The sequence below is a fragment of the Pleurodeles waltl genome, chromosome 1_1 (assembly GCF_031143425.1).
Source record: "Pleurodeles waltl isolate 20211129_DDA chromosome 1_1, aPleWal1.hap1.20221129, whole genome shotgun sequence".
Lineage (NCBI taxonomy): Eukaryota > Metazoa > Chordata > Amphibia > Caudata > Salamandridae > Pleurodeles > Pleurodeles waltl.
This window is the reverse complement of record NC_090436.1, coordinates 581,233,736-581,305,824: the sequence shown is the minus strand read 5'-3', so window position 1 is coordinate 581,305,824 and position 72,089 is coordinate 581,233,736.

Genomic DNA, 72,089 nt, shown 5'->3' with positions numbered 1-72,089 from the left:
TTTGGTCAGCATATGTTCTTCGGTATGTTTATAATTTAGACTTGCACACCATTTACTTGACATTGATTTTGGGATTGTGATAAAGCTTTGAAATATTATTCAGATTGAAGTTTTCTTTAGTGTTAAATTGTTATGTTGTTTAGTATTGTTTGTGATCTGGCATTGATTTCTGAATGAATGATTCTGACTGCTACACTCTTCGCCAAGTCCAAAGATTTAGTTGACCTCCATAGGTGAGATTGGTGTTGGTGTCTCACCCCAAGCGCTAATGGTTGTTGAGCCCAGAACTGGAGAGTATGAATTTTCTGGGGCCCCATCATGCTAGCATTATCCTGGGAAGTTTACTTCCATAGACATGTGAATGCAACTGAAGGAGGATCTAGGGCTTATCATTCATCACAAAACAAAATGGGTATTTGAAATTCACAAAGTACTAGGCTCCACAATCCGTGACATTTACATCCTACATCCTATGAATGGACCACAAAATGTAACTTCAGTCATCAAAAAAAAAATCTGGGACTCAGAGGCACATTGTACCCTGTAGAAAAGGAAAGGGTGGTGTTGAACAGAGTCAAATATGTATGTGAGATAGTTACCGGTTCCTCTGGTGAGCCATACAGCTGATCATACAAGGGAAGGACCTCATTGACAAGCTTCTCCAGCTCCTCTGGTGAGAAGGCGGTTGCCTTTTCACCTGCTTGGCCTGGCATGATTGCCCCCCGTGGCGGCACACAGCAGCTAAAGTAGTGGAGGTGTAAACGGCAGCAGTACCAAGAGGCAAGTGAGTTATTTTTTAAACCATGGCGTACATGTGCACCACCTACACGGTCATCATCATTGACGGGCACAGCCATTGGTCCGCGACCATCAATGTCAACAATGAAAGCCTATCCCTGGGACCGCTGTGGATAAAAGTGCCCACTGCGTGGTTGTCTTTCGGCTGTGACAGGAGCTTCCAAATGTCCAATATATGAGGTCATGCATCTGCCATTTTAGCTGTTGAAATGACACCATTGCTGTCTTCAGCTGATTGGAAGGAAATGGGCAATTAATGTCCTATATCTCTTCTTCCCTACCCCTCAAAGGTAGTGGAAAAATATATGAGTAGGAAATCAGTAAACTTTCTGGAGAATAATCATGTCCTGGAGGCCGAACAAAATTACTTCCGCCCAGCCCTTGGAACCAAGTCAGCGTTGATAGGGCCACTGGATGAGCTGAGGATGGCAGTGGATGGAGGTCAAATGGCTGTACTAATTTTTTTTTTATCTATCTGCAGCCTTTGACACTGTCAACCATCCAATAATGCTGCAGAGACTTAAAGAAATAGGAGTAGAGGTCAGACCTCTGCAATAGTTTGAGTCCTTCTTGATGAATAGATACCAAGAAATCTCTGCCCCCCCACTTTCCGTTCTGAGTTCAAGAAAGTGGATCATGGGGTACTACAGGGCTCAGCTTTGAGCCCTATTCTATTTAACATATATAAACACCCTCTGTTAAGGTTAATAAGATCTTATGGGATTACCTTTGTGAACTATGATGCTACCCTATGAGAAGGACAATCTTAAGTCAATAGAAAATTGTCAGCTCTGTATACAAGATATGGCCAATTGGCAAAAAATAATGATCTTAAATTTAATGAGGGGAAAATGGAATTTCTCCACTGAAACCCTTCCTTTCACTCCGAGGAACGCCCGAAGAATTTTTGGCCATGGGCAGGCACTAAAAACCTTCAGCCTTCCCAAGTGCTGCGGAATTTAGGTATTTCTCAGAAGCCTGACCTGATTTGGACTTCTGAGAAATTTGAGGAAAATTGTCCCCCTGCTGTCCCAGCCAGGGCCTAAGCTGGTGGTCCAAGGGACTATCTTGAGTAGACTGGACTACCGCAATGCACTAATGCTGACAGCACCACTAGATCTCAATAACAGACTTTGCAGGGTAAAAAAGTTTGAAGCTAAACTGTCCCTGAACAAAACTAGAATGGACTCAACATCAGCAGCCTTGAGAGCACTACACTGACTGCACTTGTAGAAACAAATAATATTCAAATCTCTCTGCATAGTCCACAAGGCAGTGAATGGATTGGGACCAACACTGCTGCAAAATAAGTTGTACTTGCATAGGCCAAAAAGAAACCTCCTTTCGACCAAAACAAACAAACTTGATTCTGACACAAAAATAGAAGAAGGCCAAGGCAGGGAGGAGGCCTGTTAAAATCAGAGCCTCCCAGCTGTGAAACTACTTGCCGGCCGAGCTTAGGGCCAATAGGAATCTGACTAGCTTTAGGAAAGACCTAAATACTTGGCTTTTTTCAAATTAAGTTAAGGATACTACAGAGAGGTTTCAGAAGATGAATGTTTTACCTTGCCCAAGTGTCAATAGTGTTTCTTCTGCTGTGCTCGCTATAGCACTTTGGTGCCTGCAACGATGGATGTTGCACTTTATAAATGTTTGTTCATTAATTCTGGTAAATGTGTCACTACCACTACAAATGTGTTGTAACATGTACACATATGTGATACTCCACTGATGTGTAATTTTGAGTACACAATCACCAGTGTAGTGTTACTGCTTCATAAATGCCATATAACTGAGGTGCATTTTGGCCGGGGAAAACATATTTTTCTATGACATGGTGTACATGAGGACCATATAGGTGTGTGATGTGCACATATAGGTAGTGGACAAATGTGTAGGCAATAATGGGTATTGTAGCTGGATCTTGGGGAGTAGATAATTGAAATGTGGAATATGTGTAATGGTTTTTCAGCCAGCATTGTTTTGTCTCATCACTTTTGTCTTACTTATTATATATGGAACTCTACCCTCTGTGACTAATGTGCCTATTTATTTGATTCTACACATCGGTACCCTGAGAGAGGGAGAAGACAACACCATCCAGTGTACCGTCCATTTTCAAACAATGTAAGAAAGGGATGTGATAAAACAGTTTCATCTGAATAGGCAAACTATACAAGATCTATGCCATCAGTTGGAGCCAGATTTCATGCCTCAAAACACTAATTCATCACATATACCACGCATTGTGAGACTCATAGCAGTATTACACATTCTGCCCACAGGGTCCTTTCAGTATACAATGGTCATAGCTGGTGGTGTGTTACAACCTATGTTCAGTGGTGTTTTAAAAGATGTGCTATCAGCAATGACAAAACACATTGACAGCTTCATCAGGCTCCCCAGACATGATGAGTTAGCCAATGTGAAGGTTGGATCTTATGGATTTTGTCACCTTCCACATGTGGTGGGAGCCATTGATGGCACCCATATTGTATTAGTGCCACTGCGTGCAAGTGACCAAGTCTATCAGAACAGGAAACACTCCAAATTAATCAGTGTGCAAGTTGCCTGCTTGCTAGATCTGTACATTTCAAGCATCTGTGAGGGGTTCCCAGGTTCAGCCCATGATTCCTTTGTAATGCAGAAGAGGACCATACCCCAGCTGATGTCACAACTGCAACTGGAGAGGCCCTGGCTTTATGGTAAGTAACATATGTTCTAACTTTGTATGTGCAATGTGAGATGTTATGATCAGGAAGTGTGTGACTCATTGTAGCTTTTATGTCTCATTTCAAAACAGGAGACTCAGCATATCCCAACCGTCCTTGTTTATTAACACCATAGAGAAATCCAACTACTCCAGAGGAAGTCCACTTAAATGAACCTCATGGAACAACACAGCGTCCAATTGAGCAGGCTTTTGGGCTCCTGAAGGCCAGATTTCCCTGTCTGGGCAAGGCTGGGAGAGCCCTCCCCTACTCTCCCAGGAAAGTGTGTCAGATCAACGTGGCCTGCTGGATGCTCTATAACATCGCACTGTGAAGGAACAGTCCTTACATTGCAGAGGAAGGAGAGCCTTTCGTGCTACCGGATGTGGATCCTGAAATGCCAAAGAATGATAATAGTGGTGAAGAGGAAGGAGCTGACTCATCGACAGCTTCTTCTCTTGAGTGTATGTCGTGAGATTTCCTGATTTGACTGTACAATGAGATCTTGTTGTGATGATGTGAGGAGCTTGTTTTTAGAAAAGTGTTTGGAGGTTTAAGCTCTGGGAAAATCTGGCTAAGTGTATTTGATGATGAAGCTTTTGACACATTCACATATAGTAAATGTTGCTTTGTGTATGTCAGATTTTTATCATGGACAATCCCCCTGTGTATGCTCCAGTAATGGCACATTGACGTGGCACGAGGGGTTCAGAGGTCTAGTCGCAATATTCAGAGAGGAGCAGCTGGGACCACTCTGGGAGCCTGATTCAAGCCATTATGTAAGAGGCTTTGCAAGGTGTAAGATTGGATGGGGTCCCCAGCAGATCTGACGTAGCACCTGCGCATTGTCAAGTGTATTTTTTTTAAAACAGTCAATTGAGATTGGGATTTACACCCTGTCAGCTGTTCCTGGATGAGGGGCAGGTTTTGTGCAGGCAGTTCTCCTTGCCGAAGTAAGTGGGACGGGGGGCATGCATTTACCCTCAAGAGGCATACAACATTTTGGGGCACTGAGACAAATGCAATCTTTTTATAAAAAATATGCTATATTATCCAGGACATTGATTTTTCTCCTGAGCTTGTTTCAATTGATACATGTATTTTATAAAAACACTCAGCCAGGGTGGGTGATATAAATTGAGGCTAGGATGGCACACCTTTATGCCTTGGTCTTCCCCCCTTGTGTGTAAGATTGTGATCCTGAGCTAAACATTGTGTAAATGCAATATATCCATGCTCACACAAGTAGCTTGTTTTGTCATTGTTTATTTTACATGGTCTTACATATCTACATTGTTAAATGTGAAATTTACTACAGCAGACTACATGTTTGTGATTTGCAAATTTATTAAAGTGTTAAAGGTAAAGACATACTTGGTGCAAAAACAAACATACATAAAATGTGAAGGAGTCAGTCCTGGGGAATGCAGCCATAGATGTAGATCCCAAATCATCTGAATTCCAAAGTCTAAAGTTTTCCTCCCATCAGGAATGGAAAAGTGACCTGAATTAGTCCACAGAGTGAATGTGTGACACACAAGGGAGAACATTAAGGTTGATGGTTTTTGCTGGCAGTGGTGGGTGTCTTGCCATCTGTGCCTCCTGGATATTTGTATGGATTTCCCCGCTTGTGGGGGCAAGGGGTTTAGCTGATACACAGGCAGGCGTGTCTGACAGTGTTTCTTCTTCTGGAAGGGCCTCCCTTCATGGGTCTGCTGCAGTTGTAGATGGCTTTGCTGTACTTGCACTACAAGAAGGGGGTATATGGTGATGGGAAATCCCTGCTCAGGATTGTATGGATGTCCAATTGCAACCCTGTTAAGGTACCCATGTTGGAATTATGGGCCTCCATCTGTTGTTACATATACCTCTGCAGCTGCTTAATTTCCCAGTTCAGTTCGGTTACTACCTGGAGCATCATGCCTTGGAACTGGTAGACCTCCAAGACTTGGCTGATGGTGTCCTGGTGATTAATGTCCCCACTCTGCAGGCCCACGATATCCCTCCCACGGACCCTAACCCCACTAGCCTGTATCTCTGGCCCAGGGAGCCCTCTCCAACTGAGTCCTGGTCCCTTTGTGACAGGGGTGGTGATTTGCACTTCAAATATCCTAGACTGGTGGGCACAAGATTGTACTGACTGGGGTTGGTGCACAGGTGGGGGTGGGGGTTGCTGGCTGAGTTGCTGTAGCAGCTGGGGTGGGAGGTGTTGATGTTGACACAGTGAAACTGACTGTTGCAATTAGACCATGTAGGACAGATGTGCCAGGTACATCATCCACATGTCCAGGAGTGTTGTCATCCCTGAGGGCTTCATCCGAGGGTAGGTTAGGAGTCTGTTCAAGTGGCAATGCCTGCCCAGGCACATTGTTATTGGTAAATGTGTAGAATATATATCCAAATGTTTATTCTCACAGTAAGTAGAGACCAAGTAAAATTTTAATAGGCAGGGTTTCCTATTGTGATGTATTTCCATGGTATTGAAGTTGTTGACAAGCCATCTGTGGAGGTTGCAAATATAATAGGATTGAGCAGCTCATTAGATGTGCTGATAAGTTGCATTTTGGAATAAGGAAGGAACATGACATCTAACAAACATTAGAGCAGTTTCACATGTATTTGACCATTTCAAGGCCTAGTTGTATACGGTATAGGTGAACACACAACTTGGTTGTATACGTAGCAGTAGACATCATGTGAGCAGTGCAGAGTCAATGGGTTACCTGACACTTCCAGTTGGCTGAAGCAGCGTAATGCCTTACAGCTACTTGATGTGCACATTTGGTACAGTGGTATGGTGTCATTCAGGGTATCAATAGTGTCAATTCGGATTACCAGGACAACATCAAGGTAGGTAGGCTTACATATCTAAGCATGATATGTAGATTGCTCAGTCCATGATGAGTGTGCATCAGATGTGACATAACTAACAAGTGTCTGTGGGCAAGTGCACAAGGGCCTCTTGTTTTGAGTTAAAACTCAAGGGCCTCCTGGGAGTTGTAGTCATGCCACTCTCACACTCCCAACACTAGACAACTGGTGAACTCCATGATGAGCGAACATCAGTTGTGACATAGCTAACAAGTGTCAGGGCAAGTGCACAAGGGCCTCTTGTTTTGAGTTACAGAACGAGGACCTCATGGAGTTGTAGTAATGTCACTTTCTCTACATCCCAACACTAGACAAATGGTGAACTCCATGATGAGCGAACATCAGTTGTGACATAGCTAACAAGTGTCTTTAGGCAAGTGCACAAGGGCCTCTTGTTTGAGTTACAGAAAGAGGGCCTCATTGTAGTTGTACTCACCACACTCTCTCTTCTTCCCAACACTAGACAAAAGGTGATCTCCATGTTCAGTGAACATCAGTTGTGACCTGGCTAACGAGTATCTTTGAGCAAGTGCACAATGGCCTCTTGTTTTGAGTTACAGAAAGAGGGCCTCGTGATAGTTGTAGTCATGCTACTCTCAGACTCCCAACACTAGACAAATAGTGAACTCCATGATGAGTGAACATCAGTTGTGACATGGCTAACAAGTGTCGTTGGGCAAGTGCACAAAGACTTCTTGTTTAATGTATTCATGTCACTCTCTCCACTTCCCAAAACCTGACAAATATTTAGTCTGATATACCTTTTGCCACACTGCAGTTAGGTTGAATCATACATTTACATGTTGACACACATCATGGGTCCTGGGATGCTCTTTTGATATTACAACTCTTACAGACCCCATTCCAACATATAGCATGTGATGGAAATTTATATATGTCAATATCCTCCTTTGTGTGCAAGGTGGTGCCTACAGGATTCACTCTTCTTAGACCTGCCATCCTTGGTGCAGTCTCCCTGTCTTTTTGCCTCTGCTTCCCATGTTTTAACTGTGTGCTGGACTCTATGTTTTCTGGTTTTCTTACTCTGTGCACTTTAAAACTGCTGACCAGTGCTAAAATGCGAATGCTCCTGTGTAAATTGTATTTGTAATTGGCTGTTCCTTGTTTGGCATATTTGAGTTACTAGCAAGTCCCTATTAAAGTGCACTAGAGGTGCCCAGGTCCTGTAAATCAAATGCTACCAGTGGGCCTGCAGCACTGATTGTGCCACCCACATGAGTAGTCCTGTAAACATGGCTCAGATCTACAACTGCAGTGTCTGTGTGTGCAGTTGTAACCTGCCAATTCGACCTGGCAAGTGTACCCACTTGACAGGCCCAAACCTTCCCTGTTAATACATGTAAGGCACCCCTAAGGTAGGTCTAAGGTAGTAGGTGCAGTGTGTGTTAAAGGTGGGACATGTACTGATGCGTTTTACGTGTCCGAACAGTGAAATAGTGCCAAATTCAGTTTTCACTTTTGCAAGGCCTACCTCTCTCAAAAATTAACATGGGGGCTGCCTTTCAATATCTTTTAAGTGCATTTTTCCTTTGGGAGCAGATAGAGAAATAGAGTTTGGGGTCTCTGAACTCACAATTTAAAAATACATCTTTTGGTAAAGTTGTTTTTTAAATTGTCTGTTTGAAAATGCCACTTTTAGGAAGTGGGTATTTTCTTGCTTAAACCATTTTGTGGCTCTGCCTGCTTGTGTATTCCCTGTCTTGGTCAGATTGACAGTTGAGCTGTTTGTGAATCTCCACTAGACAGTGACACAAAGGGACCTGGGGTGTAGTCTGCATGTCCTGATGAGACATATGGGCTAAAGTGGAGGGAGGAGTGGTCACTTACACCTAAATGGGCTGTGCCTGCCTTCACACAATGCAGTCTCTAACCCCCTGGTGTGTGTCTGGGGCCAGGCCTGGGCAAGGCAGGATCTTGTGAACAACAAAGACTTTCCTTTGAAGTTTGCCTACTTCAAAGACAGAAGGGGTATAAGTAGTAGACCCAAAACTCCAGATGTTTAGATTTACTTCTTGAACCAAGAGGCACCTCTGCCAAGGAGAAGAGTTGAAGAGCTGAGAAGTGCTGCCCCTGCCTGTGACTGTGCTTTGTTGGACTATCCTGCAGTTGCTGCTTCTGCCTGAGGAAGGGGACAATGACTGGACTTTGTGGTTTATTCCTGCTTGTGAAGAATCTCTATTGGCTTGGATTGAGCTTGCCTCCTGCTTTGAAGTCTCAGGATCATGAAAGACTTCCTGTGCCAGCACCTGGGCTCTGCTGAGACGTCTGCCCTGCCAAGTGGTGCCATATCCAGTCCCTGGGCCATAGACAGTTGAAGCTGGTGGAACAAGGATGGAAATCCATGCACAGGAAGTTGTGCGTGGAATATTTAGATGGACCACCTGCAACTCGGATGTAAAAATGATGCCCCACGTAGTGGCTGATTTCAGTGCAGCACTTGCATCACAGCTGGGAAACGATGCAACACCTGCTTGCAGCTGCTGAAAACGCTGCATACCCCATGTGGCCGGATTTTTCTGGCATCGTTGCTGAGCCTTAAAGTCATTGTGAACCTGAGCCGATCCGAGGTTATTTGTTCGAAAATCGGCACATTGCTCTCTCGCGGGAGAGAAAATTGACGCATAGCATACCTGACCGGAAAACAAATGACGCGTGGCCTCAATTTCGAGTAAGGGATCAACGCATCACTGACTTTTCCGACCCACGCTCGCTTGTGCAGCTTTATTTTTGATGCAAACCAGGTACTTCGTGTAACAAAGTTTCCATTGTTTTCTATGAAGTACGATTCTATAACTTTGAAAATTCATAACTTTACTTTTGTATGTTGGATTTTTCTCATTTTGGTCTTGTTTGATTTAGATATATATTGCCTATTCTTCTAAACTGGTGTGGTGTCCATTTTGTAGTGTTGTCACTGGTCACTGTATGTATTGGTACAAATACTTTTCACATTGACTTTGAGATAAGCCTGACTGCTTGTGCCAAGCTACCACAGGGGTGAGCTGGGGTTGTCCTAGGAGTGTAACTCCCTTACCCTGACTAGAGTGAGGGTCCCTGCTTGGACAGAGTGCAAAGTGACTGCCAAACGGAGACCCCATTTCTAACAACTATCCATTGCCACATTTCAATTTTCCTACTGAGAGGAGCATGTTGGACTTTATCTCCAAACAATTGTGGCTCTACTCTTATGATTTCATCCACCATGACTCTCAACACGTCCTCTGAAAAACATGTACACTGTGGCATGCTACAGACCACGTTGAGTACCGCACCTAGCACACAAGGGAGTGGGGAGGAAAAAGAGAGTGACACACACGCAACACACAACACCCCCACCCCCAACAACATACAAACAAACAGATGCAACAACATTACATATCCACCCGCACCTCTCAGGAAGAACGCAAGGACAAAAGGAAGTGAGTAAAGTAATTGGAATAATATAAATTTCAAGAAATATGCCATCAAAGGACAAAACAGTATCAACAATATATACAAATGAGGATCAATGCACAGTCCAAGATGTCCGTGGCCCACAGGGCCATATCACATAGGCAAAGGCCACACTTGACTCCTGCCTCAATACGGAGAGAACACTGCTGGGGCATCAGGTAAAAAATACACAGGCACCTCAGGGGGAAAGCGAAGTGGGGGCACCTCTGCTGAAAGATGGTACAATGCCACTGCTCCTGGAGGGGGCTACATGCCCTCTGCGATGCCCTGGGGAGTGCAAAGCCACAGTCTCTCAAGTGGGTGGTTTACCCACTGCTTGGTCCTAGGGAGTGCAAAGCCAGAGTCTCTCTAGTGGGTGGTTTGCCTAATGCTTGGTCCTGGGGAGTGCAAAGCCATAGTCTCTCAAGTGGATGGCTTCTCCACTGGTTCTGGATGGGGCACTGTGCCCAGTGTGCTTCATCCTGGCAAGGAGGAGGTGAGTGGATGGCTTCTTCCACTGGTTCGGGAGGGGGCTTTGTGCCTAGTGATGCAGATCTTGGATAGTGCAAGGTCACAGTCTCCCACCTGGGTGTCACACGTACAGTTGTTGCAGGGCCCAGGACGCACTACAGCCCATGGAGGCACGACTACACTCTGCCCGCCGGCGGTGGCGGCTGCTCAGTGGTGGCAGAGGCAGGGCTGGCAGCGGTGCTGCCAGTTGTGGGTAGAGGCTCCAGCTCTTCCCCTGCAGCCTCGGACGGCTGCTCACCAGGGCTTCTGCTGCAGGCAGTGGTGCTGATGGCGGTGCAGGTGGTGGTGCTGGTGGCGGTGCTGCCAGTTGTGGGGGGAGGCTCCAGCCCTTCCCCAGCAGCCTCAGAAGGCTGCCCACTGGGGCTGCTGCTGTTGGCAGTGGTGCTGATGGCGGTGCAGGTGGGGGTGCTGGTGGCAGTGCTGCCAGTGGTGAGGGGAGGCTCAAGCCCTTTCCCAGCAGCCTTTGACGACTGCCCACTGGGGCTGCTGCTGTTGGCAGTGGTGATGGTGGTGGTGCAGGTGGCGGTGCTGGTTGGGGTCCTGGCCGCGGTGCTGGCGGCTGTGCTGCCAGTGGTGGGGGGAGGCTCCAGCCCTTCCCCCTCAGCCTCAGATGGCTAAAATGCCATGGCTGGTGTTGTTTGCCCAGCTGCTGCTCCAGCACCAGGTACCAGATCCATCCTGCCTGCGGCGTCTGTGCCTTTTTCACTGCCCTTAGCAGCTGGGGTTCCCTTCCTGCCCTTGGCAGCTGGTGGTGTCTCCTTGCTTCTGGCAGCTGGTGGTCCCTTCCTGCCCTTGGCAGCTGGTGGTCCCTGCTTGCCATTGGTAGCTGGTGGTCCCTTCTTGCCGCTGCCAGCTGGTGCTGCCCCCTTGCCCTTGGTAGCTGGCGGTGCCTCCTTGCCCTTGGTAGCTAGTGGTGCCTCCTTGCCCTTGGTAGCTGGTGGTCCCTTCTTGCCCTTGGCAGCTGGTGTAGGCACACAGGCAGTGCTGACGGGTGTCTCCTTGGAGCCTCTCACACCCGTCGTAGCTGCCGAAACTACAGTGGCCGTGGACTGGGAGGCTTAGGTACTGGCCTGGGTTCTGCCCACCCTGGCCCGAAGTGAACGACGGGGGGATGGGCAGGGAATAGGTCAAGGGTGGAGAGGAAAAGTCTTTTAGGGACACTGGGGCTGGAAGAGGGAAAAGGTTTGGAAGTGGTTGAAGAGGGAGTGGTGGGAGGAGGTGTCTGCTGTGTTTGGGTGCAGGTGCATGGGCTGGATGCTGTTGTGAGGTGGATGGCTGTTGGCTGTCTAAGTGCTTATGTTTGTGTACTTTTGGAGGAGGGGGCACAGATACAGTGGGAGAGGACACAGGGAACGTGTGCATGGATGTGGGGGTGGAGACTGCCAGTGCGGGCGTGTAGTGATAGGCGTGATGGTGATGGAGGTAGTGGATGAGGATGTAGTGCATGCAGGTGTTAGTGGAGACGCTACTGGGAGGGAGGTGGATGACGAGGAGGAGGGGGACACAGTGGAGGCAGTGGATGTTGGTGTGTCTGCATCTGGATGGTGCTTGTGTGAGTACCTGTGGGATGAAGTGTTGTGCTTGTGTTTGCCTGAGCCATTATGTGTGTTGATTTGGGTGCATGCTGGTCTGAAGGTGTGCTTGGGATAGGCTGGGGTTGAGGGGAATGGGACTGGGTGGAGGAAGTTGGAGGGGAGAGGCTAGAGACAGGGACAATGGCTGAAATCAGGGAGTTGGCCAGAGCCTGGAACGATCACTGTTGGGCCGCCATGCCAGAGTGGATGCCCTCCAGGAATGCATTGTTTGTTGAAAATGCCCTGCCAGACCCTGGATGGCATTCATAGTGGTTGACTGCCCAACAGAGATGGATCCTACAGAGGGCAGCAGGGCTGACTGGGGCAGGGCCTGAGGTGCCTGGGGCGAAGGAGATGCCCACTCTCCTGGGTGAGCAGGCACGGGAAACAGGCTGAATGGGGCTGCTGGGAGGGCGGTGCTGGTAAGGGGTGTCCACCACCACCAGGGAGCTTCCATCAGAGGAGATGTTACTGTCCGAACTGTCCCCTCCAGTCCCTGCCGTGGTCCTCCCCACGCCCTCTGTCCCACTGGTGCCCTCACCGTTGGTAGATTTGGCCTCATGGGCCATGTGGGATGCAGCTCCCTCCGTCGCCGATGCCTCTGCTCCTCCGACAGATGATGCTAATGCACACAAGGAAAGGGTGACAAAACAAATGGGGGGAAGAGACAGAGGATACACTTGGTCAATGCCAGCAACAACACCACTGTTGACGTACACAACACACAGGGAACAGCCCTATGCACTGGGCCATGAGCTACCAGTTACAATGCTAGTCACCAGGACATGGGGTACAATGCCTAACGCCATTAGCAGCACACCTGAAACCCACAGGACCCTGCCCAGTAGTAGATGCCCCCTAGCATATTTGGGTTTGGAGTGCATCTGAGCCTGCCCATCATGGAACCTACCCTGTCATGTTCGTCCTGGCCTAGGGGCACCCACAGACCCACATCCCCCACCCAGATAACACCTCAACAGGTGCAATTTCCTGATTCTGAAACTGTACTGACCCCCTTGTGGCTGCTGTGATGCCTTCAAGTGCCCATCCAACTCTGGATAGGCCACCGCGAGGATCAGGGCGGTCAGGGTACGACGGGCACCCCTTCCTCGTTGGGAGGCCATCCCCAGCTGGGCCTCCACCGTCTTCCTTGCCCAGTGGCGCAGGTCCTCCCACCGTTTGCGACAGTGGGTGCTCCGCCTGTCAAAGTCCCCCAGGGTCCCAACGTCCTTGGCGATGGCACGCCAAATACCCTTTTTCTGATGGGCGCTGACCTGCAGAAAAAGATACATAGAAAAAGGTATTAGTCATACCGTCAGGCCTGTTACACTCATGGCCCACCATGTCCCTCCCATCCCCTTACACACAGACATTGCCCACCATACATGCAGCACTCTGCCCAGGACCCCTCAGCCACACCCCCACACGAGGCTTACACACACAGCACTCCATGCATTCATGCCCCATGCATCGTGCTCACAGTGTACTCACCTGTTGGTCTGGAGGACCATAAAGTAAACGGTACTGGGGTAGGACCCCATCCACTAGTCTCTCCAACTTCTCTGAAGTAAAGGCAGGGGCCCTTTCCCCAGACACTCGAGCCATGGTCGCTTTCAGACACAGGTCACACCAGCACTTGCAGTGTAGGTCCTCTCCTGTTGAAGGTCAGGTAGCAAGTGTGTGAACAGAAACAAAATGGCGGTCACGTCAGTGGTGCTGCGTACCGTCACCGCCGGTGTACATTACCATTGGCTACTGGAACCCATCGTCCCAATGATAACCAATGAGGTGTTGCACGACGGTCGCCGACCACCTCTGCAACGGCACATAACGTCAGCGGAATTATCTCATTTCCACTTGTCCCTCCTCACAGGTCAGGCGGTCGCCATTTCAGGGGGGAACAGGCCATGGCACCTAACTGCGTCACAGCAGACATAGGTGGCCATTACAACCATGGCGGACGGTGTTAAAGATGCGGCAATACCGCAAACAGGCCGGCGGAGAAAAAAGGGAATTATGACCGTGGCGGAAAGCGCCAACATAGACAACCACTTTAACACTCCGACGCCACGGCGGTACAGACAAGCAGCGCGGCGGTCACCGCCAACAGACAGGCGGGAGACAATGTACCGCCCACACTACAGAACACTACACAACAGGCCAATCCGCCACCTTTTCCGGGGCGGATTCACCGTGGATAAAAACATGGAGGAAACAGCTTTTGCAATGGAAAAACGCTCACCTTAACACATGCCACGAGGAAGGAGGGCACCATGGAGCCCGAACTCAAAATACTCCCTGCGCTTGTCTACCTGCTCTTCTACGAACATCAGCAATGGCGGCGCCGAAGACAACGGTGTGTACTGCACCTACGACATAGGGGTGGGGGAGGCAAAAGTCAGGGGGACACAAATGCAACACCCCCACCCCAAACCCCACCCACTACAACACCAACATTAATGCATACCCAAACATCACAGTAACAACCACAACCCCCCCGGAAGAATGCAAAGACAAAAGGGAATCAGTATAACTATTGTAATGAATAAAAATATAGTAAGCTCATGTATACATAAATATATACACATTCCAAATATATACATCACGATTACTAGTGCAGGTATGCACAATTCAATGTCCGTGGACCACTGGGCCCAAAATGCAAGGGCGAGGCCCACACTAGATACCTGTCCACAAACGGAGAGACCACTGCAGGGGCATCAGATAGTCATACAACAGGCACCTCAGGGGGAAGGGAAGGGGGGGCACCTCAGCCGGATGAGTGCAATGCCAGATCCACGATGGGGCTCCATGCCCATTGATGTATCCTGGGGAGTGCAAAGCCACAGTCTCTCAAGTCTCTACAGTGGGTGGTTTGCCCACTGTACCATCCTGGGGAGTGCAAAGCCACAGTCTCTCAAGTCTCTACAGTGGGTGGTTTGCCCACTGTACCATCCTGGGGAGTGCAGTCTCTCAAGTGGATGCAGTTCTCCACTGGTTCTGGAGGGGGACTGGTGCCCAGAGTGCATCACGCTCCTCGTGACGGTCCCAGTTCCGTCACTGTCCCAGCCGCACATGGGCTAACGATGCTTGCCATGGCGGTCTTTGCTCTGTTCAGCGGTGCTTGCCATGGCGGTCTTTGCCCTGTTCAGCGGTGCTTGACTTAGCCGTTTCTGACCTGTTCAGCGGTGCTTGCCCTGTTCAGCGGTGCTTGCCATGGCGGTCTTTGCTCTGTTCAGCAGTGCTTATGTTGGCAGTCTCTGCCCTGTTCAGCAGTGCTTGCCTTGTTCAGAGGTGCTTGACTTTGCTGTCTGTGACCTGTGCAGCGGTGCTTGCCCTGTTTAGCGGTGCCTGCCATGGCGGTCTTTGCCCTGTTCAGCGGTGCTTGACTTAGCCGTTTATGACCTGTTCAGCGGTGCTTGCCATGGCGGTCTTTGCCCTGTTCAGCGGTGCTTGAGTTGGCAGTCTCTGCCCTGTTCAGCAGTGCTTGCCTTGTTCAGTGGTGCTTGCCATGGCGGTCTTGCCCTGTTCAGCGGTGCTTGACTTTGCTGTCTGTGACCTGTGCAGCGGTGTTTGGCATGATGGTCCCTCAGTGTCCAGTGGGTCTGTGGGTGCCGGGGCCCTCCAGGGCACTGGCAATGGTGCTGGGCTGCGGACCAGTGATGACAGTGCTGCCCTCCAGGGCACTGACTCTGGCGGTGGTCTCCGGACCAGTGACGATAGTGCTGCCCTCCAGGGCACTGACTCTGGCGGTGGTCTTCGGACCAGTGACGATAGTGCTGCCCTCCAGGGCACTGACTCTGGCGGTGGTCTCCAGACCAGTGACGATAGTGCTGCCCTCCAGGGCACTGACTCTGGCAGTTCTCCAGACCAGTGACGACAGTGCTGCCCTCCAGGGCACTGACTCTGGCGGTGGTCTCCGGACCAGTGACAACAGTGCTGCCCTCCAGGGAAGGGTAGCTGGAGGGGGTCTGGGAGTAGAGGAAGAGGAGATGGTTGCAGGAGGTGTAACTTTAGATGATTTGGGTGCAGGTGCAGGTTCTGGAGGCTGTTGTGAGGTGGATGGATGTTGGGTGTGTGGGTGTCCGCATTTGTGTACTTTGGTAGGGGGCGTCACAGACACACTGGGAGAGGACACAGGGGACGTGTAAATGGTAGTGGGGGTGGTGAGTGCAGGTGAGCGGGGTGTGGTGCTGGGTGTTCTGGTGCGAGTCCTAGTGGCTGTAGTGGTAGTGCATGCAGGTGAGAGTGTAGACGACACTGGGAGGGAGGAGGGAGACGACGAGGAGGGGCACACAGTGGAGGCAGTGGATGTTGCTGTGTCTGTATGTGGGTGATGCTTGTGTGAGTGCCTGTGGGATGTGGTGCCTATGTTTGCCTGAGCTGCCCTTGTGTGTTGAGGTGTGTGCAGGCTGGTCTGATGGTGTGCTTGGGATAGGCTGGGGTACAGGGGATTGGGTCTGGGTGGAGGAAGTTGGAGGGGGGAGGCTAGACACAGGGACAATGGCTGCCATCAGTGCTGAGGCCAGAGATTGCAGGGTTCGATGATGGGCAGCCTGACCAGAATGAATGCCCTCCAGGAATGCATTTGTTTGTTGCAACTCCCTTTCTACACCCTGGATGGCATTCACAATGGTAGACTGCCCAACAGTGAGTGACCTGAGGAGGTCAATGGCCTCCTCACTGAGGGCAGCAGGGGTGACAGGGGCAGGGGCTGAGGTGCCTGGGGCGAAGGTGATGCCCACCCTCCTGGGTGAGCGGGCACGGAGCGAAGTCTGAGGGGCTGCTGGAAGGGCGGTGCTGGTGTTACCAGAGGGTGGAAGGTCATTGTTGGGCTGTGCCTGTGCGAGGGGAACCGACTGTCCCGAGGCCCACGATGGTCCGGGCTGGTCATCTGGATCCAGTTGGACAGATCTGCTGTCATCACTGTGGGCCTCTTCTGGGGGTGGAGTGGACATGTCTGGACCCTCCTGTGTGGTGATGTTACGTAGTGGTCCTGCAGGGGTATAAAAGCATGATTATTGCATGTGTGTGTGTCATGGTGTGCAATGGGTGGGTGTGCGTGTACCCCAGTGCAAGCATTCCTGTGTGGGGGCTTGTGTGATGATGGTTGGGGGGTGTTATGGGTATGTGCAGTGGGCATGCTTTGGTGATGGGTGTCCATGCTTAGTTGTGTCATGCAGGGCTTGGTGTTGGGATGGGTGGTTTGTGTTATAAGTACATTAGTGAGGAGTTGGAGTGATAGGGGAGGGGGTGAGGGTGGGGGGGTGTGATAGCATGCAGGTAGGGTGGGGGATATGATAGTTAAGATTTGACTTACAGTGTCCATTTCTCCACCGACTCCTCCAAGGCCCTCAGGATGCATAATGGTCAAGACCTGCTCTTCCCATGTTGTTAGTTGTGGGGGAGGAGGTAGGGGTCCGCCGCCAGTCCGCTGAATCGCGATGATGTGTCTGGAGACCACTGAACGCACCTTCCCCGTAGGTCGTTCCACCTCTTCCTGATGTCCTCCCGATTTCTTGGGTGCTGTCCCACTGCGTTTACCCTGTCGACGATTCTTTGCCATAGCTCCATCTTCCTGGCTATGGAGGTGTGCTGCACCTGTGATCCAAATAGCTGTTTCTCTACCCATACGATTTCCTCCACCATGACCCTGAGCTCCTCCTCGGAAAACCTGGGGTGTCTTTGGCGTGCCATGGGGTGGTGTAGGTGATGTGTGGGGTGGTGTATGTGGTGATGAGTGTGGTGATGTGTTGTGGTGTGTGGAATTTTGTGCGTTGATGTTGTGTGGGTGATGGTGTTTTGTGCCTCTGTGTGGTGGGGTTCTCTATTGCTGTGCTTCCTCTGCTTCCTCCTCATCACTGTCCACAGTCTCCACAGCTGCCAAAGCAAGATTGTGAAGCATCGAGCAGGCGAAGATGATCTGGCACACCTTCCTTGGTGAGTAGAATAGGGAACCACCTGTCATATGGAGGCACCTGAACCTGGCCTTCAGGAGGCTGAAGGTGCATTCGATCACCCTCCTAGTCCGCCCATGGGCCTCATTGTAGCGTTCCTCTGCCCTGGTCCTGGGATTCCTCACTGGGGTCAATAGCCATGACAGGTTGGGGTAACCAGAGTCCCCTAATAGCCACACACGGTGCCTCTGGAGTTGACCCATCACATACGGGATGCTGCTATTCCGCAGGATGTAGGCGTCATGCACTGAGCCAGGGAACATAGCATTTACCTGGGAGATGTACTGGTCTCCCAAACATACTATCTGTACATTCATCGAATGATAACTCTTCCGGTTCCTGTACACCTGTTCACTCCTGTGGGGGGGGACCAGAGCCACATGGGTCCCATCAATGGCACCTATGATGTTAGGGATATGTCCCAGGGCATAGAAGTCACCTTTAACTGTCGCCAAATCCTCCACCTGAGGGAAAACGATGTAGCTCCTCACGTGTTTCAGCAGGGCAGACAACACTCTGGACAACACGTTGGAAAACATAGGCTGGGACATCCCTGATGCCATGGCCACTGTTGTCTGAAATGACCCACTTGCTAGGAAATGGAGCACTGACAGCACCTGCACTTGAGAGGGGATTCCTGTGGGATGGCGGATTGCTGACATCAGGTCTGGCTCCAACTGGGTACACAGTTCCTGGATTGTGACATGGTAAAACCTGTAGGTGATGATTAAATGTCGCTCCTCCATTGTTAACAGGTCCACCAGCGGTTGGTACACCGGAGGATTCTGCCATCTCCTCACATGTCCCAGCTGACGGTGCCTAGGAAGGACAACAGCGACCACAGAGTCAATAAATCCTGAGGTATGTACCCACACCTACACAGGACACAACACTAAATACAATATCCTTCCTGTATGTGTGTTGAGTGTAGGCCTAGGTATGTGTGATGCAGTTGTAAATGAAGCCATGTGGGCCCCTGAAATGGCGGCTGCCTGACCTCTAAAGTGGGACAATGGGATGTGAGGTAACTGCGCTGGCGTTGTACACCATCACGGTAGGCGGTCAAAGACCGCAGCGCAATGCTGCATTGGTTAACATTGGACCCTATGGGTCCCAGGAGCCAATGACGAAGTGCGGCGGCGGTGATGATACGCACCACCGCGGACGTCACCGCCGCGGACGTGACCGCCATTTTCTATCTGTTCAATCACTCGATACCTGATCTTTGACAGGAGAGGACCTACACTGCAAGTGCTGCTGTGACCTCGGTCTGGAAGAGATAATGGCTAGTGCGTCTGGGGACAGGGCCCCGGCCTTCACTGCACAGGAGTTGGAGAAGCTCATGGACGGGGTCCTCCCCCAGTACACGCTACTCTACGGTCCTCCAGACAAACAGGTAAGTACACAGGGAGCACGTTGTATGGGCTATGGCACTCGTACCAGAACACCCACCACCACACCCCGCTCACCTGCACTCACCACCCCCACTACCATTTACACGTCCACTGTGTCCTCTCCCAGTGTGTCTGTGACGCCCCCTACCAAAGTACACAAACGCGGACACCCACACACCCAACATCCATCCACCTCACGAGAGCCTCCAGAACCTTTACCTGCACCCAAATCATCTAAAGTTACACCTCCTACAACCACCTCCTCTTCCTACACTCCCAGACCCCCTCCAGCTACCCATCCCAGTGTTCATCAGAAACTTTTCCTGAGCAACCTTGACCTCTGTCCCACCACCCCCACCCCTGCAATTCATAGGTCCCGTACTAGCACCTCTGTCAAAAAAAGTCCGGTACCAGTGGTGCGTGTTAGAGGTATGTGGAGTGCACCGGCCACCAGGGCAGCCAGTGTGACATGGAGCCAAAGCACTGCCAGTCCACCCCCTGTAAAGCACCAGAAGTTGGACAGTGCCCGACGGGAGAGGGTGAAGACTCCTGCCGGCAAAGCCGCCCACAAGGGTCCCAGGGGGAGTGTTGAGTCAGCTATGACCCCTTCCAAGGTGGTGAAGGGGCAGAAGAAGTCTCCAAAGTCTGGGAGGAACAGCACGGCGGAGAAGGTCGCCATCCTCCCGGCTGGCCAGGATGCCACCGCCAGCCCCATCGTCACTGGTCCGGAGACCACCGCCAGAGTCAGTGCCCTGGAGGGCAGCACTATCGTCATTAGTCCGGAGACCACCGTCAGAGTCAGTGCCCTGGAAGGCAGCACTGTCATCACTGGTCCGGAGACCACTGCCAGAGTCAGTGCCCTGGAGGGCAGCACTGTCGTCACTGGTCCGGAGACCACTGCCTGAGTCAGTGCCCTGGAGGGCAGCACTGTAGTCACTGGTCCGAAAACCACCGCCAGAGTCAGTGCCCTGGAGGGGAGACCACCGCCAGAGTCAGTGCCCTGGAGGGCAGCACTGTCGTCACTGGTCCGGAGACCAACGCCAGAGTCAATGCCCTAGAGGGCAGCACTGTCGTCACTGGTCCGGAGACCAGCGCCAGTGCCCTGGAGGGCCCCGGCACCCACAGCACCGCTGGACACTGAGGGACCGTCATGCCACACACCGCTGCACAGGTCACAGACAGCAAAGTCAAGCACCGCTGAACAGGGCAAAGACCGCCATGGCATGCACCGCTGAACAGGGCAAGCACTGCTGAACAGGTCACAGACAGCAAAGTCAAGCACCGCTGAACAGGGCAAAGACCGCCATGGCAAGCACCGCTGAACAGGGCAAAGACTGCCATGGCAAGCACCGCTGAACAGGGCAAGCACCGCTGAACAGGTCAGAAACGTCTAAGTCAAGCACCGCTGAACAGGGCAAAGACCACCATGGCAAGCACCGCTGAACTGGGCAAGCACCGCTGAACAGGTCAGAGACTGCCAACTCAAGCACCGCTGAACAGGGCAAAGACCGCCATGGCAAGCACCGCTGAACAGGGCAAGCACCGCTGAACAGGTCAGAGACTGCCGACTCAAGCACCGCTGAACAGGGCAAAGACCGCCATGGCAAGCACCGCTGAACAGGGCAAGCACCGCTGAACAGGTCACAGACAGCAAAGTCAAGCACCGCTGAACAGGGCAAAGACCGCCATGGTAAGCACCGCTGAACAGGGCAAAGACCGCCATGGCAAGCACCGCTGAACAGGGCATGCACCACTGAACAGGTCAGAAACGGCTAAGTCAAGCACCGCTGAACAGGACAAAAACCGCCATGGCAAGCATCCTTAGCCCATGTGCGGCTGGGACAGTGACGGAACTGGGACTGTCACAAGGAGCGTGATGCACTCTGGGCACCAGTCCCCCTCCAGAACCAGTGGAGAACTGCATCCTCTACCTGAATCCTTCACAGGATGAAGCACTCTGGGCACCAGTCCCCCTCCAGAACCAGTGGAGAACTACATCCACTACCTGAATCCTTCACAGGATGAAGCACTCTGGGCACTAGTCCCCCTCCAGAACCAGTGGAGAACTGCATCCACTTGAGAGACTGTGGCTTTGCACTCCCCAGGATGGTACAGTGGGCAAACCACCCACTGTAGAGACTTGAGAGACTGTGGCTTTGCACTCCCCAGGATGTAACAGTGGGCAAACCACCCACTGTAGAGACTTGAGAGACTGTGGCTTTGCACTCCCCAAGATGGTACAGTGGGCAAACCACCCACTGTAGAGACTGTGGCTTTGCACTCCCCAGGATGGTACAGTGGGCAAACCACCCACTGTAGAGACTTGAGAGACTGTGGCTTTGCACTCCCCAGGATGGACCAGTGGGCAAACCACCCACTGTAGAGACTTGAGGGACTGTGGCTTTGCACTCCCCAGGATACATCAATGGACATGGAGCCCCGTCGTGGATCTGGCTTTGCACTCATCTGGCTGAGGTGCCCCCCCTTCCCTTCCCCCTGAGGTGCCTGTTGTATTACTATCTGATGCCCCTGCAGTGGTCTCTCCATTTGTGGACAGGTATCTAGTGTGGGCCTCGCCCATGTATTTTGGGCCCAGTGGTCCACGGACATTGAATTGTGAATACCTGCACTAGTAATCGTGATGTATATATTTGGAATGTGTATATATTTCTGTATATATGAGCTTACTGTATTTGTATTCATTACAATAGTTATACTGATTCCCTTTTGTTACTGTGATGTTTGGATATGCATTAATGTGTGTGTTGTAGTGGGTGAGGTTCGGGGAGGGGGTGGGGGTGTTGCGTTTGTGTCCCCCTGACTTTTGCCTCCCCTATGTTGTAGGTGCAGTACTCACCGTTGTCTTCGGCGCCACCGTTGCTGATGTTCGTAGAAGAGCAGGTAGACAAGCGCAGGGAGTATTTGGAGTTCGTGCTCCATGGTGCCCTCCTTCCTCGTGGCGTGTGTTAAGGTGAGCGTTTTCCCATTGCAAAAGCTGTTGCCGCCGTGTTTTTATCCACGGTGAATCCGCCCCGGAAAAGGCGGCGGATTGGCCTGTTGTAATAGTGTGGGCGGTACATTGTCTCCCGCCTGTCTGTTGGCGGTGACTGCCGCGCTGATTTTCTGTACCGCCATGGCGGTCGGAGTGTTAAAGTGGCTGTCTATGTTGGCGGTTTCCGCCACGGTCATAATTCCCTTTTTTTCTCCGCCGGCCTGTTTGCGGTATTGCCGCATCTTTAACACCGTCCGCCAGGGTTGAAATGACCACCCGCGTGCCTTTTCTGCAGGAGGATGAGTCTGGAGATGGTCGTGTGGCAGCGGTGGAACCTGTGGATAATAACAAAGAGGAGGCAGAGGAGGAGGATGTGGACGACAGAGCAACTATAATTCAACAGTACTTCCAGTGACACACAGGTAAGACACAGTAACTTCACCTTCCATTGCTGTTTTGTGTTGTACATTGTACATGGCAGGCTGATTTTCCCAATTCTATGGACACTTACTGTACCCTTTGGCATCTCTATCTTCAGATATCTGTGCCCCACTCTGGCTCCTGGTGTGTTTACTGCTGCCCACTACAGGTCATACCTATGTATACATAACTGTACAGTTGAATTGCAATGTTTACAGCTTGTTAAATGAATACATATTTCAATCAATTGACAGACTCCATACTTGTATTTGTTCCAAGGGTGCTTATTTAGGTGCTAATAAGTGGAGGGGATATTGCAATGGGGTGGGTTGCTGATGGAGGAAAGTCCATGATAGAGTCCAGTCTATTGGTATCACAGGTGCATTGTCCAAGGGGGAAAGGAAGTGGAGCAATGGCAGTTCAAGGTGGACAGGGTGACAGAGTGGGACACAAGGGTGACAATCAGGAGAGTCTTATTTCCTGGTGGGGGTCTTGGTAATGTTCTCTGCTTCTACCTGGATTGCAGGGACCTATGCATGGTGGTTCTCCTTCCGCAGGGGGAGATGTGCTGGTGGCCTGTTGTTCCTGTGGCGGGGCCTCCTGTCCACTAGCAGTAGCAGAGGTGGAAGGCTGTTCATCGGTGTGGCTAGTGTCAGGGGCCCATTGGTGTTCCACTGCCTCCCTCATGGTGTTGTCTGCCAGCACCCCTGCAATGGTGACCAGGGTGGTGTGGATGTCCCTCAGGTCCTCCCTGCTCCCCAGGTACTGTCCCTCCTGCAGCCACTGGGTCTCCTGCAACCTGCCCAGTATCTGGCCATGGTCTCCTTGGAATGGTGGTATGCTCCCAGGTTGTTGATTAGTGCCTCATGGAGAGTCGGTTCCCTGGGCCTGTCCTCCCACTGTCGCACAGCAGTCCTCCCAGCTTCCCTGTTGTCCTGTGCCTCTGTCGCCTGAACCGTGTGCCCACTGACACTGACCCCAGGTCCCTGATCGTCCTGTGTTTGTGGGGTTACCTGGTGTCTCTGTAGTGGTGGACACACTGCTGATTGACGTGTCCTGGGGACACTGGTATGGGCCCGCTGGGTGGGTGCTGTGGTGGTGTTTCCTGAGCGGGGAGGCTCTGTGGTGGTATGGGACTGTGCCTGGGTAACTGACTGTCCAGAGGTCCCTGATGGGCCAGGTTGGTCATCCTGATCCTGGCATGCATAGCTGCTGTCATCACTGTGGGCCTCTTGGGGGGGGCTGAATGTTGCGGGCACCTCCGCTCCGGTGATGTTGTGTGTGGGTCCTGTGGATATGTAAAAGCAGTGTTATTGTTACTGCGTGTGACATCTTGTGCATGGGTATGTTTCCCCTTATGGTTGTTATAACCAAGGCAGCTTTGGCTTTTGTGAGATGTTATTTGGTTGGATAAGTGATTGTCACTAGTGTGCATGCTGTAGGATGGGTATCCATGCAGGGCAGTGAGTGGTGTCCATGAATTGGTGGTGCATGCAGTGCTGGTTACTGGGATGGGTGGGTTGTGATGGTGGGGTATATATGAGGTGGTGGAGTGATGGGGTGTGCGTAAGGGTGGGGGTATGTGATGGCATGCAGGTAAGGAGGGTGAAAGAACTAAAGATTTGACTTACCAAAGTCCAGTCTTCCTGCTACTCCTGTCAGGCCCTCGGATGCATGATTGCCAAGACTTCCTCCTACCATGATGTTAGTTGTGGGGGAGGAGGTGGGGGTCCACCGCTAGTCCTCTGTACAGCTATCTGGTGTCTTGCAACCACGGAACACACCTTCCCCCGTAGGTCATTCTACCTCTTCCTGATGTAATCCCTTGTTCTGGTGTGCTGTCGCACAGTGTTGACCCTGTCCACGACTCTCCGCCATAGCTCCATCTTCATAGCAATGGACGTCTGCTGCACCTATGACCTGAATAGCTGTGGCTCTACCCGGATGATTTCCTCCACTATGACCCTTAGCTCCTCCTCAGAAAATCTGTGATGTCTTTGTGGTGCCATGGGTGTAGTGTGAGTGGTGTGTGAGGGTGTGTGAGGGTGATGCGTTGGGGTGTGTGCTGTGAGGTGCGTGGATAGTGTATGGGTGATGGTGTTCTGTGGCTCTGGTTCTGTGGGTGCTCTTGCGTGTCTCTCTCTCAATTGTAAATTGTTTGTAGTGGTAAAGGGTTGTGGGTAATGTGGGTGTGTGTTTTATAGTGGTTTGTGGGTGAGGTGTGTGTATATGTGTCAGGTGTGTGTAGTTTGAATTGTCCAATGTGGTGTTGTTTTGCATGTGTGTGTATTTTGAGCACGGCGGTATGTACCGCCAATGGTTTACTGCGGTTGAATGTCCGCCACTGTGATTCGTGCGTCATAATGCTGTGGGTGTAGTTCTGTTGGTGTAACAGTGTGGGTTTTGGAACCGCCAGTTTATCACTGACCTTGCGGCTGGCAGACTTGTGTGCATGTCTGCTTAGTGGCAGATTTCTATGTGTGGGTCATAATAAGTGTAGCTGTATGCCGCTGCGGTATGTTGGCTGCAGTCAGCATGGCAGTAAGCAGCACTTACCACCAATGTCATAATGAGGGCCACAAAAGTGTCTGTTGTGACTTGCAGTCATGTCACTCTTTCTAGTACACACATTATACAAACGTTATCCTCCCAGATGAGTATACTTCAACTGGGAATTCAAAAGCAAGGGTATTTGGAGAAGAGGATACAGGTTTGGCTGAGTGGAGTAACAGTAACAGTGCCACCTGGCCGTAGCAGTCATGTCAGTCGCTTTACTACACACACTATTCATATGGTTTCCTCCCAGGTGAGTATACTGCAATTGGGGATTCACAAACAAAGGTTTTTGTAGAAGAGGGCACAGGGCTGGCTGAGTGGAATAACAGTAACAGTACCTCCTGGCCTTAGCAGTCATGTCAGTCCTTGTACTACACACATCATTCATATTGTATTCTACCCAGGTGAGTACACTACAATTGGGAGTTCACAAACAAGGGTATTTGGAAAAGAGGCCACAGGGCTGGCTGAGTGGAGTGACAGTAATAGTGCCTCCTGGCCTTAGCAGTCATTTTAGTACCTGTATTACACACACTGCTCATATGTTATCCTCTAAGGTGAGTACACGTCAATTAGGAGTTCACAAACAAGGGTATTTGGAGAAGATGACACAGGGCTGGCTGTGTGGAGTAACAATAACAGTGTCTCTAGCCTTAGCAGTCATGTCAGTCCCTGTACTACACACACTATTCATATGTTATCCTCCAAGGAGAGTAGACTACAACTGGGAGTTGACAAACAAGGGTATTTGGAGAAGGAAACACTCTGCTGGTGGTTTGAGTAACAGTGGATGCTGGGAGATGTAGTCAGTCAGTCCCTCTACTACACACACTTGACAAATGCTATCCTCTCAGGTGGTACACTTCAATTAGGAGTTTAAAACAAGGGTATTTGGAGAAGGAAACACTGGTCTGGTGTTTGGAGTTGAAGAACAGTGCTGCTGCAGACCTCCTCCCAAAATAAAAAATAAACATATTAAGACCAGGACCCGGGGGATGGGCCCCTGGGTTGAAATTGCCCAGAGGAGTGGGGCCACAGTCCCCCTCCCCACAAAAATTAATAATTATAATGCTGAGCCTCAGGGGACAGGGCCTCTGCGGATGAAATTTGCCAGGGGACAGGGACCATGTGGCTCCTTTCCCAAAATAAAACAAATATATTGAGCCGGGCCCCAGGAGATGGGACCCTGGGGCAGAAATGTCCCAGAGAGGGGGCTGTGGCTCCCTCTCTTCAAAAAATAATATATAGGCTAGGCCCCAGGGGATGAGGTACCTGGGGCAGAAATCGTGCAATGGAGTGGGCCACACAGCCCCTCTCCTGCACTCTGGACATTGAACCAATGAGGCAGCACTTACTAACTAACCAGTAGAAAGAGCTCCAGTTGAATACACATTTTGTGAAAAACTGTTGAATCTTGTTCTATAAACGAGCAGGTGTGTTGCCGTTCTGGCCATGATGCTCATTTCACAGAAATCAGACCTCAACTGGAATCACTTCCAAATATAAATGCAGCAGGTGCTCAAGTTGAAGCTCCATTTCTATAAAGGACTAATGATTCTAACTTCTGGGCTTGCCGAAGGTAAAGCAATTGTGCTTACTGTGCAGTTCCAAATTTAAAGATCTGAAATCCTTTGTGGAGGTGAATGCATCTTTCATCTATTGGAGCTCAATCACACACTCTCAGACCCACATAGACCCTTTCACATCCACTCTTACACCCAAACAGACACTCACACAGCCACTCTCACACCCAGAGACCCCCTCTCACACTTATTCTCACACTCAGAGACACAGGCCCTGTGGCCAACTCCTGCTACGTATGTCCAAAGGGCTTCCACAGGATGGGGTTGGGTGGTTAGATGGGTTGGCTGCAGGCGCTGTGGCCAACTTCTCTGCACACAGGTAAAGCCCATGCGTGGCATGGGGTTGGGTGGTTATAGGTCATTGACTGCAGAGCCTGGCTTCAGACAAGTCCCTGTAGTCAAACCCCACTGCTCAAGGCTGAAGGTCGTGCACAGCGGTTATTGGGTTAACGTATAGTAATACAAATTACTTTACGTTAAAAAAATAAGAAATTCACTGAAGACACCAAAGGTTACGGGGACGTTATAGTTAGGAAATAAAATGAAAAAAAAAAATGTAGAAATTCACTTAAAAAAACAAATGTTACAGGGACCTTATAGTTAGGTTCTAAATTTACTTGCACAAAACCATAGAAATTCAGCAGTTAGAGTAAATTCAAGTAACTATAATTCACGGCATAAGGTATCTATAACTCGTAGCCTCACCCTGCAATGCTAGTTACCCCAGGTATTTCAGCACTCATGAATACTTTTATGGTGTCAATCAAATTATCATGTGAAACAATAGAAGTCAATTTGTTGAAGAAAAATACCGTGCATGATGGGGGTGCAAGTTATAGTTACTAGGGATGGGCGCTGCTGTTCTGCTAATGGAGTTTGCAGAGTTGGCCCACTCTGTTCTCCGCTTAGAGAGTGGAGTTCCGAAAAACTCCGCATAGCAGAGTTTTTACCTCACTTGCCACTGTTAAGGTTGCGAGAGCAAACAAGGAAAATTTTTACTCCAGACCACCTCCCGGTGAGATTTCTCAATGCAGGCGGTCGCTGATGGTCGCTACTGCTCACATCGAAAACCTTCTGTTCGCGTTGAGGAAGCTGACAAGCAGAAAAGAAGCAGCACTCCTTTTGCACTGCACATGGTACCCTTCATGCTGATTTTAGAATGTGGGGAAAACACCCAGCTCTAGAAATCAGTGCGTACAGAGTGACCTAACTCACACTGCCACCTTGCGGAACGTAGAGGTGCAAACTCCAATTTGTATATATAGGGTTGTGGCTCCGTCAGAAATCCAACGCAAAGCATTGCGGCTCCATGCGACAGAAGGAAGCAATGTGGTTTCCTGGTCATAACCTGTGGAAAAAGTTGCACCCGTCATCTTATAAACCGGTGCATGTCCCCGGGAGATGAAAATATGGGCTGTAAATAATAAAAGAGGTCAGGGTAGAGGTACTCTGACCCCTTGAGGTTCACCAATGAGTGTCCGATGTACCCCTTCTGAGTTTGAAATGGTTCAAAACTCTTTTTTTCCACTAGTCACGTTCCCAGCACAGCCCCCCATGTAACATCATGACGGAGCTGCGAACCCTGGTGAAAATACAAAATAAACATTCATACACATGCACTCGCTGACAGACCCACTGAGACACTTACACACCCACAGGCCAAGACAGGCACATGTACACCCAGTCATAGACCCACTTAGACACTCATATCCCCACTGAAAGACCCACTGACACCCTCATGCATATGTGTAAATATATATATATATATATATATATATATATATATATATATATATATATATATATATTTATATATATATATATATATATATATATATAAATACATACACACACACACATACACATATATATGTATAGATATGTGTGTGTGTGTGTATATATATATATAGATATATATATATATATTATTTTTTTTCACTGAAAAAACAAAGGTTACTGGGTCTGTAGTTAGGAAAAAGAATTTAAAAAAAAAACCTTAGAAATTTACTGAGAAAAACAAAGGTTACAGAGAGGTTATAGTTAGGTTCTGAATTTACTTGTACTCATACAAAACCATAGAAATTCACTGGTTATAGTTAGAGTTATCTATAGTAGCTATCCGTACCCTAAGCCATGCACAGGCATGTGATCAATAATTTTGCTACAGATGTTACAGTGACTTTATCATTTATGTTATCAAAGATGTCAGAGAGCTGTAATTTGTGGGGTAATTAGCAGTGCATGGAAAGGATGTTAGTTATTGTTACCTAAAAATGTTTTCGCATTCATTCACAAAGGGAAGTCGTCCCTTTGGGACCCTTTTCCCTTTGCGAATGGTTTACCACTGATTTGAAATTGGTGGTAACTGCGATTGTTTTTCAACCGCATTCACAGTCACAAAACAATCATACATACCTCTGCAATTCGGTATTAGGAAGGTACGCCCTTGATACGCCCCTTCCTAATACCGAATCGGAATGTAGTCGCAAATTAAATTAGCACTTTGGTAACTAGTTACCGAATCCCGAATTGGACTTGATAAATACCAAAATGCATTTTTGCGATCGCAAACGGCCTGCTGGGCCGTTTGCAATCACAAAAATGTTTAATACATCTGGCCCCAAGATACAGCTCAGGATACACTCGGTGATGTGGCTAAACACCTAGACCCATCTTGAGCAGCAATTCCAAGATGAAAATATTGTGGACAGGAAGGACAGCTCAACCTGTGTGCTAAAATAAATTTGAGACAGATCAAAGGCCCAAAATGAATCATATGAATGTTATAGGCAATAGACACATTCACAGTGCTCTGACCACATGATGACAACTAAAACATACACAACAAGATTCTGGGTCTGCCTGCATAACAGTCAACTAGGTCTTAAAATGACCTAAACCACATCCTGCCGAGCCACTGTTTAGCCTGAACTGCTGGAAATAAGTAAGTGTATGACCATCCTTCCAAATTCTAATAACTCAGACATTCTGAAGCTAGTTGAATGAAATGAAATTTGTATGTTACCCAAATGTCAGGCAGGTCAATGCAACTGATAGCATATGTGCTTGTCGCTTAAGGGAAACCTGCAAATGGAATGTGTACATAGGCCTTAGCCAAATGTCACTGTTTACTGTTGGAGGAAGATATCACAATACAACCTTTAACATTGTATCTCTCACACCAACAGGCCACGCTGCCACTGCAAATACTGAGCCTACTGAAGAGACTGCCAGTACCGTATGGATGAAGCCCTCTGTGTGGACAACCCTCCTGAATGTCTGGACATTGAGGATGGATCTGGCCCATCCGGGCAAACTGATCAGACGACACCAGTGAGTCTCACTGTGACCACAACGAATCCTCTCAGGAAGCTGGTCGCACCAAACCTGAGTCCCAAGGCCTGTGACTACCATCTTGTGCCCCCAGTCAAGGATCCTGAGTCACAATAACACACTGCTGACAATAATGGTCACGGAACCAGTGGTAGGTGAAAAGCTGTGCCAAGGGCGAAGGAATGTGTGGCAAGGTACATAGGAGGGATGGTGTGGCCCTGCAGCATTAGGCTGCTGGTGATGGTCCTGGCCATCAGTCAAGTTTTGGGAACCTACCAACAATCCCAAGGCATGATGGTCCAGGTACTTTCCGAACTCAGGGAGATGAAGCAGCTGCAGAGGGACTTCCATCGTGAGTCTCCGGAAAAGTGGGAGGCCACCAACACCATCCTGACCTCCCTAATAGGGTTGTTCTGGGAGATCAGTAGTAACCTAATCAGGGAGAGTGAGCAACATCACAACCTTCCTTTGGCCAAGCAAAACCAGCCCCTTCAACTTCTGTGGCAGCCACTGAAAGGGAGGCCCAGTCAGGGGAAGGACCCACTTCAGACGCTCTTGCCGCTGTAGCAGCAGACCCCCCCTGCCAATGGGGAAATGTGGATGGCAAGACATCAACCACTGCCAGCAAGTGACCTCTTCCTGATTTCACTCCTTTGTGTGCCACAGATTCATTCTGTTGACTGTTTTTTAACCAGTTTCTATTTTCCATGGATAGTGGAACACGGGACTTCAAATAATATGGCATCTACTCATTTGATGTAATCTACCATGACTGATCCCTTCACTTTACTTTTTTTGTTGAGTCTCACAATTGTTTCCTCTACATATGTGAATAAACACAACTATCAGAAAAAACACTGCCTACTACAATTTTTCCAACATATTGAGAGGTTGAATTGTAAACCCATGTGATGCACATGAGGAAGATATAAGATGGTACTAGAAGGAGGGATATGTCTCAGGTACTGTCATGCTGAGTAGAATGTGCAACACAATGACACAAGTGTCTGGTCACACCAAACATTTTACTGCACAAAACAGCACATAGGCTGGTAAAATGTCTGGACATTTATAGCCAGGAATGGCAGAACCATCTTGAGTGAGGCCAGATATCCCAAAGGTACCGTCCCCCAGACCACAGAAGAAAAGGCTTTGTCAAATCTTGTCCCGTAGAAGAGGCTAACAGATTAGTGTAGATTGTCACTAGCTTGAGCCTTATCACATACCAAAACCATGTCTGCCAAGTTAACATACGCCATGACACAGGCAGAGGGGCTGTACAACAGTCCCTGGTCATAGGTTCATCCTTTTACAATGAGCAAGCATCTGGTGGCATGATACAAACGTATGTCAGTGTTGTGGACCAGGCACTGTGGCATTCAATGAGGAAACACATTAACATCTACACAAAGTTAACACAGGGTCACTTTCAACACAATGTGAAGGGAGAATGCATGGATTGCACTGGATGACATGTTTCAAGGATACATGATCACACACATGAGACAATCAGACCAACTCACCACATCATACAAGTGTATTGTCCAGTTCAGAATTCCATTCCATCCACCCACTGTCCAGGCTGCTGTGACAGAGTACTCATACAGCCCCTATCTGTGGCCAACATTACCTGGACCAGTCCATGTCCACTTCATGTGTCAGACAGCAACAACTGCGAATGTCACAACTCTGAAATGCCCACATGAGGATGGCATGATGAAGATGCGTGGAGAAAACACAAACCATGGAGTCTAGGCATGAAAAATCACACATATGACATCCCCTGTTGATAGGAAGCAAATAACCCACTCAACATATCCTGACTCCTACATCTCACCATTCAGGCACAGTAATGACATAACATGACATACTTACACTCACGTGAAGTAGTGATTGATGAGATCTGCTCAGAAGTCTTCACCTTACTCTTCATCACTGTCATCCTCACTTGGCATTTCAGGATTCTCACAGAGTGGTACTGCTAGCTCACCCTCATCTGGAATATATGGGAAACCTCTCCTCAGGACAATGTTGTGCAGCATGCAGCAGGCCAAAACGGTCTTACATTATTTCTTAGATGAGTAGAGGAGGGCTCCACCTGTCTTGTCCAGACAGCAAAATCTGGCTTTCAGGATCCCATAAGCCCATTTCACAGCATGCCTTGTTCTTCCATGGGCATCATTGAAGCAGACTTCCTGTTGCGTAGTTGGGTTTCTCACTGCTGTCAACAACCATGGATGGTTTGGGTGTGCAAAGTCCCCTGTAATGGAATGAGACATATGTGCAACTATGAGTCCCTCTCATAAACATTTTTGATGCAGACATTACATACTAACAGGACATATGTGACTTACAACCAGCCAGGCCCTCTCTGGGTAGAGTCATGACATCAGCTGTGGTATTGCACTGTTCCACATGCTGAAATCATCATGGACTGAACACGGATAATGAGCACAGACCTGAGAAATGTAGAGGTCCACCAGACAAACAACTTGGACATTGATCTGATGTTAATTCCTCCTGTTATGAAAGGCTTGTTAATTGCCATGCGGTAGAACCAAGGCAACATGAGCATCATCAGTGGCTCCAACAACATGTGAGATGTGTGCCAAACCACAGAACTCAGCCTTCACATAGACAAAATCCTCACGTTGAGAAAGCCGGATGTAGCTGTCCAGTTGTTTTAACAGTGTTGAGAATTCATCCTTCAAAACAAGACTGAACATAGGCTGGGACATCCCAGCAGATATGGCCACTGTATTTTGGAAGGACCTTTTGGCCAGGAAGTGCAAGACTACCATGACTTGTGTAATGAGTGGTATGCTGTATGGATGATGAATGGCAGGAATCAGATCTGGCTCCAGCGTACGACAGAGATCCACGATTGTTTGTCGATTGAGATGGTAGATCTGGACAATATATCTTTCTTCCATGACCTGAAGGTCTGGCAGTGGATGGTAAACAGGAGGTTGTCTGATCCTTCCCCTCCTTGGGTACCTTTGTAGGACAAGTGATGAGTTTAGCTATCACTCTATTTCTCCCTTGCAACATACATTAGACATGCTAATGAAAAACTGTGACAAGGCATGCCATACGTTGAGGACATGATACACCCTGCACATAACCACTGTCAATGACACAAAATGTGTACACATCATCTATCTTGATAGCAAGGATTTGTGCATAATAATTCCTACTTGGACTGTGACTTGAGGTCCCAATACCTGACTTAAAGGGTGGGGGTTACTGTGTCACAAAGCAAGTTGCCTCATATGTCAGGCAATGTAAAAAAAATGTTGTCCAAATCGAGGACCCACATTACAGGACAAGAAAAGCACTTATCATTGGTATTTGCAACATTTTCAGAGTTGTGGTGCATTTTAATTAGCCATATCATGCATTTTATGCCTCTAAAATGGCATCTGCCTGACCTATTCCTCTGGATAAACTGCCTGCGACAGCTGGTGGAAGTCGTCATGGCAATAGGTAGTTGATACTACGGCAGACACAGCCATAGGCAAACGTTGTTGCCAGTGGTGGTCACAGGCCAATGGCTGTGTCCGCCAGCAGTGACAGCCGCGTTTGTGATAGACGTGACCGACATATTCTGAAATATCCCTCACTAGACTCCTGACACTGTTGCCAGCAAGACCTTCATGACCTGAGCTGCTCTATAAAGCCTCTGTGTGAGCAATCATGCCACATCCAATTGGTGATAGGGCCCCGGCCTTCTCCCCAGAGGAGCTTGAAAAGCTAGTGGAGAGGGTCCTACCCCTGTATGAACAGCTCTACGGTGCACCAGAGGAGCAGGTAAGTACCTCATGTCCAATTCTTAACAATGTACTTCACTATATTTTCCCTCCTCAGAGGCTAGATTGTGCCCATGTGTGCCAGGATGAAAGGTCAAGGCCATGGAAGTTGAGTCATTGTGGCATCAATGGGAGAGTCGGTGTTCATGTACCTGTGTTCAGTGGCAGATATAGGGTCCTTAGACTTTGGTGTGTGTGTCTGTTTTGAGTGTACCCGGTTGTACCTTATGTGGATACACAAAACTAGGTGCAGTGACATCACAGCCATCCCCATATATTACTTGATACATGGATGTTGTCAATGTGAGACAGCATGTATTTGCATAACAGCATGAGCTGTGTATGCATTTTATATGTGTCAGGTGTGTGTCAAGTGAGCTATGTGTATGTTGCCTGTGAGATTTCAAATCATATCTTGCCATACTAAACTGTTATTCTGAAGGCATATCATGACTCACTCTACCCTTCAGGTTACCACACACACACCGCATGCCAATATGTTGTTGGCTACATGATGTACTGGCATGTATGGAAGTGAAAGGAACTGAGCACCATGTTGGTTCTGTCTGCTCACCCTACAGAGACTAGGCCCTATAAAAGTATCCCTCCCAGTATGGGTCCAAGTCTAAGCTGGTATAGAGTCTTTTTGATCTTGCAATTGTGACACTGTGCCTACTCCCTGTATCCAAGTATGTCCTGTCAAGTGAACCAATCTAGGCTCCAGGCTCTGTTAAGAAATCCACCTTATTGAGGTTAGTTCCCTTATGAGTATGTAAATGGTTTTAGATAGGCAGACAATGTTCTGTGTACTATGTGCACTTGGCATCACTGTCACTATGTGTCTCTGACTCCTGACAGGTCCCTCGCACCCATAGCCCTTTGATCGCATCACACTGTTCATATCTGTCCTGTGCAGGCTTATTGCACTAATGATAGTCCCATAGTGCAGAAAGTGTGATGAATCCTGGGAACCCATAATATGTGACTCATTGGTTTGCTTACGTAGCAGATGATGGACAGTGCATTCCTTTGTTTGTTGGGTGCCATCTCTGAAGGATGGATATATATGTCCAGAAGCATGTTCTGTGGCACATGTACATGATACAGAACCCAACTCCCTAAGCTGAGTATGTATTTATCAGTCCACATGTCCACACATGGACAGGGTGGACATCTTCTACATCCACCATTCCAATCTCTTCATTGTCACCCATGTGTATGTGTGAGCTTGTAGTCTGGCAGGAACCTGTAGGAACTGTATGCAGGGAGTGTTTTAATGCCTTCATGCCGAAGGAGTGTACCATTCAGAAGTCACAGAGGTTTGATGTGTTCCATGGTTCCTCAGCTCTCAGTCAGATTGCTAGAGCATGTACAAGTTTTCAGTTGGCCTACCTAGTCAGGTAGCGGAAAGGTGGCGGTAGTATTTGTAGTCACATACTCAGTGGCTGGTATGTGGCACACTGGGGAAGTTTGGCCCAAAAAAAGAATGTTTGTAGCTTTGTGTACTGACGTGTGTGAGTCAGTTATCTTGGATGGGACTTGTGGATATAATTTCTTGTCTTCTCTTTTGCACTCATGCAGGTCAATGGCATCAGAAAGAAGGGATTTGGACAGCCATCTCCAAGAAGGTGCGAACCCTGGGGTTCCACAGCCAGTGGAGCGCCCATTGCAGAAAGAGGTGAGAGAACCTGAGATGCTGGGCCAGCAAGATTGTGGAGGACCAGCTGGGGCTGTCTTCCAAGCGTGGGTGGGATGCCTGTCGGACAATGACCCCCCCCTAATGGCCTGCATTCTGGAAGTGGCCTACCTGGAGCTGGATGGGCATTTGAGGGCAGCACAGCAGCCTCAAGGTGGTGAGTAGACAGCAAATTCCTGCCTGTCCCTTTGTCGGGTAATTGAGTGGGGTACTGAGTGCTCCCCCTGAGAATTGGGGATAAGTCTTGTGTCAGTTAGTAGATGGGAGATTGTTTCGTGTTGACATGTCATGTGTATCATAGTGGTCTATCTGGCATTTTACTTATTTTTGTTGTAGTGGGTGCAATTTCTGACCCACAGATCACTTCCCCTAAAAGTCACAGGCAAAAGGTAAGTGGGCTATTGAGACAAATGTCACTATTTGAGCTGTACATTGTTGAAATGTGTCCATTGTGACACAGGGCATTTCCATGTTATCTTTTGTATCTGTGATAGTAGGATTTCATTGGCATCATCTCAAATTGTTGGTACATCATGTATGTTCAAAATAAATGTGTGCATAAACTTTTGTGTGAAATATGGGAAGTTAATTTTCCAAGGAATTGTATTGCTGGATACAAGTGAAGTGAGGTCTGCTGCATGTGGCACAGCTGTGAGGATGGAGAGGTCATCTAGTTGTTGTATGGTCATTGTGGTTGCAAGACTTCAGCCATGCATTTGTAGTTGTCTGGGATCATGATTAGCCTGTGGATAACTTCGCTAAGTCCAAATGTCATGCATGTATATGGTATGGCAACTGAAAGCGCCAATTGGTTGAAATATTTCTATTGAGCCTACTTGACATGATGGTGTGGTTTGTCAAGCAGAGGTCTGATTGAGGTGTTATCATGTATTTGTTATGACCCTATTTCTCATTCTTTTTGCAGCATCAGCACAGGACCGCGGGTCAAGATGACACAGAGGGACCCAGTGGTCTGGAGGGTACGGGGAGTTACACTGGGGAGACAGGATCTACATCCTCATTATCAGATTCCTCCTCCAGTGACCACTTCCTAGTGGTGGTTGATCCATCAGGGACCCCTCAGAACCATCCTTGTCCATCAACCCCCATTCTATCACTGCCTTCCCTGTTGCTGCCCCCCCCCAGTTGGCCATGCCTGCTCACCAAAGAGGGTGAGCACCTCTGCACCAGCCCCTATTAATCCTGCTGCCCTCAGTGAGTAGGCTATTGACCTCCTGAGAATGATCTTTGTGGATCAGACTGCCATTGAGAATGCCATCCAGGGATTGTCAAGTCAGCTACAACAGACTAATGCATTCCTGGAAGGCATTCATGATGCAATGTATGACCTAAAGAGATCCATTCAGGCTCCGTTCACCACACTAATGGCAGTCTGTTACCCGCAAGCTTCCGTCCCCCCGCCACCTCCCTCTTCTATATCCAAATCCCTCCTTTCCCTTAGTAACCAAAGCAAACAAACAGCTCCTCATGCCTCCACATCTACAGATAAAGGTAGCACACACAAGCACAAGCACCACAAGACATACCAACAGGCACACAAACAACATCTACCCATAGATACAGCAACATTCACAACTGCCCCTGATGCCCCCACCACACCCAGCATCACATACACACCAAGCCTACCGACAGACACCACTGCAGCAGTCACTGACACAGCCACCACACCCATCCTACCTGCAGACACCAACCCAGCAGACCCTTAGACATCTACCAGAAGCACCACACCCACATACACCACAACTACTGACACACCTACATCTACCATACCTGCAGTCACCACTCCAAAAGACACCCACCCATCCACCACAACATCCCTCAGCACCTCTACTTCCCTAAACCCAAGACACATAAACGTCCTCACTCCCCACCCAACAGACACCCACCACACACAAGCTTCCCTCACATAAGCATGCACCCAAGACATCCACCTTTACATAGCCTACAACCACTCCTTCAACCTGCAAATCCCTCTCCCTTCAGATGACTTCCCCATGTTTCCAAAAAAACTCTTCCTATGTGACCTTGGCCTTACCCTCCACCCTCCCCCAGACAACACATCCAAAAGGACCCCACTTAGCTCCCAGTCTGCCCCTTCTACATCCAAGGACTCAGCTGCCCCCCCCCCCACAAGTAGCCATCTCTCCCCATGAAGAAGCACACCCTTCCTAAGAAGAAGCCCCCCTCCCAAGCTGAAACACCCCTCCTCCCAAATCTGATCCTCCCCCCCTCAGATGATCCCTGAGGTACCTGCCTGCCCCCTTGATGCCTCTTGCTGTGGAGGTTACATGGCAGTCAGGAGTCAAGTTGGGACTCTATAGGGTGCCATTATTGGCATTTGTTTTGGCTGGCCAATGGCCTTTGGACAATATTGATATTTTTTAAGCAGTCTCTGGCCAGTGTGAAATGTGAGTCTGTGAGCTGTAATTGTATATGTGCTGTAAGTGTGTTGTTGTTGCTGTGTGTCACAATGTTGGCCAGCCTTCAGTGTTCCTGCTTCTGGGATGTGTGGCTATGTGTATTTGTGTACTGTTGCACTACAGTGTGAATGTGTAGGCCAAAGTGTGTGTATTGTGTGGGTGTATGTGTCCGTGTTGCTGTATGTCAGTGAGTGTGTATTATATGAGCATTGCGCCCCCCCATGATGTGTGTGCCAAAGCTACAAGCGGTTTTTAAAGGTTTATGATACAGGTAGATGTGTGTACTTATGTTTTTGGGGGTCCACTTTGATGCTGAATTTGACGTCTCTCAATGAGCAGCAGCAGTGACATGGTATTTGTGAAGTGCTCCATGGTGGCCAGGCATGTGTGGCTTCCTTCAGGTGAGTGTCTCCGTTTATACCGTACATTTCCGCCAGCTAATACATGGTGGTTGGACTGCCATTATCACATTGGCGGTGTACAATCTTGTGATGGGTCTGGCGAAACACTGTCTCCGCCAGCCTGTTTATGCTTCCTTGAACTGTGGCAGTGTGTGCTTCCTGGTGGTGCTGGCGAACGGCTGGCAGTCACCTGTTTCTATGACCCCCAAACTCGTAATACGGCAAGGACGTCAGTTTTAGTTACCTTAGGGCATGAGTTATAATTACTTGAGGTAACTAACTATAAGTGGTGAATATCTATGGTCTTCTATGTTTAATATGTGAGCATAACTATTAACTCCCAGTAACCTTTGTTTTTTTAAGTGAATTTCTATGTTTTTTTAAATTCTATTTCCTAACTATAATGTCCCTGTAACCTTTGTTTTTTTCAGTGAATTTCTATGTTTTTTTTAACGTAGAGTAATTTTAATTACTATACGTTAGTCCAACCACCTCTGCTTTTTCTGACTGACTGTGCCCCTGGGCACTGTTAAACAGCCAGTGCGCTGTGTAAAATCGTATATGCAATTTAGGCATAGTTATAATTGACTCTGACAACCTGCCTATGAGTCCCTAGTATATGTTAGGGCATGTAGGTTTAGGGGCCCCAGTATACATAGTGCACTCATAGGTGCATTGCTATGATGTCCAGTGTTATTATAAAGGCAGACCTGCCTTGCTGGCTGCTTTTAAGTTAAAGTTAACTCCAAATTTTGGAATTAAAAGTACTTTGAAAGTCCTAAACTACCTTATTGTTTATGTATGTCGCCCCGAAGGTCTGTGCTAGGTGCCCCTAGGGTTGGGTGCAGTGTAAATATAAGTAGGGACTTCATAAAAGATGTGTTATAAGCCCTGGTGAAGGGAAAAACAGTAAAAATCCCTTTCCCTATTATAGTCAATGTATCTCATAGGCTAACATAGAGAGGCTCTATTTTAAAATAATTAAGCCTTATTTTTAATAGCGATGAGTTAAGAATAGCAAGTTTGGTACCACATTAAGATGGTTATTATGAGTCTGGCGGTCACTAGACCACGAGACTCGCAGATAGCAGGTGGACCACCGCCAATGCGGCAGTCCGAAAGCCACATTACAACCTCCAGCTCCACCAAGATCGAAGATCCCGGAGGTCTGGAGGTGGTGGCGGTCCTAATCCTCCAGGGCAGCGCAGCAAGCAGTGCTGCCCTTTGGATTATGACCCTCTTTTCCACCAGTGTGTTCAAGGCAGTACCACCGCCATGTAAATGCTGGTGGAGAATGGGTGCGGGGGGTCCAGAAGGGCCCTTTCACTGGCCATGGGCAATGCAGGGCCCCCATGGCCAGCACTATCACAATGTTCACTGACTGCTTTGTAGTCAGTGAACATTGAAGGGTGCTGGTGCACCCTGCAGGCTACAGGATTGCCGCCAGCTTGATTAGGAGCCGGAGACAATGCTGTAGCCTGTTTCCTGCTAGGTCAGTGGGTGGAAGCTCAGGTTTCTGCCTGCTGACCTAGTGTGAAACTTGTATTGGGGCCAGCGGGGAAGTAGCCTTTGTGGCAGCAACCTCCCCATCGGAAGATCAGCGGGCGGTCAAAACCGTCTGCCAAACTCATAATCACCCCTTAAATGTTAGAATGAATCCAACAACTTGCCAATGTTTAATTTAATATAACTAGCACAGGGAAAGAGTTTTAGAATAGTTACCGAATTCATCCTTGTAGTGCTCTTTCCTGATTGGTCAGACTCTTGCAGACTGAGTCAGGCTGCTTCGATGAGGTGTGAACTGGCCTGGGCTGAAACAAAGGCAGCATCTGGTGGATGGAGAACTGCCACAACAGATAGCAGAAGAGGATAGGGGAAGAGTAGCCAAACTGGTCTTCAAAGGAGGGTAAGCCACTTGGAACAGAAACTGGACCAACCCCTTTCTTGCAGTCCCAGGCAGCTAGGAGCCCCCTGATTTGATTAGGCGGGAGGCTGGAAAGGGGTGTGTTAAGGGAAACTTAACCACAACAGTGGGCAGGCTCAGCCAGATGTAACCTTCCAGGAGAGATTTCCTCCATGTTGGGTCTTAAAGAATGTTGCTTTTAGGGATTGATTTTTGCCACATTTCACAGGAAGTGATCACCCAAGAGGGTGTTGGCCTGCACCCCATTGGACAGGAGCACCCACTGCTTTCCACCCCCAGGAGCAAGGATAAATATGGCAGAGCTGCCCCACAATACAGATCCCTGCTGGACGAAGATACAAGAAGAGAAAGACTGCCGGCTGGATCCCTGGCCTGCACTTGGAAGGGCTTCACCAGCTGCCAAATTTGGGCTTCATCAAGAAAGGGACTTTGCTTTGCTTCTGCAACTCAAGAAGTGCACTCCCTGTAAGCTACAGGTACAAAGGAACTAACCAGAGTCCCGTGTATCAAGTCCTGCAAATAGAGCCCAGCTGACCAGTGTCTAATGGCCATTTGAGGATTCTGACTAGGTGAATTCTGAGAATTGTAGACCCAGCTCCCAAGGAGCAACTCAGAGCTTCAGTGACCTTGGGCCAATTTTGGGGACACTTTAACTACCCAAAAAGGACCTCTGGAAGAAGATCCAGAAGTTTAAAGATATTTGGAGCAACTGTTGTAAACGTCTCTACAAGCTGACGGAGTGCATGGTGGGAGTCGTAGTCCCAGAATCCAAGAGCCAATGAGAGTCTCTGAATCCTTGGATAGGGCTTTGCACCAATTTCCTGAATCAAGGAACAATTCTTTAAGTAAGTGTAACATTGTTACATCATGGGTGCCTGAATTCTGTACTTTGTCCCTGTCTAGCGTGACCTTTTTTTACCATTTCAGTGATATTTGTTTTTGAGCACTAGTTTTACTTTTAATCTTTAAAAATTCATAAAGCGGGTTCGCTACAATGGATTTTTGTCGTTTTGGTGTCATTGTACAGATACAAATATTTATTATTTGTATAAATAGGTGTTGGTCTTCTATTGTGTGTTGTGTTTTACTCATTTATTGTTTTGTGGGTATTAAATGCTTTACACACTTGTCTTCTAAGTTAAGCCTAATTGCTTGCATGCCAAGCTACCAAGGTTTGAGCAACGATTAAATTATTGAGACCTTGAGTGGATCTAGTGGGGGATTGTGGCTTATTGCAAAGTGTTGGAACCTACCGGCACTAACAAATAACCCATTTTACAATAAAAAGGCACACTAATTTAAACAAACTACATACTTCAAGAATGCCAGATTTTCTGAAAAGACCATTGTAGTGGAAATATATATAGATATCAACAACTACCTAACCAAGCAAATAAAACATATATTTAAAATACAACATACTTCTATCTCTTTACCTAGATTTTTTAAAAGAAAAAAACGACAACTTGGAAAAGCTATACCAACCAGCAAAAAGATGTATGAAAGTAAGTATTTGTAAATAAATAAAAAATTATAAACTCACCAAAATAGAGAGTAACTATAGACCTAAGGGCCTCAACCTCTATGACTACCAATGACTTAACATGTAAAATAAAACTCTTTTTTTTTCATCCAACAATAAAGAAAGCACCTGCTCCATATTATAACACCCCCATTGGGAAAGCTGCAGAACAGTTTGAAACATCTAAACAGAACATATATATAAGCATGCAAAACCTATTTACTTATTTACATATAAATATGTATTTTTAAGTTGAAATATAAATGTTTAAAAATGTACAAATATATGTCAAATTTTATATAACTTTATTCCACAAAAATGTTGTTGCTTACAAACATACAACTATTTTAATCATATTTCTAAACAACAACAATACTAATTTAAAAAATTCAAATTATTTCTACTACATACAATTATAATTAAAACAAAGGATTTCAGAATAAAATGATAAAATTAAATAATCACACTGCAACATAAACCATTTTAAGAAAGTGTTGAACACTAAAGGGTGTAATGTACTTTTCGCACTCCAATCTAAACCAATTTGGGCAATGCACTGGACACTAAAAGGGTGTAATTTACTATTCCTACTCCAACCTATACCATTTGAGGGAAGGTGCACTCAAAGAGTAACATTTACTATTCACACTCCAATCTATACCAATTTGAAGGAGGTATTGGACACTAAAAATGTGACATTTACTAGTTCCACTACAATATAAACCACTTTGAGGAAGGTATTGGACAACAAAGAATTACATTTTCTACTCTCACTTCAGTCTAACCCAATTTGAGGAATGTCTTGGACACTAAAAAGTTAACATTTTCTATTCCCACTCCAATGTAACCATATTAGGGGAAGATGTTGAGTACCTAAAGGGTTACGTTTACTATTTCAACACCAATCTAAACATATTGGGGGAAGGTGTGGACATTAAGGGCCTTATTATGAGTTTGTTGGTCAGAAAACCCAACCACCAGACCCGTGGTGAAGGAACGGCCGTGGAGCTGGTGGTCTGCACCTGCCCTATTATGAGTTTTCTAGCTGTCAGTCCAGTGGAAAATGTGTGGCGGCATTGAACTCGGCTCCACATGGAGCTGAGTTGAATGCCATTGCACAGGCGGTCTTTCTACACTCTCAGAATGAGCACTGTCTGCTGAGCTTACAGTGCGCATTTCAATGGTGCTGGGGACGGGGGACCCTGCACTGTCCACGACAATGTTATGTGCAGTGCAGGGGGCCCCCATGTGGCCCCTAGCACCTGTTCTCCACCAATCTTTTCATGGTGGTTGAACCGCGATGAAAAGACTGGTGGAGAACATGGCTGTAATCAGCAGGGTGGCGCTGATTTCAGCGCCACCCTGGCTGATCTCAACCAAGACTCCCATTTGCCCATCGGGATCAGAGATCCTGGTGGAGACGATGTTCTTTTGGCGCTCTGACTGCCAGACTTTTAATGTGGAGGTCGGATCGTCACAGCCACTCTGGTCCAACCACCACTGCGAGTCTGGTGGTCTTAAGACAGCCAGACTCATAATCTGGCCTTAAATGGGTGACATTTACTATTCCAACTTCGGTTCCCTCCCATCAGCCCAGTGGGAAAGTCGAAATAGTCATCAACGTCGGTCTCCTCAGCTTGGATCTGTGAGTCGGCAAAGCCGACTGCCAAACTCAAAATCAGGCCCTATATGGATGATATTTTCTATCTGTTTACTAACCAAAACTATAAACATATATATTCATATTTGAACATCTAAATATATAAACATTATGATATTGCTATTAATAATTAATATATTTTTTAAACAATTTGCTTCCATTCCTGAGTTTTAAACCACAAAATACAAAATAAAATCATAATCCAAAATTAACAATCATAAAATAAAAAAATATATAAATAGACTTTTAATACAAATATATCAATTTAAAATTTAAATAAAAATATTTGTTTTATTCAAAAGCATTTTTCACAAGAATTATAACATTTAAAACTTTTATGTACTTTTAAAAATATTGTCCTTTATTAAAATGCATTTTAATATAGTTCAAGATTTTTTTTTTTTTTTTAAATGAATCAATTTTTTTAATATTTAAAAAATTTAATTTAGTACCATTGATTATCAATTTTTATTGCATGATTAATTGAAATCATTGCAAGAATGTACAAAATATATACATAAAAAAATCATACGTATATAAAATGTGATCCACATAAAAGCAGTTCATGTCTGAGATGGGGCAACTATATGCACATTGGGTGGTTGTTCAGTTTTACTGCATAACAAACTTCCCAAATTCAGCTGGTTCCTTTCAGGTGAATACCAATAATCTAGCCTCTGCGCAGGATCTAATGCCATGGTGGGGAAAGAGAGGTTTTAATACAGAGCGTTGTGCAGCCATCAGTGCCGTTCAACAGCACAGTAAATGGATAAAAGTTTTAAATTTGTAGCGCAGAGCCTACACCCTTTTATGTTGATGAGAGAGTTCCATTTGGGGTTAAACTCCTTTATCCATAAGCCAAGCAGCCTTGCAAAGGCAATTTGAGATATACAGGCTTTCCTGATGGTGCAAGTAAGATATGGCTGTGGAGCCAGGATTTTTGTGATGTTTATATAAGAGTGCACCAGCGCTTCCTGTGCATGGGTGCTATTCAATTTTTCCAAATCAACTGCTCTGGAAAGCGTTTTGGTCTGTCTTTGCAGCATAGATTTAATTGAGATATGTGACTGTGCTAAAATGAGAAGTACTGTTTGATCAATTTGAAGTTTGTTTATTGCTGTTGAAAGGTATTGTGACCAGGGGTTTGTTTGCGTATCAAAAATGTGACGTAGGGCTGATTTCAGGGTATTGGGGGGGGCATCACTTTCCTATGATAGTATTTAAGAAAGTGCCCCATCAGTGCCCAATGCTGTCCTTACAGACCTAACCTTATCAAATGACTTATGATATATTGTGGCAATTTGAACACTCTTTTATACATTTTTACCTGGAGCTTATCTATCAGAATGGTGAATTTTCCAGTAGAGGCTTCATGACCATAGCTCAATGCTGGCAAGAAAACAGTTTTAAGAATTTGAAGTATTAATCTTGCTGAGGGACTCTCTATTACATTGTTTAGCTGACACATTGTGGTTGTTATAAAGTCGGTCTTTGTCTTTAGGTGAAGAAGTTGGACAGTGGAGGTTCCTTTAGCTGATGGTCGAATGCCTAGGTAATTGTACTTATCCGAAGTACTGATGGTGAGCAGCTCCAGCGTCCAGCATAAATGCTGATGTTTCAATGACCCACCTAATATTACAACTTTTGTTTTTGTAGCATTCACTTTCATTTTATTTGCTGTGTTATAGCTGTGCAAGGCTGTTAAGGCTTTTTGTAGGCCGACTTTGGAATGATCCAGCAGTACAATGTCTTTGGCATTTTGAAGCAAGGTGATTTTTAGGTTTCTAATTTTTGGTGGAATCAGGTTTGCTTGCTTAAACACCTGTGACATACCTATTGTATAATGATTGAATAGAAGTGGTGCTAGGACACATCCTTGCTTTAGCCCGTATGTGGTGGAAATCTCCTTGCTGATGGTAGTAGTTTGTCAGTTTGACCCTTACCCAGGTGGATATACACAGTAGAATTATTGCCTTAGTAGCTTGTTTGGAATTCCCCAATTTCTTAGCTTGCTCCATAGAAGGTGTCTATCCACAGCATCCAATGCTGCTGGGTAATCCACAAAGCAAGTATAGAGTGATGGTGACTTTTTGGCAGCGGCCTCTTGGGCTAAAAATGAAAGCTATAATATTATCAGTAGTTGCGGAATTCGCCCTGTAGCCCATTTGATTTAAGGGGACAATTTCCTTAGTCTCTGCTCAGGACTGTAGTTCTTCTAAAAGGGCTGAGGCAAAGCTGTTTGCTTCAACATCCAAGAGTGTGATTAAATGATGGTTGCCTGGGTCCTGCCTGTCACCTTTTTATAAATTGGATGGCGTATGGAGACTCTCCAGCTCGGTGGAACTGCATGTGAGTCAAGGCAGGAGCAATACAATGCAGAGAGGATTGGTGTCCAAAGCTTTTGGTCTTCTCTGAAAATGTTTGCAGGGATTCCATTGGGACCTGGGGCCCCAGATGATTTCATTTTTCGCAGGATAATAGAAATTTCCCTTGCAGAAGGATCTATGGTGGTGGTTGAATCAAAAACAAATATGTCTGGATTTTCCTTTGTTTGTTCCAGAGAGAATGCGTCAGCTGAGTATAATTTTGTCACGTATTTTAGCCATGTTGCTTTGTTTATCATGTTAATTCGCTGGTCGCTCTAACCCATCTGGTTTTTAATATATCTCCATAAATCACTGTGGTTGTGTTTTCTTGCCAGGGAGTGGATATAAATTGATTCCTTTTACGCCTCCTTATGTTGTTTTATTTGTGTTCGTAGTTTTAATGCTTACTCTTTTTTTCAAAGGGTCCTAAATTTTAGCTTGTGATCTTCTCAGTCTGCCAAGTTTCAGCTTCTAAAGCGATGCGGAAGGGCCTTTGGGGGGCGAGGATAGATGGTGTTGCTAGGTCCTGCTTGTGTTAAAAGACTGTTAGTAATAACTGGCCATTTGGCTAGGAGTTCTTTGTCCGTCATTGAGAGTACAGTTAAACCATTTGAATTGGACCAAGAGGTGTAAGCTTGTGATGCAATAGGACCCCCTTTTATTTGCCTGATTATTTGTTGGTACTCGTCCCCCTGCGAGTGACCTATTGACTCATATACTTCCACACCCCTTGGATGCAATTCAAAGCGTGTTATAAGTGGGAGGTGATCAGTGGTGACTGACTGTAAAATTTTGAAGGACGGCAGATGGTTGATGGCTTCCTCAGTGGCAAAAGTGTAATCTAGAGTGCTCTTGCCCTGGAAGGTTTTGGGAAACAGTTGTGCTTACTTTTTGAGAGTGCTGAATGGAAGTAAGACTGTGCTTGCTCAGAAAACTTTGAAGTTGTAGAGAAACCAGGCATATCGGATGGGTCTGATCTACAGTTTTGCCTAAAAATCTGAGATTGAAGTCTCAATAAATTGTAATTTTATAGCCTGTGTAATCGCAGAATACTTCATCCGCGATGTCTACAAGTTGTGCCATACTTTCTGCTCTTGCTTGACCGAAGATGTTGAAGTAGAGGTTAACTAAAAGAGTTTTTTACAAGTGATTATTTGGAGAAGAAATTTTTATTCCTCTTATTTGTAATGAGTGGTTCTATGTGGGAAGAGTGCTGGCTTTAAACACTAGGTCGAGGTTTACATAAATCGATGTGCGGCCAGAAGGTCTCTCAAAAATATTTCTTTTATTGCCATGATGTATTTTGTGGTAGCCTGGGATAGCCAATGGAGAAGTTAGACTGGTTTCTTGTAGGCATAATATGTCTGCTTTTTTAAAAAGTTGTTGCACTGCGTCAAAGTTTAAAAGTCTTTTGAGGCCTGTGACGTTCCAGGAGATGATTTTCAAATTATGGTTGATGCTCTCCGATCGGTTATTGTTGTTAGGTATAATGTTGAATTTTTCTTGTGGGAGGAGTAATGCGCATGATTGTACTGCTTACATATCCTTGATCAATTGTCACTTTTCTGGTGTAGGTTGTTGAATTTGCATCTGAGCAAAGTATGGAGAGTTTGGAATTTTGCTCATCCATCTTCGGATGACGAGTCCCATTTAGAATACTTGTTTTTTGGTGCTCGGTGTCACGAGGTGTTTTTAGAGGGTAGGGATATTTATCATGGCCCAATGGCTCCACCTTGATACACCATTCCTCTAGGTACTGTTTGTTTTTCAGCACCGTTTCTGCCAATACTAAAGATTTTAAAGTATGTACCATTCATATATTTTTTATTATATTTTAATTTAAAACATATTAATATATTAATGTAACAAACTAAAATGTAAATGTTGTAAAATATTGATTTGTATACCATTAAAATAATTAACATAAAATTTACTTTGAAATACACACTTTTTAAAAATCTCTCAACCCTTATCCCTTAAAGACCCAATTTCCCACTACTACAAACAAGTACAAAGCCATTATTTAAATACATTAAATCAACTAAATATACAAATTCCAACAATTTCATAATGAAAAAAATATCTTACTGAAACATGAAGAAAAAAATTATAATCATATTGTACCAAACACACTACAATAAATGACATACTAATTAGCGCGTACCGACAATATTACACACAACAATATTTTCTACATAGATATTTTTTACAATATTAAAGTCAACATTAAAAGTAATATTTTTATCTCTGATATTCATGATGACAATATTTTTGATATCCTGATATTCTTGAGTTTAGATTTTTATATCACAATATTTTTTGCAATATTTGGTTCAAACACAGTGTATGCCTGGTTCATTTCTCAAGTGACATGGCCAGGGTGAAAACATGGATTGAGATGCCTCCAGTTAATTCCAGTTGCTGAAAATGACTCAAGCATTCAGCCCATCTTTTTAGATATTGCTTAGTGCAACGCACCAGGTGTGGCTGATACTTCCAGGCATGGGTCCTATGCTCACTGTGGCTTAGGACTCAAGCTATATTCTACTGATGAATTTCAAACAGGCTGAAACCTGTTTGGAGTTACAGTCAGAGGAGGCCTGGCCTGGCAACTCAGGCTGGACTTTTCCTATTAGAGAGGGAGAAAGGCTGGTTTGCATATGGCAAGTTCCTGTTTGAGGTGGCGTGATGGGCAAATAACTATGGATTGGGATTTGCCACTGAGAATTTACCAGTAGTTGAGTTTAATTCAAGGATTCCACCTATCACTGTTTTGTGCTCCTTAGCACATTGCCAAAAGGAGCATGGTCCTTAGCTGCAAAAAGGACCAGCCTGAGAGACAAGGAAGCAAGGAAAAAAATTTAAGACTATCTCATTTAACACATTATCCTCCAGATAATAAATCCTTTCATCACACTCATTCTGCCAAAAATGTATCCGTAAAGCAAGTAGTGCACAATAATATGTTTACTTTTTTCATTAATTTCTCCATCAAATTTCAAAATGTAATTATTAGTGAACAATTTTAAAGCAGAGCATTAGATTACAGTTTTTCAATTATGGCAAGCCCAGAGGCTAATGTGTGAAATGGAATTCTTTGATGGTTAGCTAATTACCACAGTTTTCTTTGTTCTTTAAAAATTTAGAGCCTCATTACGTGATTGGCAGTCAGAGGACTGCCAAAGTCACTGTGGTGGTAATTTCGCCACACTCCTTGTGGTCCGACTGACAGATTATGATCTTGGTGGTTGAACCACCGGCAGACTGCCGCCACCTTAAGGATCATAGATCACAACAGGTTGGCAGCGGTCAGAGTCATCGTCAGCCACGGTGGTGACTCCACTTTCCGTCAGCCTTTTCATGGTAGGGTCCCCGCCATGAAAAGACTGGTGGAAAGCAGTGCTGGAAGGCCCCTGCACTGCCCACAAGCATGCCATGGACAGTGCAGCCCCACCCCCTCCGCCAGCACCCTTGGAATGTGTACTGTCTCCTATGCTGACAGTGCACATTCCAAGGGTGCTGGTGTGCAACGGAATTGGTCTCAGCTCCCTAAGGGAGCCGCGGCCAATGCCACCACACTGTTTCCACTAGGCTGACCAGCAGCAATGTAGTAATATGATGTTTCTGCCAGTCATCATCATCAAACAAAACTTTATTCGGCGATTAGCCATAAAAGGATAATACAATCAAAACATCATAAAATAACAAATAATCTTACAGATACTAAAATCAGTTGCATAAATAACAAGTAATACTCCTAAAATCAATAAAGAGTAGTCAATTATGATCATTTCTTATGCTAAAAAGTTTAAAATTTCTAAAATTAAGTCCAAACCCAATGGAATACCACTGTTCTATTAACTTTCAAGATAGAAAGCCATTTGGCCATTTGATAAAGTCAATTACATGGTGTAGAATAAAAATTCCTGAAATTGTGAAATAATTATATTCATTCCTCATATTAGAAAATTCTAAAATTACATCCTAATCAAATTAAATACCAGTGATCTATTAGCTTACAGGAAGGGAAGCCCGTTAGCCATTTGTTAAGTTTGTCTATGGGTGTTTAATACATCTAGGTTCACTAGAACCTCAGGCCCCCCCGTCCCTAATATATGATGTTGCTAGGAGAAAGCGGCTTCTTCCAAAAACAATAGATGGAGTAGTACTAGACCTTAATAGTCTTGCCTCTTCATTATAATTTTGAATTCCTAATTTCCTACAAATAGGTTGAATCCATTTTCTCCTTGGCTTATCATAGGCTTTACAAATTAATAGAACATGTTCCACCGTTTCAGTAGTCTCCATATTACATAATCCGCACTTAGAATCATGGATATTCTCGCTCTGGGGGCCCCATTTGGTGGTGAACGCCTTGATCTGGAGGATTCTATATCGAAATTTCATGAATAGTGCTTTTGCTCGCCTAGGCTGAATTGTATCTAGCCATTCCTCAAATCTTGGTGTTGGCTTAATATCCAAAAATGTCAAGGTCAATCTACCCAGATCCTTACTATGGAAAAGACTAATCGAAGAATAATCCCAGAATACTTGCTTTAACCGAATCTTAGATTGTGTCGTGAGGGTATGGGGTTCGTCCCAAAAGGATTTAAGCCCTAGGTTATAAAACCAGGACCTTATATGGTGAAGCCAAGGAAGGGAAACTGATTTATCAAGATCCATTATCTCAATTAGTGCTTGCCTATAGTGAATCAAATCTGGAGTTGACCAAAGCCTGCACAAATAAAGCAATGGCCTCAAAACTGCCATGTTACCTATTTGCTTCATATTTAAGTCGTAAGAAAGAGGGACCAATGGAGTCGATGATGGCAGTCCCAGTACCCCCCTCATGAAACTATTTTCTTGGGATGCCAGAGTTCGGCGCCATATAAAGCAGCGGCCTGTGCTTTATATCTATAGACCTCGAACACTGGTGAGACATGCCCATTGATCAGGATGCTTCTTTTAAGTGCTCTGTGGGGTTTAACAATCAAATATTTTGTCTTGTTTGTATTTATTTCTAGCCCCTTCAATATGCATTATTTACTAACCATTCCCAAAAGAGTCTGTAGGCCCATGGGTGTGTGAAATAATAAGATGTTATCATCTGCAAAAAGGAGAGCAGGAACTGGGTCTCCATTTAATCTTGGTGAGTCATGATTGCTCTGTTTAAGGTACTCAACTAAATCATTGATGTATAGTGAGAAGAGGGTTGGGGCAAGCACACAACCCTGCCTTACTCCCCTCTTAATGGGTACTGGATCTGTCAGCTCTCCATTTGGGCCCCACCGTACCTTTGCATAAGTATTTTCGTGCAACCTCTTTATCTGGTGCAAAAGATTCCCCGGCATACCCTGTTTCCCTAACGTGGCCCATAGAGAGTCTCTTGGGATCAAATCGAAGGCCGCGCGCAAATCCACAAACGCGATGTAGAGTTGACCCTTCTTTAGTTTTGAATATTTCCACATTATGGATATTAGCCTGAAGGCCTGGTCAATTGTACTTGTCTTCTGCCTGAAACCTGCCTGGTATATTGTCAAAATAGCTAGCTAATCTATTCAGCAGCTGCCTAGCGTATATTTTTTGCATAACATCAATTAGCTGATTGGCCTGTAATTCCCAGCGTCCTCCCTAGATCCTTTTTTATAGACTGGGATTATTTCCGCTCCTTCCCATGTCTCAGGAACTGGCTCTCCCCTTGCTATAGCATTGCTAAGTAGATTTACGTAGGGTGCCCATTTGTCTATATTATGTTTAAACAGATCCCCAAGGATTTTATCCAGACCCGGGGCTTTGCCTATTTTAATCGCTTTTATGGCAGTCACCGTTTCTTCCAGGCTAAATTGTATGTCAGGTAAATTGCCCCAAGAGGGTAATTCTATATGCAGGGAAAGATGTAAATCATGCTCGGAAGAATCTGAATAGAGGTTCGTAAAATGATTAACCCACGCACAGGGGTCTATATGATGTTCGTTGTTAAATATCCCCTCTTTCCTACCGTGAGTAACTATCTTCCAAAACTCTACTACATCATTGCATTTGGCTGCCTCTAAGAGGGCATGCCATTTTTGGTCTTCCCAGTTTTTCTGTGCTGCAGCCAGGACTTTCCTATTACTGGCCCTTGCCTGTTGCACTGCTATTGGATTTTTCTGTTTTAGAGCCTCTACCAGTAGTGTTTTTCCCTCTCTACATTCAGGGGCATACCAGGGATTAGAAGAAATAGTTTGCTCCCTGCCCTGTATGTGTTTTTGTTGTATCTGTTTAGTAAGATAGGGTCTCAAAGCAGTGTTCAATGATTGATGAATATCTATAATGGGAATGTCAATACAATTTTTATGGGCATGGGGTTCCAGCAATTCTGAGTATATATTATAGATATTCGTCATAACACCCAAATTGCCCAATATCGCTGGCCATTTTACTGCCCTACGATTATTACTAAGTGTAGGTTGAAACTCCACCTTATCCTTTTTCATGCTGTCTAGGTCTAGGAGGTAGCCTCTCAATTCAATTACTAACGGAAAATGATCACTTTCTTTCCTCTTATCTATTTTAAAGGTCACTATTCTCTCCCATGTAATCGTGCTATGCATAATGTAATCTAGTTTTGAACCTGCGTTACCTCTCTGGAAAGTGTCCATATTAAGACCACATTGTCCCACTCTACCATTACAAGCCCTCAATCCATACTTTAGTGTAAGGCCCATGAGTTGCAGGGCAGCAACCGTACCGGGTACTGCCTCTTCAGTAGATAGGAGGGGGACTGCTCTTGCTAAATCTTCATCTTCTACTAGGTGTTCAAGACCAATTATGGGTTCAAAGCTGCAATTAAAATCTCCCCCTATCAAGATTGTTTCTCCTATCGGGATTTTCTTAAGCGTGCCATCTAATATTTCTATTTCGTATGACTTCCGATTTGGTCTTCTTGGCCTTATATACACATTGAATAGATGAAATAACGCCTTATTTTTGTCCCCTAGTTCCATCCACAAAATGTCAGCAGACCCTGTATCATGTTTGTTTATCTCAATATTAAGGGACATTTTCACCCATGCAACCAACCCCCCAGACGGCCTCCCTCTTGCTACTGAGGTGGCACTAATAAAAAAAGTTTTATAACCCAGTTTGTATGGTGGGTCCTTTAACCAGGTCTCTTGGAAAAGACAAACATGGAATTGTTCAATATAATCATGCCAGTCAGGGTCTATAAGCTTACTTTTCAGGCCTACTACATTCCAGGAGACCATGGTAACTGGTCCCCTTCCCATTGAGGTCATAGCATTAGTAGTAGGGCTCTGAGATATAATCGGCTCCTTACTACCAGGCAAGTGCCCCTCAATACTCCCTACCCCTGTAACTTGTTGGTTATTTTCTTCCTGGGTCTCTACTACTATTGGATCTCTAATCAGTTGGTTTGGTTGAGTTAGTCAATCAACTGCTTCAAGGTCAGAATCTCCCTTTATCATTTGCGCTCCCCCATTTCTATGGTTGCTCCTCTGAGCTATAAGCTTACAGGTAAACGGATCCAAACTAAATCTCATGACATTTTTTGGGGGAGCACTGGCTCTCTGCTCTACCGTAATCAAACCTTCGATTAATCTTTCATCCCTTAGTGTTACAGCGACAACATCTTGCTTCCCAATCTCTCCCGGCATTCTTTCCACCCTCATAATATCTGAGCGGATTAGGGATAGGCAATGACGTTTGTATCTGATCCAATATATACGTTTATTCTTTAGGGAGTCCCCGTCCTCCATACTATTTTGGGCCAATTTCGGGACATTTAACAAATAAATTACATCGGCCCTAGAAGACCTTAGATTTTCTTCAAGATGTCTGCCCCATGTAGTAGTGGGCACGCTATCATTATATGATAGGGTATATGATAGGGTATAGGGTTTAAGTGTACATCCTGCCTTCTCTCCTTGTGACCTCGGTTTCGGGTGACTCTCCCATACAGAATTCCCAGATTCTTGTCGTAACTCTCCTACCTTAACTGCTGGGATGTTGCATGACCCACTATTGCAATCATTGTCCCCTTTTGCGCACCCTCGCAGTGCACAGGGAGCACTAGCTTTAGTTAAAGTAGAGTTGCGCTGGGCATTCGGCCTCTGGGGGGATATGGGTCTTCCTTGTAAGTGCAGTGATACAGTTGGGACCCCTTCTGCACGCTTGTCTCTACGGGTTGCCTTACCGCCCCCTTTTTCAACAAGAGCTGATAGGGTTCGTACTTCAAATTTTAGCTCCCTGACTTCCTGCATTAGCCTAACCATTAGATCTTAAAGATCTGTTAAACTCCTAGTTTTGCATTTTGGGCAGTTTTCTGGATCTTGGTTAGCCGGTGGTGTCTTCTCTATGACTGACTTTACTAAGGGGGTAGTTTAGTCGTGCTTGCCCGTGGGTTTTCCCTCCCGATCCTTCTGTACCTTATTTACAACAGGATCTGCCAGGGCTGCGTATCTACTGGAACACACAATATCACTCCCCTGCGCATAGCTCTTCTTCCTAGTACTTCCTGTTGGAGTCGGGGAATGGCATGAGGCCCGTATAGCATCATCTTTATGCCTGACTAAGCTAATATCAGGGCGTGGGTTTTCCTCTTGCTGGCCGTTGTTCTCTTTCCTATCAATTGATTTCCCTTTCCCTAATTCTGGTTTCTTTTTTTTTTTATAGGAAGTTATCTTTTTATCAGATTCCTCCAGAGGGTTGGATCTATTACTTAGTAAAGATTCTACCTCCTCTATTAGGTCATCAATTTCAGATATCGTACAATTTTCGCCTGCATTCCTAAGTTTCTTTGTAATTTTCTCCTTTCCCCGTGGGGGTTCTGATGCCTTACGTTTCCCCATGCCTGTTTATCTAACTACTTAATCCTCCTCCTCCACTAGGTCTAATGCAAGGGCTTTCCTTCCTGCTCAGGATTGCTCTCAAAGCCTAGCGCCCTGGACTCTTGTCTGATGGAACTATCTAGATCGATCTGGAATACCAGATCAAAAATTAAAGAGACATGGCCCAGCCCAGCCTCTTCCAGGCTCTGACGGGCGCGGACGGGCCCGCCCTTGGCCCGGGCTTCGCCCGCGCGCGGCCCGTGTGTATCCCGCGCTGCGGTTTGTCCCCCTGCGCTTTATAGCGCTCGTTGGAATGAGAGTGGGAGCAGGTGATGCAAAGATGGCTGCCTCCTGGGGCCTCTAGGCAGTCTGGGATATGTAGTCCCCTTTGATTCAGGTAAGCGTGTCCTGCGCTGCGGTTTGTCCCCCTGTGCTTTATAGCGCTCGTTGGAATGAGAGTGGGAGCAGGTGATGCAAAGATGGCTGCCTCCTGGGGCCTCTAGGCAGTCTGGGATATGTAGTCCCCTTCGATTCAGGTAAGCGCGTCCCACGCTGCGGTTTGTCCCCCTGCGCTTTATAGCGCTCGTTGGAATGAGAGTGGAAGCAGGTGATGCAAAGATGGCCGCCTCCTGGGGCCTCTAGGCAGTCTGGGATATGTAGTCCCCTTCGATTCAGGTAAGCGCGTCCCACGCTGCGGTTTGTCCCACTGCGCTTTATAGCGCTCACTGGAATGAGAGTGCGAGCAGGTGATGCAAAGATGGCCGCCTCCTGGGGCCTCTAGGCAGTCTGGGATATGTAGTCCCCTTCGATTCAGGTAAGTGCGCCCTGCGCTGCGGTTTGTCCCCCTCCGCTTTATTGTGCTCGTTGGAATGAGAGTGGGAGCAGGTGATGCAAAGATGGCCACCTCCTGGGGCCTCTAGGCAGTCTGGGATATGTAGTCCCCTTCGATTCAGGTTTCTGCCAGTCAGTCTGGTGGAAACATAGTAATACGATGTGGGGCTGAGGCCATCAGCTTGACCACAGCCTCATCTCCACAGGTTTGACCATCCGAAGGTCGGACTACCAAACTCGTAAGCAGCCCCATTTAGAGGATGACTTTTTGACCATTACCAAAAATCAGATGTCTTTTCTGGGTCTATTCTTGAAGTATCATCCAATGAACATATTGATATTTTGGGAGGCCTGGTGAAAATAAAACCAGATCAGTGAGTAACACATAGGTCTGGGTGTCATGCAAAGTTGACAGCTCCAAATCCCCAGGAAAATCTGTTTCAAGACATTGTGGATGATAATCTCTATCAGAATCTCGGTCAGATACAGACTCCTCAATTAAGACTTTCAAACAACCAAAATCAAGAGCAACACAGGGCTCAACTGTAGTAAGGAAAAAATACATTTATCAATTGCAGTAGACACAAGTGCCTCAAATGAGGCAATCAAATCACCAAAATCAAGCGTAACAGAGGGACCAACTGTAGTAGTCCTGAAAACTGTTTTCACATGCAGCAGTATTTCCTCTAGGGTATTTTTTAAAATTTGTATGTGTAAACGGGATGGGAAATTAAGGGCCTGACTACCAGTTTGGCGGTCGGAAAACCCAACCTCCAGACCCATGGTGTGGAGACCACTGAGGACCGGATAATCTCCCTACCTGCCCTATTATGAGTTTTCCACTGGGCAAACTGGTGGAAAACAAGGATTCTGCTTCTCTCCTCAGTGGAAAACGTGAGGCAGCATTGGACTCTGCTCCACATGGAACATAGTCCAATGCCATCGCACAGGGGGGCTGACTAGCACTCTTGGAATGCACACTGTCTGCTGAGCAGACAGTGCACATTCCAACGGTGCGGGGGAGGAGGACCTGCACCTGCATTGCCATGGGCAACATTGTGAAAACAACAGATGATGGACGGAATGCAGAACAAATCAAACATTCACCCCCAGTCACAGATCTGGGTTTAATCCATCAGTTTTTTTTGCTTGCCATGCCATTCCAGTTTGCACCCAGCCATATGCAAATCAGTCTTGACCCTGTTCCCCATGGAAACAGTCCAGCCCAAACTGCCAGACCAGGTCTTTTCTGAACCAGAAACAAGCATCCTCGGACCGGTTTCAGGGTATCACCCTTCATCAGATCTTTGCGACTGGGGGTGAATGTCTGCATTGTTCAGCATTCCCTCCATCATTTGTTCTTTTTTCAGTGGGTATGGTGTGGGCAGTAGAGGGGCGCCACTGTGACCCCCAGCCTTTTTATGGTGGTTGAACCACCATAAAAAAGGCTGATGGAGAACATGGTTGTAATCAGCGGGATAGCGCTGACTCCAGCGATTCCACTGCTGATCACAACCAAGACCGTCGTCAACCCATCAGAGATCCTGGTGGAGATGGCGGTCCCCGACGATTCAACAAGCCGGGTTGTAATGTGGCGGTTGGACCGCCACGGTTGCAGTTGTCTGACTGCCACTGCGAGTCTGATGGTCTTGAGAGCGCCAGACTCATAATCAGACCCTAAATCTTTAGCTTGCCTGCCTCTAGCAGTGAAATAACTCAAATCTTAAGGTCAGGGAAAAGTAAGAGGGGTGGAAATATTGTAATATTGACTCTGGCAACTAATACCCCTTTACTTACAGGTTATTGTTATTTACGATATTGTAAAAAAATATTTAGGTCATGAATTTTAGTTTCAGAGAGTTTGTAAACATACTTTTTAATAGGATGAAGATTGGTTCTTCATGTAGATCACTTTTATATGTGCTAGAAGATTTCCAAAAAGAAGAGTCTTATTCTCATCTGTAGTGAGCTAGCTGTGCAGCAGTTTGTTACTTCTTGTCTGCTGCATTTATACGTTTTCATATTTGTGAAAGTTTTTCTTTCAAATATGAATACAGGTGGATAATATCAGCTAAGCAACCACTCTGGAAGTATTAATTCATTACAGCAATTTTCCAAAAAATGCTGCCTGTACTTCCTCCATTGAACTGAACTAGTGGAGCCACAACTCCAAAGGAAGAGCTTTGAAAAAGGTACTAACGAGAGTGTCAAATCTCTCTTCAAACATTTCCCCTTTAAATGATCAAAATGAAACTCTCATCCATGAACCATGTTTGGGTATCCACTTGATGCTAATAGAACCACCTTTGCTGAAAATACTGGAAAAGGCAACAACTGATAAGACACCACTGATCAAATGAAATTGTTTAAGACCTCTCAAAGTGCTCAGGATGTTGCATACTATAGTCTCTCTCTGTGGAGTCCATGATATTGAGCTTGTAAGAAGGATCCTAAAATTGCATAATTTTCATTGTACGGAAGTGGGCTGTTAGTTGGGAAGGATGTGCGGAAGTACCACAATTGTTTCATTTTAAAGACACATTTTCAATAAATTAAAGCTGGGCTCAATGCTTGGTAGCTATGGTATGTAAAATATTTAGCATTTCCCAAACAAATAAAAAGTTATAATGCAGCAAAATTTAAATCACACAATCGGTTTCGAAAAACCAGGATTAAGGCAATAGGAAAGTTACACAAAATATTAAAATCCAATCAGGGGAAATAGATTATTTAAATTCATAGAGTTTTTAGGTTAAAAAGCACCAAGAATCAATTTCTGTGGGTGAAGTAGAATTGTATCCAGCTACTGGTTATCAGGGGGAGCCAATTAACCCTGAAGGGCTTAGGCTAAGTATATAGATATCACAAACAGGGTCCCATAAGGGAATAATTAAACCCTTCAGTACTTATTGTCTTCAATGCTGGAAGTGTCATTATTGATAATAATATCTGAAATTGTTTGCAGGAAAATACCCTGTGATACAAATGTGACACAATTCCTTTTGCAACATAGGCAAAGTTCACATTATGATTGTTTTTAATCAATCATGAATAATATATTTTGCTGTTCAGATAGATACGCCAATATATTCTTTACCACATAAAAATACTCATTATGGAAATATTAAAAAAATAGAGAAAGAAATAAATTAATAGAATTCATGACTTGTGAGACTGAAAACTGTATTTATATAAAAAAAATCTCTTTCTAGGTTTTCCTCTGGTGGAAAGAGCATTGAAAAGTTAAGGTTTAGATTCACTCAGCATAAAACCAACATATGTGTGGCTAATGAAAACACCAAAGTGACACTAAATTGGTTCAGTATTCTCGAAGAAGTTAGAATACTGACAAGGGATGGTAGTACTGAAAGACTGTCACCTTAGAAAGAACACTTTTAGATAAAAGTATTTAGCACATTGCATCCATGGGTTTCCATGACACAATTGAATTGAAATTATTCTTATTACCTTGTTGGAGGCTGGCCTGGCTTATAGTGAGTACCTGATGGTACTTACACCTTGTGCCAGGTCCAGTTATCCCTTATTAGTAGATTAGTAGTGTTCTAGCAGCTTAGGCTAATAGAGGCAGCTATAGCAGAGCAGTTTAGGCTCTACCACTTATATGATATCGCACTATATCATAAGAAACACAATACTCAGAGTTACTAAAAATAAAGGTACTTTATTTTAGTGACAATGTGCCAGAAGTATCTCAGAGGATATACTCCCTTAGGAGGTAAGTAAAATACACAAAATATACATACAAACCAAAATCAGGTAAGTAAACAGTTAGAAAAGTAGTGCAAACACTGCAGAATACAATAGGATGCAGCACAAACCATATACTCCAAAAGTGGAATGCGAACCACAAATGGACCCAGGCCTAGTGTAGTGTGTAGAGGGTCACTGGGAGTGTAAGAAAACACCAAGGGTGTCCAAGATACCCCAACCCAAGACCCTGAAAAGTAGGAGTTAAGTTACCCTACCACCCCAGAAACACATTAAAGTCGTGATAGGGGATTCTGCAAAGGCAACAACTGACTGCAAAGCACTGAAGACGGATTCCTGGACCTGAGGACCTGTAAAGGAAGAGGACCAAGTCCAAGAGTCACGCAAGTGACCAGGGGAGGCAGGAGCCCGTTAAACCCTGGATGAAGGTGCAAAAGGGCTGCCTCTGGGTGGAAGAAGCTGGAGATTCTGCAAAACGGACAATGCCAGGAACTTCTCCTTTCCAAAGAAGATGTCCCACGGCGTGCTGGGGGATGCAGAGTTGTTTCCACACAGCAAGAGTCGCAATTGAAGAAAATGGGTGCTGCCCGGGACCAGGAGGTTGCCCCTTGGAGGAGGAGACAGAGGGGGCGCTCAGCAGCACAGAGAGCCCACGCAGCAGCAGGCAGCCCCCACAGAAGCACTTGAACAGGCATTCAAGAAATCTGAGCACAGCGGTCATCTCAACACTACAAAGGAGGGTCCCACGAAGTTGGTGGTCAACTCAGAGAGTTGAGCAATGCAGGACGAAGTGCTGCGGACCTGGGCTATGCTGTGCACAAAGGATTCCTTGCAAAAGTGCACAGGAGCCCTAGCAGCTGCAGTTCATGCAGTACACAGGATTACTGTCTGGCGTGGGGAGGCAAGGACTTACCTCCACGAAATTTGGACAGAATGACCTCTGGACTGTCAGAGTCACTTGGATCCAGCTCCTGTGTTCCAGGGACCACGCTCATCAAGATGAGAGGGGACCCAGTGGACCGGTGATGCAGAAGTTTGGTGCCTTTGTTAGCAGGGGGAAGAGTCCGTTGACCCACAGGAGATTTCTTCTTGGCTTCCAGTGCAGGATGAAGGCAGACAGCCTTCAGAGCATGCACCACCAGGAAACAGTCGAGAAAGCCGTCAGGATTAGGCGCTACAATGTTGCTGATAGTCTTCTTCCTACTTTGTTACAGTTTTGCAGGCGTCCTGGAGCAGTCAGCGGTCGATCCTTAGCAGAAGTCGAAGAGGGAGATGCAGAGGAACTCTGGTGAGCTCGTGCATTTGTTATCTGAAGAGAAACCCACAGGAGAGACCCTAAATAGCCCTGAGAGGAGGATTGGCCACCTAACCAGGTAAGCACCTATCGGGAGGGTATCTGACGTCATCTGCTGGCACTGGCCACTCAGGGGCCTCCATTGTGCCTTCACAGCTCTGCATTCAAGATGGCAGAGGTCTGGGACACACCGGAGGAGCTCTGGACACCACCCCTGGGGTGGTGATGGACAGGGGAGTGGCCACTTCCCTTTCCTTTGTCCAGTTTCGCACCAGAGCAGGGGCTGGGGGATCCCTGAACCAGTTTAGACTGGCTTACGCAAGGAGGGCACCATCTGTGCCCTTCAAAGCATTTCCAGAGGCTGGGGGAGGCTACTCCTCCCCAGCCCTTAACACCTATTTCCAAAGGGAGAGGGTGTAACACCCTCTCTCAGGGGAAATCTTTTGTTCTGCCTTCCTGGTACTGGGCTGCCCAGACTCCAGGAGGGCAGATGCCTGTCTGTGGGTTGGCAGCAGCGGTAGCTGCAGTGAAAACTCCAGAGAGCTAGTTTGCAGTACCTGGGGTCCATGCTGGAGCCCCGGGGATGTATGGGATTGGCACCCCAATACCAGATTTGGCATGGGGGGACAATCCCATGACCTTAGATATGTTACATGGCCATATTCGGAGTTACCATTGTGAAGCTACATATAGGTATTGACCTATGTGTAGTGCACACGTGGAATGGTGTCCCCGCACTCACAAAGTCCGGGGAAATTTCCCTGAATAATGTTGGGATACCTTGGCTAGTGCCAGGGTGCCCTCACACTTAGTAACTTTGCACCTAACCTTCACTAGGTGAGGGTTAGACATATAGGTGACTTTTAAGTTACTTAAGTGCACTGTAAAATGGCTGTGAAATAATGTAGATGTTATTTCACTCAGGCTGCAGTGGCAGTCCTGTATAAGAATTGTCTGAGCTCCCTATGGGTGGCAAAAGAAATGCTGCAGCCCATAGGAATCTCCTGGAACCCCAATACCCTGGGTACTGGGTACCATATACTACGGATTTGTAAGGGTGTTCAAGTGTGCCAATCAGAATTGGTGAAAATGGTCACTAGCCTGCAGTGACAATTTTAAAAGCAGAGAGATCATAAGCACTGAGGTTCTGGTTAGCAGAGCCTCAGTGACACAGTTAGGCACCACACAGGGAACACATTTAGGCCACAAACTATGAGCACTGGAGTCCTGGCTAGCAGGATCCCAGTGACACAGGCAAAAACAAACTGACACACAAGTAAAAATGGGGGTAACATGCCAGGCAAGATGGTACTTTCCTACATACCTGAACATATTTCTACATGCAAATATTTAACCACCTAAACTAATGTCATTTGGTGAATAGATTTACTTAGATGAGGTGATGCTTAAAATATTATACACTTCATTATAAAATATTTATATGCAAATACGTTAAATAATCAGGTGCATTAGTGTTTAGAGAAATAATGTCTCTAAAATTAAAGACATCAATTCTAAAAGACATAGGGGGTGATTCTAAGCTTGGCGGGCGGCTGTAGCCGCCCGCCAAGCGGGAACCGCAAGAAGACCGTACTGCGGTCAAAAGACCGTGGCGGTCATTCTGGGTTTCGCACTGGGCTGGCGGGCGACCGCCGAAAGTCCGCCCGCCAGCCCAGTGGGAAACACCCTTCCCACGAGGACGCCGGCTCAGAATGGAGCCGGCGGAGTGGGAAGGTGCGACGGGTGCAGTTGCACCCGTCGCGAATTTCAGTGTCTGCAAGCAGACACTGAAATTCTTCGTGGGGCCCTCTTACGGGGGCCCCTGCAGTGCCCATGCCCATTGGCATGGGCACTGCAGGGGCCCCCAGAAGCCCCGCGGCACCCCCTACCGCCATCCTGTTTCTGGCGGGAGACCCGCCAGGAACAGGATGGCGGTAGGGGGTGTCGAAATCCCCATGGCAGCGGAGCGCGCTCCGCCGCCATGGAGGATTCTCAAGGGCAGCGGGAAGTCGGCGGTACACCGCCGACTTTCCGTTTCTGGCCGCGGCTGAACCGCCGCGGTCAGAATGCCCAGCGGTGCACCACCAGCCTGTTGGCGGTGCTACCGCCGACCTCCGCCATGGCGGTAATTACCGCCAGGGTCAGAATGACCCCCATAATTGGTAGTTCCAAATGTTTGTTGTAGTGAAACAAACATACTGCAAACAGATTTTATAGAGACATATGTTGATTAATTATAAACATCACCAAAATGTATCCCATGTGGTTGCTGTTAATTTCACACAGACCATGGGCCAGATGTAGCAAGTTCTGATTTTGCGAATCGGAAATTGACTTGCAATTTCCGATTCGCAAAATCGGATGCAGAACGGTGTCTCAGACACCGTCTGCGATTCGCTATGGGGTCACAAAGACCCACCTCATTAATATTAATGAGGTGGGTTGCATTTTGCAACCCCATAGCGAGTCCCTGCACTCACAGGGATGGTGGCCTGCTGAAGACAGCAGACCGCCATGTCTGTGACTGCTTTTAAATAAAGCTGTTTTTTAAATTTATTTTGCAGCCCGTTTTCCTTAAAGGAAAACGAGTTGCAAAATGAAAAAAATAACGAATCCATTTGGTTTAGTTTTTTCAGAGTAGGCAGTGGTCCATTGGACTACAGCCTGCTCTGAAAAAACCTTTTTGGCAACATTCACAAAGGGGAATGGGTCCCATGGGGATCCCTTCCCTTTTGCGAATGCGTTACCACCAGTGTGACACTGGTGGTAACTGCGAATTGCTTTGGGACCGCATTCGTGGTCACAAAGCAATTTAGCATCGCGAGGCGAGTCGCAAATAGGAAGGGGACACGCCTTCCTATTTGCGAGTCGCATTCACAATTTGCGAGTCGGTACCGTTTCGCAAATTGTGAATGAACATCGCGATAAGCATTTTGCATGCCGCAAACTGCGACTTTCGCAGTATGCACCATGCAAAATGCTTCCTACATATGGCCCCATGTTCTCTGTTGTGTATGATCATTCACAGGAAGAAAAGCATAGGCTTTTAGTAAGTAATTGTTAGACCTGGCATCCTTGGCGTGGTTTCCCCTGTCTTTTTATTTCTGATTCCTGTGTTTTTGACTGTGTGCTGGACTGTGTTTTTGCTGGTTTTGGTACTCTGGGCACATTATCACTGCTGATCAGTGCTAAAGTATAAGTGATCTCTGTAAAAACTGTAAAAACTGTATGTGTAATTGGCTTTTCCATGACTGGCATTGTAAATCCCTGGTAAATTGAACTAGAGGTGCCCAGGGCCTGTAAACCAAATGCTAATAGTGGGCATGCAGCACTGATTGTGCCACCCACATGAGCAGCCCTGTGAACATGTCGCAGATCTGCCACTGCAGTATTTGTGTGTGCAGGTTTAAACTGCTAATTTAACATGGCAAGTGTACCCACTTGCCAGACTCAAAACTTCCCTTTTTTTACATGTAAGGCACCCATAAGGTAGGCCCTATGGGCAGGGTGTAGTGTATTTTGAAGGTAGGACATGTACTGATGTGTTTTACATGTCCTGACAGTGAAATACTGCCAAATTCAGTTTCCACTGTTGCAAGACCTTTCTGTCTTAAAGGGGATTGCCTATAAATATATTTTAAGTGCAGTTTCCCATTGGGTGCAGATAGAGATTTGGTGTTTGCGGTCTCTGAAATTACAATATAAAAATACATAGTTTGGTAAAGATGGTTTTTAGATTGTCAGTTTGAAAATGCCACTTATAGAAAGTGGGCATTTTCTTGCTTAACCATTCTGTGACTCTGCCTGCCTGTGGAGTCCATGTCTGGGTCAGACTGACAGTTGGGCTGTTTGTGCATTTCCTCTAGACAGTGAAACAAAGGGAGCTAAGGTGTGTTCTGCATATCCTGATGGGTCTTCCTGGATAGAGTGGGAGGAGGGATCTGACACCTGCTCCTGAAAGGGCTGTGCTTGTCCTCAAACAATGCGGTCTCCAACCCCCTGGTGTGTCTGGTGCCAGGCCTGAGCAAGGCAAGATCTTGTGAACAACAGAGACTTTACTTTCAAGTTTGCCTACGTCAAAGGCAGAAAGGAGCATAAGTTGCAGACCCAAAACCCCATATTTTTAAAACACCTCTGGATCAAGAGGAACCTCTGCCAAGGAGAAGAGCTTAAGAGCTGGAGGAGGAGTACTGCCCCTTTGCTGTGTGTGCTTTGCTGGTTGACCTGCAGTTGCTGCTTCTTCCTTAGAGAGGGTAAAGGCTGGACTTTGCTGTGTATCCTGCTTTTGAAGTTTCGCCAAGGGCTTTGACTGAGCTTGCCTCCTATTAAGAATTCTCAAAGACAGCAATGACTTTGTCTACCAGACTCTGGGTTCATTTGTTATGGACTCTCTCCTGCTAGGTGGTACCTACTCCAGTTTCTGGGCCCTTGTGAGTGAAAGTTGGTAAAAAAAACAAGAAAAATCAAATGCACCGACTTCAGACGATGCCCAGACTGATGCCGCTGCCGGATCCAATGACGCCAGCTGCAACTGAAGCTGTGGTCCCCGCTGGAGTGTGACAACCCTGACAGACCCCCAGGCCTGATGCCACCATAGCCTCACAACACTGTGAGTCCCAAAGTGACGTGTCACTGATTTCCGTGACACCTGATTCTGCTGTGGTGCCTACAGCCTTGTGGCGTGACTGCAACCCCGTGAGGTCGCCCCACCGCATCTTGACCACCGGACATTGACCCTGCCGGAGTGTAAGGAATCGATGCCTCACACCGACACCTCCACTCCTCTGCTCTACAGCACCCGAACCAATGCCACACCGGATCCAGCAACCCCTTGCACCACGACTCTGTGCATGGCATATTTCCTCATTTTCACAAGGTACTGTACCTGAAGGTCTGTGGGACTCCGTTACCAGTGCCATTGGCATCAGATTGTTGGGAAAGACTTCGTCATGACACCGTGATATCACCAAATTGAGGCATTTGTGGTTCTAAGTGCTATTCTGAAGTTTAGTCTTTGAAAATTCATAACTTTGCTTGTGTATGTTGGATGTTTGTTGTTTTGGTCTTGTTTTACACAGATAAATATTGGCAAATTTTCTAAACTGGTTTTGAGTGCATTTGTGGTGCTTTCACTGTCTTACTGTGTGTATTGGTACAAATACTTTACACATTGCCACTGAGATAAGTCTGACAGCTTGTGCCAAGCTACCAAGGGGGTGAGCAAGGGTTATCATAGGTGTGTATCTCCCTTACCCTGACTTGAGTGAGAGTCCCTGCTTGAACATAATGCAAACTGACTGCCAACTCGAGACCCCATTTCTAATAGTAATTTATGCTTGTTTCATTTGAAAGATTTAACACAGCCATACTTTTGAGGTACCAAGTTAAGATGCCTACAGCCATACCTGTAGAATTTACAGTGTTGAACAGATGGATTCTAACTATTAAATTACCATTTTCATATCACTGCAATGTATTGTGTAGTATTAGGCAACAATAGAAATAGAAGCCATTTCCTAGTAAACAATAGACATGTTAGAGGTTTTAATATTATACACGGACATCATAAAAAAGTAAGGAATAGAACTGCTAGCATAAATAGGGTAAAACAGGTACACGAGAAATATCAAGTATATGTTATTTGTTGGGTAATAGTTATATTTGTCTGCTGATAACTAATTGGGTTGTATCCTACTCTTTCCTAACTTATGAACTATGATAGAAACAGAAAACATTGATTAATTGTAGAATACACTGACATATGGTCTTCGCACCTCACATATAAAACTGTTGTTATAAAAAAGTATGGAAGAATAGATAGGCTGTTTGAATAATAGAACAAACAATCTGATTTCATAAAAATGTATGGGAAGACATTAAGGTCCTCATTATGACATTGGTGGTAAATCCTGCTTACCGCGTGGTGACGGCCGCTAACATACTGTCGCGGAGACGAACATCCGTTCACCATATTATGACACACACTCACCAAACGGACAGAACACTGCCACAAACACAAATCCGCCAGACCAAAGGTTAGTGGTAAACTCTCAGTACGAACACCCATACTGTTACTCAAACAAAACAATGCCCTCCACATTATGACCCACGAATCACCACAGCGGACATTTAACAGTGGAAAACCATTGGCAGTACACACCTGCGCCGTCAGAATTGCCACCCAAATACAAAACAACACAACATTGGCCAGTTCCAAAAACACACACCTGACACTAATACACACATCACACCCACCCACCACCAGCACTATAAAACACACACCCACATTACCCACAACCCTTTGCTAACAAGAAAAGACCCTAATAGCTAGCCACGCAAATCACAGAGACAACTACACACACACACCACAAACACCCATTCATCCGTCATGCACCCCACCACATTACTCAACACTCTCTGCACACCACACAACACCCATGTCCCAACAAAGGCACCCCTGTTTTACTGATGAGGAGTTGTGGGTCATGGTGGAGGAAAAAGTCAGGGTAGAGCCACAGCTGTTTGGAGCACAGGTACAGCAAATCTCCATTGCCAGGAAGGTGGAGCTATGGTGGAGAGTTGTGGACCCGGTGAACGTCATGGGACAGCATCCACGAACAAGAAACATCAGGAAGAGTTGTAATGACCCACGGAGGAAGGTACATTCCATAGAAGCAAGGCACCCGCTCACTATCGAGAGGACTAGCGGTGGGCCGCCACCTCCTCCCCCACAGCTGACAGCATGGGAGGCGCAAGTCCTGGCAATACTGCATCTTGAGGGACTTACTGGAGTTGCCAGAGTACTAGACACTGGTGAGTCAATATTTCCAACCTATCGCCCCATACCTGCATGCCACCACCAACACCACCTCTCACCCTGACACCCATCACACCACTCCATTCCCCCCCACAGTGCACCACCACAATATGCTAATCTGAATACCAAGCCCTGCATGCCATACCCACTGTATGCACATCACTCCCAGCCCTGCATGTACATCCACCACCAATGCATGCACAGCATGGAGAACTAACAATCCCACAATACATCACCATACACAAACAAAGGTGGCAGGGCAACAGAAACAATATAGGGGTAACTAGGGATGCAGAATATGTCATAGACATGTAGCATAATACGCCACTTACATCCCCACAGGTGCCCCAGCCAATCTCAGCGGTGAGGAGGTGCCACGGCTACCCAGTCCCCCACCAGAAGATGCCCCTAGTGATGACAGCAACTCTGGGCTTTGAGATGATCTCCCTGGCCCATCAGGGACCATTGGTCAGTCGGATACCCCAGTCCACACCCAGTCGACCACAGAGCCTCCCCACTCAGTATCCAACACCACAGAAGCCATCCAATGTCCCCAGACCTCTGTCCCCAGGAAACGTCAATCAGCAGTGTGACCACCTCTACAGGGACCCCAGTCCAGGTAACTGACTGTACAGATGGCACTCACTAATGTCCTGGGTGCTTTCCAACAAACCCAGGACAAGATGGGTCAGGAGATAGACATCATGCAGGAGAACCAGCAGCTGCAGGAGGAACACCACCAGGAGATCAGGAAAGAATTGCAGGCCCTCAACACCCAATGGTCTCCATATCAGGGGTGCTGGGTGAAATGGCCAACATAATGAGGGAGTACACATCACACCAGCCAGTCAACTGAACAGCCATCCACATCTGCTGCAGCTAGTGGACAGGTGGCCCAGCCACAGGACCCACAGGCCAGAAGCAGCTCTCCCCCTGCAGAAGGTGAACCACCCTGCAAAAGGTCCCTGATACCCAGACAGATACCAGAGACACTTGCCAAGACTAAGACCACCACCAGGAAATGAGACCCTCCTGAATGTCCCCCTTGTATTCCACTGTGTCACCTTGTCCACTTTGAATGGCCACTGCTTCCCTTCCTATGTCCCCTTGGACACTAGACCTGTGCTACAAACAGACTAGACCAATACTCTAGACTTTCCTCGACCATCACCCCATTCCATTGCACTATTCCTTCACAATTTTCACTTCAATAACACCCTTGAACACAACCTGAGTAATAGTGCTTTATCTGACAGAAATGTGCAATGTATTGAACTGTATGATCCTGTGCAATTCCATCCAAAACATGGCATGTAGCAGTTTGTAGTCATCACATCAGTACACAGTTGTAGCCACATCAACATCTGAAAAATGGGAAGTAGTAGAAATGGGGTCTTTGGTTGGCAGTCAGGTTACCCTCTGTCCAAGCAAGGACCCTAACTCTATTCAGGGTAAGTCACACACAATCCAAATTATCCTGTTCCCTCCCTCTGGTAGCTTGGCACTGAGCAGTCAGGCTTAACCTAGAAGATAATGTGTAAAGTATTTGTGCAATAAATCATGCAATAAAACAGTAGAACACCACATAAATACACCACACAGTGTTTAGCAAAATATATAATATTTATCAGGTAAGATGCAGGACAAAGCGATTAAGATGTAATAAGTAAATGTTGAGATATCACTGTAAAAATGATATAAAGTGTCTTTAGTCTTTTAAAAGCAAAAAATGTCTCTTGCAAGCACAAAGTACCTGGTTTGCTTTCAAATTCTCCGCAAGGGCCGGCAGAGGAGGAGATGTGTTGAAAACAGGGAGGTGTGTGTCGAATTTTCCGGAGCACACAGATGATGCGTCACTGAGGTTTCACGCAGGGCAGGCTTTGCGTTGATTTCCGGTGCATAGACTGAGATCCTCTTCGGGTTGTGGGGTTTTCGGACACCCCGGGGACGATGCGTTGAAATCTGGCGCTTGCAGGATGAAGTCACAAGGGCTGCGTCGATCCGGTGGGCATTGCGTGGAAATTTCTACAGCAGGTCAGGCGCTGCGTCGATTCCTCTCAGGAAGTCAGGCTGCATCGTTCCGGCTCGGCTTTGCATCGATCCAGTGGGCCATGCGTTGAATTTCCGGTTGCCACGCTGCGTCAATCTTCTCCTTGCGAAGTCGGGCTGCGTCGCTTCAGTTCTGCTTGCAGTGATTTTCTCACCGCGATGCAGGCAGTGCGTCGTTTCTTGCAGGCTGTGCATCGATTTTCGCCGCACAGGGAGTTCTCTTGCAGGAATGAAGTCTTTTTGGTCCTGAGACTTCAGGGAACAGGAGGCAAGCTTTATCCAAGCCCTTGGAGAGCACTTCTCAGCACAACCAGAGAGCAGCAACGAAGCAGGGCAACAGCAGGGCAGCAGTCCTTTGCAGAAAAGCAGTCAGGTGAGTCCTTTGTGCAGCCAGGCAGTTATTCTTGGCAGGTTGCAGGCTCTGGTTCAGGTTCTCTTCTCCAGGAAGTGTCTGAGTTGGTACGGGCTTAGGCCCTGTTTAAATACCCAAATGTGCCTTTGAAGTGGGGGAGACTTCAAAGAGTGGCTTAGAAGTGCACAAGGTCCCCTTTCAGTTTCATCCTGTCTGCCAGTATCCCAGTAGGATGTGTGGCAGTCCTTTGTGTGAGGGCAGGCTACTGTCCTTTGACATGTAAGTATCAGGACCTCCACCCTCCCAGCCCGGGAAGACCCATTCAATATGCAGATGTGTGCAAGTGTGACTGAGCATCTTATGTATGGGGTTTGTCTGAGTGAATGTACAATGGAGCTGTCAACTAAACCTAGTCAGACATGGATTGTAAGGCACAGAAGGATTTTAGTGCAGAGAAATGCTCACTTTCTAAAAGTGGCCTTTCTAAAATAGTAATATTAAATCCAGCTTCACCAGTCAGCAGGAGTTTGTATTACCATTCTGGCCATATTAAATATGACCATGTTACTCCTTTCAGATCAGAAGCTACCACTCAAACAATATATGCGGGTAGCCCTAATGTTAGCCTGTGAAAGGAGTAGGCCTCACAGAAGGGTAAAACGAATTTAGGAGTTTTACACTACCAGGACATGTAAACTACATAGGTACATGTCCTGCCTTTGTCTACTCAGCACCCTGCCCTATGGGTTACCTAGGGCCTACCTTAGGGGTGTCTTATATGTAGAAAAAGGGGAGTTTTAGTCTTGGCAAGTACTTTTAAATGCCAAGTCAAATTGGCAGTAAAACTGCACACATAGGCCTTGCAATGTCAGGCCTGAGACATGATTAAGGGGCTACTTAAGTGGGTGGCACAATCAGTGCTGCAGGCCCACTAGTAGCATTTAATCTACAGGCCCTGGGCAGATATAGGGGGTCATTCTGACTCCCGCCGGCCGCGGTAACCGCAGGGCCGGCGGGAGTCGCCAGAATACCGCTGCGCGGTCAGAAGACCGCCGCGGTTATTCTGGGTTTCCCGCTGGGCTGGCGGGCGACCACCAGAAGGCCGCCCGCCAGCCCAGCGGGAAACACCCTTCCATGAGGATGCCGGCTCCGAATGGAGCCGGCGGAGTGGAAGGGGTGCGACGGGTGCAGTTGCACCCGTCGCGATTTTCAGTGTCTGCATGGCAGACACTGAAAATCTTTGTGGGGCCCTGTTAGGGGGCCCCTGCAGTGCCCATGCCATTGGCATGGGCACTGCAGGGGCCCCCAGGGGCCCCACGACACCCCATACCGCCATCCTGTTCCTGGAGGCCGAAACCGCCAGGAACAGGATGGCGGTGTGGGGGTCGGAATCCCCATGGCGGCGCAGCAAGCTGCGCCGCCATGGAGGATTCCCCAGGGCAGCGGAAAACCGGCGGTACACCGCCGGTTTTCCATTTCTGACCGCGGCTGTACCGCCGCGGTCAGAATACTCATGGGAGCACCGCCAGCCTGTTGGCGGTGCTCCCGCAGTCCCCAACCCTGGCGGTCTCGGACCGCCAGGGTTGGAATGACCGCCATAGTGTACTTTACTAGGTACTTTATTATTAAATAAGCCAATTGGGTATGATCCAATGTCACCATGTTTTAAGGGAGAGAGCATATGCACTTTAGCACTGGTTAGCGGTGGTAAAGTGCTCAGAGTCCTAAAACCAGCAAAAACAGTGTTCACAAAGTGGAGGGAGGCAGGCAAAAAGTTAGGGGTGACCACCCTAAGGCTGTCAAGTCTAGCAGGAAGGCATATTCGACAGTCAGTTTTGATGCTAAGGAAGTGACTGCCATAATGCTGCAGCCACACAGAAAAATAATTAATTAGAGAAATGGTCAGCTCCGCTGTCTTACCTGTGTGTCATTGGAAGTACTACCGTATAACTGATGCCCTGTTGTCCACATCCTCATCCTCTTCCTCCTCATCCTCACTGTCCTCAGGGTCCACTGCTGCCACAGCTGCATTTTTACCCTCCTCCTCCTGCAGATAGGGCACTTGTTGGATGGCTAGGTTGTGCAACATGCAGCATAAAAATATCCGGGAGAACTTCTCAGGGGAGTAGAAGAGGGATCCAACTGTCAGTTGGAGGCACCTGAACCTGGCCTTCATGAGACCGAAGGTCCTTTCAGT